The following is a 72,089-nucleotide window of genomic DNA, read 5'->3' as shown; positions in this document are numbered from 1 at the left end:
AATTCTCAATATTAACTTCAAGAGATTTAATAGTCGGTTAACTTTATTGGTAAAATGATAGTAATTCGTTGTGACTTTTCTATTCCACAAAGGATAAAACAATTGTTGTGAAATATTTTTTGTTTATAGTATAAAACAATTATTATTGCAATAAATATTTTCTACTTCATCAAACTCAAGCCAAGGAAAAAATGAATGAAATAATCAAAGGTTATCCTTTTCCTGACCAAATTCAAATTTAGATAAATTAAATATTTAATAGAAAACCAAAAAGAAAAAAATAACACACCATCAAAAATAATTTTGTAAACAATTATCCAAAATAGTAAATATAAAATAAATAGAACTACAATTTAGTGAAATACACAATATAACAAAATACATAATATAACACAAATATGTAATTTAACAAAAATATAAAGGTTTACCTAACAAAAATATTTTTCAAAAACACACACAATGGATTAGTTCAAGCATCCGATGAACCGCCATAAGCCTCAGTAACAGCAGGTGAAAACAAATGTTCTCCTATTTAAACAGTGGAAGCCGTGGCAACTTCAGGACAAAAGTTTATGTTAATTTAAGAGACACTGCGAGTTGTTTACTTCTACTAAACCGGCACACATTCTATTTTCAGAAAGTAAATGTCCAATATTGACATCGTACTTATACAAAATAAATACCATTAAAAAAACAATTTTATCAAAACAGATCTTAGCTAAGTCAGATGCAGCTCCGTTTCAATAAACAAAAGGAAAAGACGACATATGGCTAAACCATTTGATTCAAAATTTTGCCAACCAAATAGTTTGGTTTGGTTTGGTTTTAAACCAAATCGAACTGAAAATGAAATATTTTTCAATTAGATTAATTATACTAATAATATTAAGATTTAATATATTTAACTATTTAACCTAAACAACTATATATAATTTATACATTTTAATTCTAAATGAATAGAATAAAAACAACTAAAAATAATAAAAAGTATGAATCTCAAACATTAATATTAGAACTGAATAATTATTTATGATGTTGGATTACGTCTTCTACATTTTTATTGTGATGTTTGGTTTTATGTATAAATGTAAAGAAAATAACGATTTAATGTAAAATGATGATTTGTTTGTGTTGTATACATATATTTTGTAATTTAACTTAAAGAAAACTAAAAAATCAAACAAACTGATAAACATAAATAAACCAAATTAAACTGAACCGAACACAAACCAAACTGCAATAAAACCAAACCGAACATAAACCTAATCAAACTAATATAGATTAACTTTGGTTAATTTTTTCTTAGACTTAAATAAACCAAACCGAACCAAACCCAAACCGAATTCATAATTAAACCGAAATGTCCATCCTAATAACGTTCTTTTTATATGGAAATACATAACAGTTATAAAAAACCCTTAAATAAATTTCTGTGCAAAAGTAAAATAAAAATATTATTATTAGTACCTATTCTTCTCTAAGCAAGGACCAAGATTCATGCTAGGGTGATTGGTCTATGGTGATGGTTTAGTAAAAATGATTACATAACCTAACGAATTATCTATGGAGTTAAGTAAACATTACTACAAGTTAACCCCGTTATTCATAGACTCGATAATTGAATTATATATTAATCATACGAATTATGATTTCATCCCTTATAAAAACCATAAAACTTACACCAAAACAATCTAAATATAAAAAAACAAAAGAAAACAAAAATATCCTAAAAAAACACAGACACTATAATGTAATTCTCTACTACTTTCTTGTACAACACACATACGATTATAATTTATAAAACATAAGTCGGCACATGTAGAGCATATCCCGTGCGTAGCGCGGACCCACCCTAGTATATTATATTCTCTAGTTTCACAACAATTTGAATTTTTTTGGATCAGACTAATTTATTATGTGTTAGGTTCTTTTTTTGGATCAAATATGCGTTAGGTTCTTTAGGGGAAAGTCAAACGTATTTATGTTTATATCATTGTAAATTTGCAATACAAACATATTTTTGGCTATGACAATTCATCATCTACTACTGTGAAACTGTCATAATTTCACCGTCTTAGCCTTCTTCCCCATCATCTTCCCCAGATGCAACCGCTGCTCCTCCTATGCCGGAGATTGCCCTGAAAAAATATTAGCCTATGGACTTCTAGTTTAAATACAAACACCTACGGCCACGATCATCAAATGGATCAAACTATCGACTAATAATCAAAAATTTTCTTAAGATATTGTTGTACCCACCCCCCTCACCAACTGTCGGATACACTCCGGAGGGGGGAATAGAAGAGAGTCATCCCAGCGGAGATAGAAGCCAAATTAAGCGATTTCAACGGAGGCAGCATGGAGATTCGACATGTCCGAGAATGAAAAAGGGTTGTTCGGAGATATAGGAATGACCATAACAGTTGTGGTGGCCGCTTAAGAATTTCTAGATGAAATTTAAGGGCATTGAGCAAAGAAAGGCGTCACTAACATGGCTATCAGAGCAAAGAGTGACGATGATTGTGGGTTTGACAGTAGACGAAGTGTTGAATCTCGCATTCCGTACGTGGCCTCAAAAGACCGAGGATTAAGAATTAGAAAAGAGGTGGGGGTGATGAAAAGCAGCAAAGGAAGACATTGCTATTTATAGGATTAGATTTGAGTAAAATTGGGGAAGAGAGAGTAGAATTGAATGAAACATAGTGGAAGGTATGTTTTAAGTGGCGTTAATGGTAATCATAATTACGTCGGTTGAATTTTGATCTCAAATGTTACAGCGTATTTCTGGAGGCGGTGGAATTCAGGTTGGAGTTAGCAGCGGACTGTGCAAGGTCAATAAAGGCGGGTAGGAGAAAGAAACATGTTAGTCCAAGCAGCAAATGTGGGTTTTAAAACGAAAGGCCCAATAAGATTAAATGAGACACAGAACTTTGATTCCTAGATAGGTGTCGCATTCTCCTTTCTCTAACTGATGACGTGGCGCTTTAAGAAGAGAATAAAGTTCTTCTTTATAGTATAAGATTGTTGAGACGCATATTAGTAATTGTTTCACACTGAGAAAATCTAAACCACAATTTGATGTGCAGTAGAAGTGTGCAGCTTTAACATTCATGCATTCATAAATTAATAATTAAAAGACAAAATAAACATTAATTAAGGAGTTCTAATATCTATTCCCTCGAGGATTCCGCCGAAAATGACATATTTTCTTGTAGTAACGGTCGTATTAGTATCCAAGTTATTAAGAGCAAAACTAATCTCCATACCAAAATTTCCACATCCGACCACAAGAAAATTTTGACCTTTAAAGTAACATCAAGACTTGTACTAACTCAAATGCACAATCTCACCGGAGAAAGTATGAACCCACATCACCGCTGGAATATACTTTTCTCCGTTCTCCTCAGTCGCAACCACCACAACTACGACCAGTACAACCTCCGGAGTTTTTGGTACTTGTTGGAGTTTCTGGTGGTTACAACTGAAAAGAAAAGAGATTGGTATCTTCTAGACTTGATACTTTCACCGGTGAAAATGTGCATTCGATTCGGTAAGTCTGTACGTGACTTTAAAGGTAAAATTGTTCTTGTAGTTGAAGGTGGAAATTCTAAAATTAATTAATATATTTAAATATATAAATCTGATTCGGATATATTTGGATGCCCAAAATATTTCAGTTCAGATCGGGTTCAGTTTCGGTTCTCTATATACCAAAATTTGAACCCGTTTGGATATTTAACCAGTTTTGAATCGGGTTCGTTACTACTTTTCAGATCGGATTTGGTTCGGTTCTTCGGGTTCAGTTTTTTTATCCAGCCCTACTTGGAGGGATCTCCATACATAAATAAAATAACATTTCCTCACCATCAAAATCACCAATCCGTCAACAATAGTCATCGGAAAATACTTAAGAAATGACATCCCCAAGTATACTTCATCTTTGGCCAATACATGCACTTGTACAAATTTGGAGAATGGATTGAATAAAACGACATATGGTAACGAAAAAATTAAGAATATTAAAAATTTAATGGTTAAGGATTTATTAAAAAAATTGAGAAATAATAATTTGTTTTCTTTGTTAAAGTTGAAGAAACCAAAGACATTGATAAGACTCTTTTTGTACTAAGCTAGCTGAACCACAATTTAACATGTAATAGAAGTATGCAGTTTTTACGTTCATGCATTCATAAGTTAATAATTAAAAGACAAAGCAACATTAATTAAGTTATTTAAGGAGTTCTAATATCTATTTCCTCGAGAATTCTGTCAAAAACACATCTCTTCTTGTAGTAACAGCCGTTTTAGCATCCACGTTATTAAGAGCAAAACTAATCTATATACTAAAATTTTCTTCTCCGACCACAAGAACATTTTTACCTTTAAAGTTACATCCAGACCTGTACTGACTTGAATATACAATCTCACCAGTAAAATCATCAAGCATTTTCACCGCCAGAAAATACCCTTCTCCGTTCTCTCCAGTCGGAACTACCACAAACTCCAACCAGTACAACCTCCGAGTTTGTGGTACTGGTTGGAGTTTCTGGTGGTTGTAATGGAAGAGAAGACATATATGTATCTTCTGGCGATCAAAGGGTTTGATACTTTCACCGGTGAAATTGTGAATTCGAGTCAGTATGGTTTGGACGTGACTTTAAAGGTAAAATTTTCTTTTGGTCGGCGGTGGAAATTCTGGTTTGGGGAATTGCTTTTTAGATTTATATATGATAATGCTAATCACTATGATCTTTGGCTAGCTTAGTACAATATGAGTTTTATCAATGTCTTTGGTTTCTTCAACTTTAACAAAGAAAACAAATCTTTTATTTCTCATTTTTTTAATAAATGCTTAATCAATAAATTTTTTAATATTCTTATTTTTTTCGTAACCATTTGTTGTTTTCCATTCTCTAAATTTCTACATGTGCATGTATTGGCCAAAGAAGAAGTATACTTTGGGATGCCATTGCTTAAGTATTTTCCGGTGACTATGGTTACACATTAGTGACAGTGCTGGCTACGGTAAGGTTATTTATCTCCAGAGATCCTTCCAAGTATGGATTCTTCTGACCAAACCAAGGTCCTTTTGCCACCGAACTCTTAAATAGAAAAACTCCAGCCATCGATGTCGAAACTGTCCATAAGATTGCCAAAAGGCAAGATTCAGGTACCTTCCATAGTCCATCAAATTTTATATTCATCTTTATTAATTGATTACTTATAATTTGATTAATTATGAAATATATAATGTTATTATCAGTAAAATACTTAAATTATATATATGAAAATGGAATATAAATATATAATAAGTGAAAAGAAGAAAAAATATTTCAAAAAGGAAAATTGAAAAGAATTAAAGGAAAATACATAAAATATAATGTACATTTTTCATATGGCATAATTCATTTCTGGAAATGGGAAAAATACTTTTGCATATCAATAAGAAAATATAATAAAACATTTATGTTGTGTATATTTTTATTTCTTCGTTTTCCATAGATCAAAGATTCACGAAAACTTGATTTTCTTTCTGAAAAGTATAAATACAACAATTTGAAAACAATCGAACATGATCATCCCCTATATATTATTTGAGAAACATTACAACTTCTTTTTGTAGCCACGTGTCATCGACCACTAGGATGATTCTTATAATCATTAGAGAAATATGTTGGTCCATCTAATTATATAATAAACTTTTTATTAAACTTACAATAAATTCATTATTAATGTATTTTATTATTTTCTTAAATAGAATTTACGGAATTGCCTAATGTGGCTAAAGTATATATGACAATTAATGATTTTGAATAATAAAGATTTGATAAAAATTATTGTATCTTCTATCATATTTGTTTAATATTAAACTATTAAATAAATTAAACAACCACAATAACCATATAATAAAAAAATTAGATTTTTCTGTATATGTTATATTTTGAATTTTTAAAAACGACTATAAATTACTAAAACTGTTAAAAGTCTCACATTCAAATGATTACAAAATTATATAATTAAAAAGTATAATTTAATTAATTATTAAGATTAATATATATATATATATATATATCGTTTTAAATTAAACTATAAACCATATAAAATACATAAATCTTATAGTTTCAAAATTTATTTTGAACAATTTTTTGGTAAAAGTTTTGAACGAACATTGACAACTTATTTTTTAAAAAATTAAAAAAAATTAAAACTATTAATCCCACAATGAAAATTTTGTTATCAGTAATTTAATTTTTTTTCTATAAAAAATACAAATGATCAAAAAAAACTATATGAGTAGAAATCATCATTTAATAGACATTAATATTAAAAATATACTAAAATGTACTATGTATGTTAGTATCATTTAAATTTAATTACATATTTTATCAAATATTAAAAATATATATTTTTAGATTAATAAAATTGATTTATATGTTCGCACCAATTTAATTATATATTTAATAGTTGCTGACTTTTAATACATTAAATAATTTTTATATATAATGTTTATTCCGCGCAAAGCGCGAATCTTAATCTATTTAACTATTGTTGGACTATTAGGTAAAGCCACCATCTATGACTTTTGGACTTTTACGACATAACAAAAATCCATAGGCTGTTTAAATAATTGTTGGAACAACTGAAAACATTAACAAAAAGAATACTAAATTAGTTACCAGTTTTATAAGGTAGACAAAAGAAGAAAATTATGTCGAATTGATGGTTTGCTCTTGCAGGTTTTTGAAGAAACTTGAGCGATTAAAAAAGTTGAACGAATAGTTAGGGTTTTAACAGAAAAAATAGACAATCTAATTGAGCTGTAGAGGATAGTTTTTTTTTCTTTGGGCTAAATGTAAATTTTAATAGGTGCACAATATATTTTAATGAATGCACATTTAAAATTCTTTTACAATTACATTAATTTAACAAAAAATTATTGGCGTCTGTGCACCCTTTCTACTAAGTGGCTTCATACCACAATTAGTAGTCATGGAAATATGCTCAACCAATGGTCTTCCAAGAACAGTAAGAGCAACTGGAGTCAAATACATAAGCTTGATGGACTTATCTTCTACTCTATTGCATTATTAAGGACTACTAAACGCATCGTCCGCCATTGTCATACGTCACTAATATCGTTCAAGGGAGGGCGCCTTTGTTTAGGTTGCTCACGGTGCCGGGCTCCCGACCTCGACCACTCCGGTTGCTTTGGTCCGTGCTCGTTTTTGTTGCTTACCTGGTTTCTAGTCCGTGCTCCTGTTGGGGGTTAATCTTTTGTCGCATTAGGTTTTAATTTTTAATGTTTAGTTTAAATTTCGTAATTTACTACTAGTTTTCTTTATAATTTCTGTCACAAACTTGAAAATTGGTATAATATTTAACGTTTTACCAAAAACAATGTAGCAACACACAAATAAAATCGCCAAAACGATTGAATTTATATATAGATTACATATAAAGTACAATATTATCAAATTGATGTTACGATATTGTTGGAGTGCGGTCTAATCGCACATCCTAGTTCAAACATGTTACGAAAACGACAACGGTGGAACATATAAATCATTTAAAAGACAAAGGAAAAAAAGTATCGCAAGATGTGAAGACCAACGAACGAAAGCTTGCCTGTTGACACAACAAAAATCAACCCATATATTATTCTTAAAACAATTCTAAATTATTTTTATACAAGATACATTCTTCTATTCTTCTATTCTTCTATTCATATAGATGGTCGATATCACGTTCACGGCTAATAAGAAATACACGTGGTAAGTCAATATTGGTTCAGCTTCGGCATAAAACTCTCAAGGTACAACGTGAGAAGCTCTAAGAAAACGTGAGAGCCACACAACTAGTATATTATCAAACAACACAAAACACACACGAACACAAATTAAGACAGAGACAATGATTGTTCAGACAAATGTGTACCTACATGATTCTGTTCATTCCTCTCTCTCACCAGGGACACAAACTCTCTCTCTCCAATATATATACCAACTCGCATCACACAATTCTGAACAAAGAACATTTCTTGGGAACTTAAAACTAACATTGATAGAGAAATGAGTAAGTTTGGTGGGTCTTTGTTGGGTGTAAGCCTATTACTGACCGTTCTTCTAGCGGCAGCCACCACCGCCGCAGAGTACTACAATTACGGAAGTGCCCTTGACAAGACCTTCTTGTTCTTTGAGGCTCAACGATCAGGGAAGTTGCCTGCTACTCTACGCGTCAAATGGCGTGGCCATTCTGGTCTCAAGGATGGTCTTGCTCAAGGCGTAAGTCCCATATAACATACTCACATTGCTTACATATAATTAATGTTCTTGGATTTATACATGTTTATTTAAAACAAACCAGTAAAAAAATAGTTTATCTAATGATACTGAGGTTGGTGTATATATGAATGAACAGGTGAGCTTGGAAGGAGGATATTATGATGCAGGAGACCATGTGAAATTTGGTTTACCAATGGCTTTCTCAGTGACAATGCTATCGTGGGCTGCGGTTGATAACCGGAAAGAGCTATCCGGTCTGAACCAGATGCAACAGACATTGTGGTCAATCCGATGGGTTACTGATTACTTCATCAAAGCTCATCCTCAGCCTAATGTTCTATGGGGTCAAGTTGGAGATGGACAATCAGACCATTACTGTTGGCAACGTGCTGAAGACATGACAACTTCCAGAACAGCTTATAAGCTTGACCAGTACCATCCTGGCTCAGACTTAGCTGGTGAAACCGCTGCTGCTTTTGCCGCTCCTTCTTTGGCTTTCAAGCCTTATAACTCCTCTTACTCTACTATCCTCTTAAGCCATGCCAAAGAGGTTTGTTTTTCTTCCTCTCGGTTTGGTTTGGTTTATTTTGGTTTGGTTATTTCCTTCCTCCGTTTTTCTCATTTGAAATGTCAATGGTTTTAGGCAGTTGTTTGGTTATGTTTATTTTGGTATCACAAATTTTGAGCTTTGGTCAAAGTTCCGGTTCGGTTTTTGATTAGAAATCCGGTTTAACTTACTTTGTCCACACACTATGAACCGGTCGGTTTAACTTACTTTGTCCACACACTATGAACCGGTCGGTTAAGATTCTGAACATTTGGATCTTTGTTGTTGTGTGTTTTCAGCTCTTCTCATTTGCTGACAAATACAGAGGATTATACACTGATTCAATCCCAAATGCAAAAGCTTTCTACATGTCATCTGGTTACTCGGTGTAACACCTTTGATCTAATCTCTCAACATTTTTCCTTCTCTGAATTCTCTGATAACAGTCTATATTGTGTAAATGTTTTGAAGGATGAGCTTCTTTGGGCTGTAGCTTGGCTACACCGTGCCACCGGGGACCAGTACTACTTAAAATACACTATAGACAATGCCGGTTACATGGGTGGAACTGGCTGGGGGATGAAAGAGTTCTCTTGGGATAACAAATACGCTGGTGTTCAAGTCCTTCTCTCCAAGGTAAACCAAAACTGGTTTCTTCAAAAATATTCTTTTGCCAGTTTCAAGAATGCTAATCATGATTTTTGTTTGATTTCTGTATGTGTGCATAGGTCTTGTTAGAAGGTAAAGGCGGTCCGTATACTTCAACATTGAAGCAGTATCAGATGAAGGCTGATTACTTCGCTTGTGCTTGTCTCAAGAAAAATGGTGGCTACAACATTCAAACAACTCCTGGTGGCTACAACATTCGAACAACTCCTGGTATGTAAACTAGTACAGCTTTAAGTCATAAACAAATCTAATGGCTAGTAAAATCTGCTGAGTTCTTTAATGGTGACATTACAGGTGGTTTGATGTATGTTAGAGAGTGGAACAATCTGCAATATTCATCTGCGGCTGCGTTTCTTCTTGCGGTTTATTCTGACCATCTCTCTGCAGCAAACGCTAAACTCAACTGTCCTGATGGTTCGGTTCAACCTCAAGCACTTCTAGACTTTGCTAGATCTCAGGTAAAACCAAATCTTTCAAGAACCAAAACATTTTTCTTGATTTTAGTGCAGTAACCCAGTTTTTAACCACTTGCAGGCTGATTACATTCTTGGAAAGAACCGTCAAGGAATGAGTTACTTAGTTGGATATGGACCAAAATATCCAATCCGAGTTCACCATAGAGGCGCTTCGGTCCCGTCAATCTTTGTTCAACGTTCTTCTGTGAGCTGTGTACAAGGATTTGATTCTTGGTATAGAAGGTCTCAAGCTGATCCTAATGTTATCTATGGTGCTCTTGTTGGTGGACCAGACCAGAATGATAACTATTCCGATGACCGGACAAACTACGAGCAATCAGAACCAACTCTCTCAGGAACAGCCCCACTCGTTGGTCTATTTGCTAAACTCTCTGTAGGGTCTTACGGAGGAGGATATTCCAAACCTTACCAAACAACAAAACAACAAGGTTAATTTCATTTTTACTGCTATGCACGTCTTGTCTTTTCAAGCAGTGTCTGATTCTTATTTTTCTGAAAAATCTCACAGCTACCTCTTACAAAGCAACACCAACAACATACACTCCAAAGCAATCAGGTGCACCAATCGAGTTTCTGCATTCAATAACTGCCAACTGGATGGCTGGGAACACGAGGTACTACAGACACAAAGTGATCATCAAGAACAGTTCTCAGAAACAGATATCGGATCTCAAGCTTAAGATTGAAGACCTCTCGGGACCAATATGGGGTCTAATCCCAACAGGGCAAAAGAATACCTACCAGCTTCCTCGGTGGCAAAAGATTTTGAGAGCCGAACAAACACATGATTTTGTCTATGTACAAGGTGGTCCTCAGGCTAAAGTATCAGTCTTAAGTTACTACTAACTTTATTAACATTCTGGGAAATGTAACTTTGCATCCTTTTGAGAGATGTTTATGTCTACTTATTAATCAAAATAACTTGTAGGATTAACGAAGGGAAAGACAATGATATAACAGCAAAAGTACTCAAGACTGAGCTTAATTTAACATTAACACCAAAAATTCAACGGTTCTGAGAAAAAGAAAAAAAAACAAAAACAAAAAAAAGACACTGAAGTATCATAAGTTAAGACTTAAAAAAAACATAAAGAGCATTCATTATCTTCTACAAGCTTTACAAGCTTTCTACTCGTCGCTGAAGACAGTCTTCTTAGCTGCCACAATAAACAAAGAATCAGTGAGAAGTTGGGTTCTTGAACAAAGATCAAATAAACAAATTCATGTTAAATACCTTGAGAAGTGAAACTAGGCCTTCCACGACCGTTGTCTCTTCCTCTGCCACGGAAATTATCTCTTCCTCTGCCACGACCACGGAAATTATCTCTTCCTCCGCTCCTTCCACCATTGAATCCACCACCACTATTGTTGTTCTCCTTCTGTCTAGGCTGATCAACGACGATATTCCATCCTCCCATGTCACTACCATTAAGTTCAAACGCCTTCTTTGTGCCTTCTTTGAATTCAACGTAAGCAATTCTGTTAAAAAATAAAAACAAAACAAAAAAAACTAGTTAGCATCATGAGAAAGTGGTAACAGTAAAGTGGAGTAATGTCACACACCCTCTCGAACCACCAGTTTCACGGTCAATGGGAACAGAGACCCTTGTGATCTCTCCACATGAAGCAAAGTGTTCCCTCAAGGCGCTCTTGATATCATTCGGAGGGAGAGAAGAGTCAAACCCCTTCACGAAAACCTCTTCGCCTCCACCACCACCGCTTCTGAAGTTATTACCAGTGCTGTAATAATTTGCCAAAAAGAGAATCCTATCAACACAAGAACATCAAAGTTCCAACAAAAGAAAACTGAAAAAATTAACTTACCCGCTCTGTGGAGTGTAAGCGGGTCTTTCACCCCTCTCTTGAGCAACATCAAGACGAAGTTCACGACCGAGCAGAGGTCTACCGTGAAACTCAAGTGCCTAAGTAACAAATGATTTAATCAGCAATCGACTTTGATGTTTCATCATAAGCAAAAAAAAACTACTACTATCACCTTCTGTGCTTCTCCAGCGCTTGCAAACTCAACATGGCCAAAGCCTCTGAAACGGCCATCATCCTTGTTCGTAGCAAATCTAACATCAACAACTTGGCCAGCTTCCTTGAAGAATTCCTCACTGTATACGAAAAATTAAGTTATGAAAAATGAAACTGCACAGAGAAAGAGATTTAGAGGACAGTGCTACTTACACATCGGATCTTTCAACTTGGAATGGGAGATTGGCAACAAAGAGTGTCTTTGTTCCTCCTGCAGCAGGAGTCGATGGTGTCTTTGGCTGAAACGAAAATTAAATTATAAGCATGAGATAGAAAGAGATTACAGCACCTACAATGTTAAGAGAAGGGATTATTCTTTACCTGATGCTTCTCAGCATCCACCATTTCTACGTCAGAGCTCTGTTTTCATTAAAGGGAGTCACTTTCCATAAGCCAACAGCAAGTAAAAGACATAAACAACCAAATAATAGGCAGGAAGCATTGCTCGAACCTTCTTCTTAGGGGTTTCTTTCTCATCCTCACTCTCAGACTCCTCAGAGCCAGAGTCATCGCTACTGCTATCCTTCTCAGCCGTCTTGGTACCTTCTTTAGCCTTTGGTGCAGTCTTTTCATCTTCACTTTCCTGCAAATCAACCAATCAAACACGTGGTCAATGAATCAATTCTGTCATTAAACGCTGGTTAATGATCTCGTTAAAGAAGAGAAACCAACCTCATCAGAATCTTCCTCAGACGAATCTGAACTGCTTGAAGCAGCTTTGGTAGCAACAGGCGCTGCCTTCTTAGCAAGAGGTTTCACCTTCTCATCCTCGGATTCATCTTCTGAATCCTCCTCAGAGGATGAAGAATCCTTCGCAGCTGGCTTAGCTGCTGCAGCAGGTTTCTTGGTAGCAGCAACTTCTTCCTGAGAGAAAAGGTAACAACAGTCTAATGTGTTAGCGAAAAAAGCAGGCTAAACTTGTATAGTAACCAGAAACTAACCTCATCTGAAGATTCCTCCTCAGAAGATGATTCATCCTTTGCCTTCTTTGCAACAATTCCGTTGGTAGAAGCAACAGCCTTCTTTTGTGCGGGTTCCTTCAGAAACAGAATTAAAGGTTTTAGCAACATGCTTCACATGATAAATTAACAACAAAGTGATAAACAGCTCTTACATCATCTGAAGAAGAGTCGTCAGCGTCATCATCACTGCTTGAAGCAGCCTCCACGGGAGCCTTCTTGGCAGGAACTTTCTTAGCCTAACACAATTTAATCATGGCAAACAAGAACAGGGTCCTTCAAAAGAATCTCATATACAAAACAAAGCTTAAAGTAAACATAATTTAAGTTTTCAAACAATTGAATCAACCATGTGACTATTAAGACATTATACCTTGTCCTCTTCCTCAGAATCAGAGGAATCAGACTCATCAGAGCTCTCCACCTTCTTGGGCACCTTCTTCTCAGCTTTTTCCTTTTGAACAGCAGCTACCAAGTCTTTCTTCTGCTTCTTAAGGTTCACTTTGGTTTCCAAATCATCCTCAGGCTCTCTCTTACCTGAATAATAACAACAAACAAAGTTACAAACCCTTCAGAATTAAACGATTACATCAACAAAAGGGTTCAACAATAAAGATTAAGCCATCAATATAATTCAAACAGAACACAAAAGCAAGCGTTAGAAATATTACATTACAAAACAATTGAACAGGATATCAAATAAGGCTATGGGTAAATTGAAGTAAAGAACTTTATCCATATAGAACCATAAAGTTGTTACCTTTCTTCAAAGGTTTTGTGGCCTTAATGGCAGCAGGGGCTGCTTCAACCTGTAAATCACGTAACACAAACAAAGTTTCATTAAAATTTCGAGACAGAGTACAAAGAAAGAACAAAGTAGAAAACCCAGGAGGAGAAGAAGATTACTTTGGTGGCGGACTTTTTACCCATGGCGAATTTGAGAACTGCTAGGTTTAAAGCAGAGAGAGGGCAAATAAGCTGCGTAAGATATTTTTCGGTTTAGGGTTTTAGGAGTTTGTATTTATAATCGTTTTGATTTTGGTTTGGGGATATAGTTGTCTTTTTCGTTTTCACATCTAACGGCTATCTCCTTGCGCGTGTTATTTGATCTGTGCCGTCCATGTGGCAGAAGTCTGATTATGGAAACAGATTTTACTTGATATATGTGGCAGAAGTCTGATTATGGAAACAGATTTTACTTGATATATGTGGCAGCTGTACAGCTGTCAAATGGTCCGTCCATAGTCTAAATGGACATGACCAGTTTGGACCATTTCAATTTTGGACACTAATGGATGGTTCATATTTGACAATAGTCTAAACAAATGTCCAAGATCAGTAAAGACCATGTCCATTTATGCCCATGGACACCTAATAAAATTTATAATTATTTTTTAATTATTAGTTTAGATCTTATTTCTAAAATTTTGAAATTATGTTTACTTTCCAAAATTATAAAAGTATTTTTTTTCTTGTCAAAACTGTAAAACTATGTTTTCTTTTCAAAGCCGAGAAATTGCGTTTTCTCGCCAAAACCGAGAAATTGTGTTTTCTCGCCAAAACCGAGAAATTGTGTTTTCCCGCCAAAATCGAGAAATTTCGTTTTCCCGCTAAAACCGATAAATGGCGTTTTCCCGCCAAAACCGAAAAATTGCGTTTTCCCGCCAAAACCGAGAAATTGCATTTTTCCGCCAAATTAATGAAATACATTTTTCCGTCAAAATTGTGAAATTATGTTTTCCGTCAAGATCGTAAATTTTTTATTTTAACGATAAACTATTGTTTTGGGTTAAATTGTAAAGTTATGTTTTCTTTTGTTAAACGCGTAAAAACATGTTTTAGGAAGTCCATAGACACCCATTGTCCATTTGGTCTTCGCCCAATTGGACCATGTACCAATTGGTCTTTTGTCCAGTTGGACCATTTATTAATGGGCACGTCCATAGTCCGCCCAAAATAAATTGGTCTGGGCTAGCTCATGGTCAGCCCGCCCAGTTGACACCTCTGGGCAGCGGCTAGATCAAAATGGGCTGAGTTTTATTAGGCTTGTAGTGGGCTGGGCTTTTGTTTCTTGCTCTGTCCTGCCTTGAAAAAATGTCATTTATATAAAACCTACTTCTTTGCCTTTTCTTTTTTACTTCCAGAAACATTTTAAGAAATCAACTAGATTTTAATCCGCTTTCAAAGTGCAGATTTGTTTTCCTCTTAAACTTTTTATTTAAAATTAGAAAATAATTGTGAAATGTAATATTTTTATTTTATTTTGGATGTGCCTCAACAGTGAAATTCTGAATGTGCTTCCATCACTACAAGAAAACACATGCTTAACGACGAAAATTAACGAGGAAAAACAATCCTCGTAAATTTGCGTCGAGTTTACGACGAATTTACGTGAAAAACTAAAGTCATCGTTATTTCCTCGTAACGTAACGACAAAACTGTTTCGTCGTAAAGTGGATGTAACTTTACGAGTATTTTACGAGGAAAAACTATTTCCTCGTAAATACGACGTAAACTTTGCGTGGTATTTACGAGGGAATAGTTTACGTGTATTTAGCGAGGAAATTTTTGAATCCACCAACTTTATAGGTGTTACACGTTTTTTTTGCCCACCTAATTAATTTTCGTCGTAAATTCATAGCAAAATTACAACTACCAGATTCGAATTTTCCTATAAATATGGATGTTTAAACATCATTTTAAACACACCAACAACAAAAAACGTGAAAGAAAAAAAAATGGCTGGCTCCGGGAATATTTACGAGTTGCGGAAGTGGATGTATATGCATAGAGATGCTAACGGGAGAGTGACGAAAGAATACCTTGCGGGTCTGGAGACATTTATGCATCAAGCAGATTCAACACCGCTCGCCCAAGAAAGTGGTAAGATGTTCTGTCCTTGTCGGAAATGCAACAATTCGAAACTGGCAAACCGTGAAAATGTTTGGAAGCATTTAATAAATAGAGGTTTCACGGCAAATTACTATATCTGGTTTCAACATGGAGAAGGTTTTAATTATGATCAGAATGAAGCTAGTAGTAGTAATAGCAATTTTCAGGAAAAAGAACCGGTTGATCATCATTTGCATAATGAACATAGTTACCAGCAAGAGGAGATGGTAGATTATGATAGGGTTCATGATATGGTAGCTGATGCATTCGTAGCTCATGATGGAGATGAAGAACCTAATATAGATGCAAAAAAGTTTTACGAAATGTTAAACGCGGCGAATCAACCACTTTACAGTGGTTGTAGAGAAGGTCTCTCTAAATTGTCGTTAGCTGCTAGAATGATGAATATTAAAACTGATCACAATCTACCTGAAAGTTGCATGAACGAATGGGCGGACTTGTTTAAAGAGTATTTGCCGGAAGACAATGTGTCTGCTGATTCTTATTATGAGATTCAGAAACTGGTTTATAGTCTTGGGTTGCCTTCTGAGATGATAGATGTTTGCATCGACAACTGCATGATCTATTGGGGAGATGATGAGAAGCTAGAAGAATGTCGATTCTGCAAGAAGCCACGATTCAAGCCGCAAGGACGGGGACGTAATAGGGTACCATACCAAAGGATGTGGTACCTACCAATTACAGACAGATTGAAAAGATTGTATCAATCAGAGCAGACTGCTGGAAAGATGAGATGGCATGCCGAGCATACTCAGACGGATGGTGAGATGACTCATCCATCAGATGCAAGAGCCTGGAAACATTTCAACAAAGTACATCCAGATTTCGCTAGCAATATCCGGAATGTGTATCTCGGATTATGCACAGATGGATTTAGTCCGTTCGGAATGTCAGGGAGACAATATTCATTGTGGCCAGTCTTTCTTACTCCATACAACCTGCCACCGGAGATGTGCATGCAACGGGAGTTACTATTCTTGACCATATTAATACCTGGTCCGAACCATCCAAAAAGGTCCCTGGATGTTTTCCTACAACCACTGATAAAAGAGTTGAAGGATTTGTGGTCAACAGGGGTGAGGACGTATGACTGTTCAACGAAGACGAATTTTACGATGCGAGCGATGCTTTTGTGGACCATAAGTGATTTCCCTGCCTATGGGATGTTGTCTGGATGGACTACACATGGGAGATTAGCTTGTCCATATTGTAATGGAACGACAGATGCGTTTCAACTGAAGAATGGTAGGAAGACAAGTTGGTTTGATTGTCACCGTCGATTTCTTCCCATTGGCCATCCTTACCGAAGAAACAAGAATTTGTTTAGGCACAAAAGGGTTGTGAGAGACACTCCTCCTCCATATCTAACTGGAGAACAAATTGAAGCGCAAATCGACTACTACGGAGCTAACGAAACAGTTCGTTGGGGTGGTAATTGGCATGTCCCTCGTAATATGCCAGATTCTTACGGTGTTCATCACAACTGGCACAAGAAGAGTATATTTTGGGAGTTGCCATATTGGAAGGATCTTCTTCTGCGCCACAACCTCGATGTGATGCATATAGAGAAGAATTTCTTTGAGAACATCATGAATACAATATTGAATGTCCCAGGGAAGACAAAAGACAACATAAAATCGAGGTTGGACTTGCCGGATATTTGCTCAAGAAGCGAGTTACATATTAAAAGCAATGGACAAGTTCCCGTTCCGATATTCAGATTATCTTCAGAAAAAAAGTCGGTGTTGTTCAACTGGGTGGCATCAGAAGTGAAGTTCCCCGATGGGTATGTTTCGAATCTCTCTAGATGTGTTGAAAAGGGTCAAAAGTTCTCCGGGATGAAGAGTCATGATTGTCATGTATTTATGCAACGACTACTGCCCTTTGCATTTGCGGAGCTACTTCCAACAAACGTACATGAAGCACTTGCAGGTACGTAGTGTATTATATCACAATAATTTACAAAATAATATATGACTAACAATGTGTTTAATTTTTTTTTGAATATAAAAGGCATTGGAGCATTTTTCAGGGATCTGAGCACACGCACTCTTAAAGAAGAAGTTGTGGAACAGCTTCAGGAGAACATTCCCATCTTATTGTGCAACTTGGAGAAGATATTTCCTCCCGGATTTTTTGACGTCATGGAGCATCTAGCTGTCCACCTCCCATATGAGGCATTGCTTCGTGGACCTGTACATTACGGATGGATGTATCAGTATGAGCGAGCCATGAAATATTTGAAGGGAAAAGCAAAGAACCTCGCCAAAGTTGAAGGTTCTATAATTGCTGGAAGTTTGACGGAAGAAGTTTCTCACTTCACATCGTACTACTTTGCGTCAAAAGTACGTACACGGAGAAGAGCTCCAAGAAGATATGATGATGGTGGTGTTGCGCCAACATATGCAGTTGCTGGTGTTCCAGACATCTTTAGCCAGATTGGGCGACTCGGTGGGAAGTGTAAAGAGGTTTGGTGGTCGAGTGAAGAAGACGCTCATAGTGCACACACCTATATTCTACTCAATTGCGAAGATCCATTGATGCGTTATTTTGAAAGGTAACATATATTGACACTTCGAAACACATATAAGTATAATTAATTGTATAATTGCGAGAGATTCATTCCTATAAAATGTGATTTTACAGCCTATTTGTTTCTCAAGTCGAAGAAACATTTCCTGGTATATCCACAAGTGACGTAGACAAAAGGAAAGATCAACACTTCATTAAGTGGTTGCGGAATCAGGTACTAACTAAAACTTTTTTTTCATACATTATCTGTATTTCATTAACATTCTCTTTATTTTTGCAGGTTGATTATGACGACGACGATGCAGATTATCCTAAGTGGTTACACGAAGTAATTCAATCTCCACTTGTAAAGGTCACCACATCACAGATGTATTTCACACGAGGCTATACTTTTCATACATATGACTATGGTAGACAGCGGGCGACCAGTAACTATGGAATATGTGTGAAAGGGGAAACAGATTTCTACGGGATCTTGACGGAGATTATTGAAGTCGAATTTCCAGGGATACTGAAGCTGAAATGCGTCCTCTTCAAATGTGAATGGTTCGACCCCGTCGTCAACAGAGGTGTTCGGTCTAACAAATTCGGTGTAGTTGATGTCAACGGTGGACGAAGGTACAACAAATTCGAGCCTTTCATCTTAGCTTCACAAGCAGACCAAGTTAGCTTCCTTCCATACCCTCGGATGAGAGATTCAGGTATAAATTGGTTAGCAGTGATCAAAGTTACACCTCGAGGACGAATCATCAGTGGAGAAGAACCACCATTGCAAGAAGAACAGATAAATGAAGTCGAGGAACCTGAACAAGAAATTGATGACATCCTTCTCATTGATCCGCATAATCACGAGTACGAAGATCTTACCGATGATGCCACAGACGAAGCTGTTGAAGACGAGTTTAATGAAAATGATGATGTTTCTAGTGATGACGAGAATGTCGATGTATCCGATTGATGTATTTGTTTTATGAATAAGATGAGGGAGTTTGTTTTATGAATAAGATAATGTGGGGTTTGTTTTATGAATAAGGTAATGCTGGGAGTTTGTTTTATGAATAAGCAAATGTGGGATATTGTGGTTTGGAATGGAAATAAAGATGGAGTTTGGAATATATGAAGTAGAAAATAAGGAATATGGGGTTTCGGGTTTTTGGTTTCGGGTTTTGGGTTTTGGGTTTCGGGTTTGGGCTTTCGGGTTTCGGGGTTTGGGGTTCTAGGGATATATGAAGTAGAAAATTAAAGATGGGGGTTTGGAATATATGAAGTAGAAAATTAAAGATGGGGGTTTGGGTTTCGGGTTTCGGGTTTGGGGTTTCGGGTTTGGGGTTTCGGGTTTCGGGTTTGGGGTTTCGGGTTTAGGGTATGGGGTTTGGGGGTTGGGGTTTCGGGTTTCGGGTTTCGGGTTTCTGATTCTAGGGATTTAAACATAACACTCGTTAATTCCACGTAAGCACAAATCGTCGTAAAGTCCACGCAGGATGAAATCGTCGTAAAGTCCACGCAGGATGAAATCGTCGTAAAGTCCACGTAGGATGAAATCGTCGTAAAGTCCACGCAGGATGAAATCGTCGTAAAGTCCACGTAAGACAACGAGGAAATAACGACGAAACCTAAAATTAAATATGGGGTTTGGAATATATGAAGTAGAAAATTAAAGATGGGGGTTTGGAATATATGAAGTAGAAAATAAGGAATATGGGGTTTGGGGTTTGGGGTTTCGGGTTTCAGGTTTCGGGTTTGGGGTTTGGGGTTTCGGGTTTCAGGTTTCGGGTTTGGGGTTCTAGGGATATATGAAGTAGAAAATTAAAGATGGGGGTTTGGAATATATGAAGTAGAAAATTAAAGATGGGGGTTTGGGTTTCGGGTTTCGGGTTTGGGGTTTCGGGTTTGGGGTTTCGGGTTCCGGGTTTGGGGTTTCGGGTTTCGGGTTTCGGGGTTGGGGTTTCGGGTTTGGGGTTTCGAGTTTCGGGTTTCGGGTTTGGGGTTTCGGGTTTTGGGTTTCGGGTTTCGGGGTTGGGGTTTCGGGTTTCGGGTTTGGGGTTTCGGGTTTCGGGATTGGGGTTTGGAATATATGAAGTAGAAAATTAAAGATGGGGGTTTGGAATATATGAAGTAGAAAATAAGGAATATGGGGTTTGGGGTTTCAGGTTTCGGGTTTCGGGTTTGGGGTTTGGGGTTTCGGGTTTGGGGTTTGGAATATATGAAGTAGAAAATTAAAGATGGGGGTTTGGAATATATGAAGTAGAAAATAAGGAATATGGGGTTTGGGGTTTCGGGTTTGGGGTTTCGGGTTTCGGGTTTGGGGTTTCGGGTTTGGGGTTTCGGGTTTGGGGTTTCGGGTTTCGGGTTTCGGGGTTGGGGTTTCGGGTTTCGGGTTTGGGGTTTCGGGTTTAGGGTATGGGGTTTGGGGGTTGGGGTTTCGGGTTTCGGGTTTCTGATTCTAGGGATTTAAACATAACACTCGTTAATTCCACGTAAGCACAAATCGTCGTAAAGTCCACGCAGGATGAAATCGTCGTAAAGTCCACGTAGGATGAAAACCTCGTAAAGTCCACGCAGGATGAAATCGTCGTAAAGTTCACGCAGGATGAAATCGTCGTAAAGTCCACGTAGCATAAAATCGTCGTAAAGTCCACGTAAGACAACGAGGAAATAACGACGAAACCTAAAATTAAATATGGGGTTTGGAATATATGAAGTAGAAAATTAAAGATGGGGGTTTGGAATATATGAAGTAGAAAATAAGGAATATGGGGTTTGGGGTTTCGGGTTTCGGGTTTCAGGTTTCGGGTTTGGGGTTTCGGGTTTCAGGTTTCGGGTTTGGGGTTCTAGGGATATATGAAGTAGAAAATTAAAGATGGGGGTTTGGAATATATGAAGTAGAAAATTAAAGATGGGGATTTGGGTTTCGGGTTTCGGGTTTGGGGTTTCGGGTTTGGGGTTTCGGGTTCCGGGTTTGGGGTTTCGGGTTTCGGGGTTGGGGTTTCGGGTTTCGGGTTTCGAGTTTCGGGTTTCGGGTTTGGGGTTTCGGGTTTTGGGTTTCGGGTTTCGGGGTTGGGGTTTCGGGTTTCGGGTTTGGGGTTTCGGGTTTCGGGTTTGGAATATATGAAGTAGAAAATTAAAGATGGGGGTTTGGAATATATGAAGTAGAAAATAAGGAATATGGGGTTTGGGGTTTCGGGTTTGGGGTTTCGGGTTTCGGGTTTGGGGTTTCGGGTTTGGGGTTTCGGGTTTCGGGGTTGGGGTTTCGGGTTTCGGGTTTGGGGTTTGGGGTTTCGGGTTTCGGGTTTGGGGTTTGGGGTTTGGGGTTTGGGGTTTCGGGTTTCGGGTTTCGGGTTTGGGGTTCTAGGGATTTAAACATAACCCTCGTTAATTCCACGTAGGATGAAATCGTCGTAAAGACCACGTAAAAAGATTTAAACATAAATCACGTTAATTCCACGTAAGCAAAATCGTCGTAAAGTACACGTAAAGAAAAACACGGGCCTTTGTGATTCCTCGCCATTTCCTCGTAAACAAAAACACGGGCCTTTGTAACTGCTCGCTATTTCGTCGTAAATTTACGACGAATTTGCGACGATATGTAATCTTATATATACACCCGACCGCTCACTCTTTCTTTCCTCTCTACTTCCTCTCTACTTCCTCTCCATTTCGTAGCAATGGTAAGCCTCTCTGATTCCTCTCTAATTTGGTTAGTTTAGGATATATTAGGTGGTTAGTATAGGGAATTTAGATAGGTTTGCGGATTTTATGTTATTTAGTGTTGATTAGGTGGATAATGTTGGAAAATATATTGTTGATGTTAATTTTAAAAATTTCATTTTTTTTTCCAGGTTCGAAAAGGAAGACTTACTGCCCATTACAGAGAGATCTTCGGTGAGCCGGGTAGTCGTTTAGACCCGGCCTCTTCTTCCGCTCCCAGTTCTTCGGGCCAGGAGACTGTCCCCGAGACTCAGTACACTCAGAGAGTCTCTGGGTCTACTTCTTCTAGTGCACCATCGGCTCCTCATGTGCCTCCTCCGATGCCTCCTCCTGTGCCTCCTCCGATGGCACCTCCGATGGTCGCTGATATTCATCCTGATCTGATGGTGCCTCCGAGTGCTCCTTACTCGCAGTACACGGTAGAGGACATTCTCAGTCTGCCAGGCAGAGAAGGTTTACCAGTCATCGACCCAGACCGACCGGACGGAACGTTGTGGTATGTTGCATTAATTTTTTTAATTCGTTTAAATATCTTTTATAACATTAAAAAATAATTTATATTTTAAATTTGTATTTTCCAGGTGGGGGGTTGACGGATGTCTTGCATCGGACGTAACCGACACGATCAAGGGTTACTTCTCCATGGCACATCCAAACTGGAGTAAGACGCCTCACTACGTCAGAAAGACGTGGTTCAAAATTTACGCTGTAAGTTTCTATTAATTAATTATATATTTTTTAATTTTTTCATGATTTATATATATACTTTCTAAAAAACTAATTGTTAATTTATTTTTTCCAACAGCAAAAATATAATTGGGCTTTGGGGATCACTGAGAGGGTGAGGAAGAAGTTTAACGCGAAAGCGAAAGTTCGCTTGTTGGACACGGTCTCCAACTGGAAGGGTGACTGGATCGTGAAGGGGTATGAGCGTGGCAAACCCGCTGAGCTCACCACGGACGTGTGGGATGGCCTCATCCGTTATTGGCGCCTTCCTGATTCGATTAGAATCGCCCAGGCTTGCTCTAACTCCCGTAACACGGTCGATGAGCACGGGAACGGGCCGATGCTTCACACTACGGGCCAAAAACCCCACGCCGGTGTCCGTTTGGAAATGGTAATTAAATATTTTATTAAATAATTTTTTTAATAATTATATTAATTTATTCTAACTTTCTTAACTGTTTTTTAGGCCAAAGAGACGGGACATCTCCCGTCTCTTATGGAACTTTACGAGAGGACCCACAAGAACAAGGCGGGCGTATTTGTAGATGGCAAGTCCGAGCAAATCTACAACGACGTAGTTGCTCGGGTTGAAGACCGCCAGACTCAGCTGACCCAGCAGTCTACCGACGGATTACCCGTCACCTTATCCACACTTGAAGTGGATAAGATTTACGAGGAGGTAAATTTTCAAAAAAATTAATTTTTAATTATTCATTTAATTTAACTTTAAATATTTACTTACAATATTTATTTTTTTGTTTTTAAGGTTGTCCCTAAAAAAAAGGGACGGACATTGGGTATTGGTTCCGTCAACGATGTTCCGAGAGCGACATCGTCTTATGGTCAGCGACGGGATGATGAAGTCACGGAGCTGCGTAGAGAGTCCGCTCAGCTGCGTAACGAGTTGACCGCGACAAAATCTCGTATGGGTGGAGTCGAGGGCTTCTTAGACGTTATTGCGGCCACAAATCCGGAATGGGAGTCCATGTTGAGGAACATGCGACAACAACATCCCATTCATGGCGAGTCATCCGGCGACGTACATAACGAGGCGGATGTTACGAGGAGGAGTGATGAATTCTACCGGGCGATGAACGACCCTTAGTTTTTTTTTTGTTGTTGTATTATATAAATTCAAAACTTATTTATTTATAAAATATTTTCATATGAATTTATTTTTATTTTGAATTTTAATTTATTATTAAATTAAATAATTTTAATTATTTTTTTATTATATTTTAAAATTCTGTAAAATAATAAAAACGAAGTAAATTCGTAGCTAATGTACGACCTCTTTACGTGGAAATCTTACGAGGAAATGACGAGAAACAGTTTACGAGTATTTTACGAGGAAGTATTTACGAGGAAATAACGAGGAAATGTTTACGACCATTTTACGAGGAAATCATTTCGTGGTTGTTACGTGTATTTTGCGAGGAAAATCTTTCAAGGTATTTACGTGTAGATTACGAGGAACTGTTTTCGAGTTATTTACGAGGAATTGTAGCGACGTCCTTACGAGGAATTGTAGCGACGTCTTTACGACGAATCGTTCTACTTCGTCTTTACGACGAAATATATTCCTCGCTAAGTTACGACGAATTAGCGAGGGGAATATGTGTTACGACGGACGTGTAACGAGCAAACGCGTTTCTTCGCTAATTCGTCGTAAAGCCTCTTTTACGATGAAATAACGAGGAAAACCGCCCTCGTTAAGATTATGTTTTCTTGTAGTGCATGCTCTAACAGAGGCGTTCTTTACTTTTCATGTAAAACTTCTTGCACGAGGCATGTATTTTGTATCCCTTATACATATATAAAACATTGAAAAAGCACCGTTAGAGAAAAAACCTAATAATTATGGAATAGAGTAAACACTAAAAAACACAATACGTATACTTATAAACTCAAATTCGCATCTGATAACACGATTTCAAAGGGGTCTTTGTTCATTGAGTTGTACTACTCTCAAGTGTGCAACACTTTCACGTGAACTTTCTAACCACCATTGAAGGGTTTCACATCTTTCAGAGAGGTGATTTGCATTATTGCAGATATTTTAGTTTTTTTTCGATTTTGTAGCTTTGAATAGATGTGAGAAAACTTAGGCACGTTATGGGTGTATATATAGGTTTAAGTTACTCGATGGTTGATAATCGTCTAACCTAAACATTTTTGTAATATTCGATTTATGTTAAGGAAATCCCTGGAGAAATGATAAAGTACAAAATATTTAAAGATATATAGTTAGCGACATTTTACATATTTTTTTTTAATATCCACGATTTTAGAGAAATATAATCTATCTTATTATATAAAGTTTGGTTCTTCAAAATTGCTAATTAACATGATTGTGACACATGCCAATTATATATATTAAGATTGTGACATGTGTTAATCTATCTCATAATTAAAAATATAAGTACTAAGATATTAAAAACGAATTTTATTAAAAAATAATTAAATATTATTTAATAGTAATTTTTCTTTTTAATATCCTAATAAAAAGATAATTGCCAAGTATTATTTGATAATAATTTTCCTTCTAATATTGTGACATGTGTTTAAATATATAATTATTAAAATATATATAATAAGATAATAAAAATGAATTATGAAAAAAACTACCTTTAGAAATTATTTAATAGTAAAAAAAATTTAAAAAATATTTAGTAGTAATGTTTTTAGAAATTTTCCTTTTTCAAAATCCTAAAAAATATATTTGAAAACATTTATTTAATATAATTTTCCTTTTCTAAAATTTTAATGAAAATATAATTATAAAATATTATATTGAGCTTGGTTCTTCAAAATATCTAATTAACATGTTGTGACACATGTCAGTTATATATTTAAAAATGTGATATGTGTTAAACTATCTCATAATCAAAAATATATATACTAAAATAATAAAAATAATTTTTCTTACAAATTAATTATAAATATTATTTAATAGTATTATTATTATTATTTATTATAATGTTTTTTTAAATACACTAAAGATAGAGAATTATAAAAAATAAATATTAACTTTTAATAAGTAGTTTAAAAAAAAAACAAATTGTAAAATCATACAAGTACAATAAATTATTTAATAAAAAGCATGAACAAAAAATAACTTTTAAATAAATAATATTACTTTTTTTAAAGCCTAATTAAAAGAAAATTATAAAAGTACTTTTCTTATAAGTAACTACAAATATTTCACATATATATTTAGGTTTAAGTTTCCACATATTATTTCTACATATTCCACATATTTACATGAAAAGTATTACCTGATTATTTTCTTTTAATTTGTTGATAAAACTCAACTTTTTATTATCATTATTATATCTTATGATGCTAACATAATTTTTAATTTTGATGTTGTTGTCGTACATGAGTATGTGTGAATATGATGAAAATGTGTTTGTATGTATAAGACAAAATATAAATGATAAACAATATTTTTTCTGTTAAAAATAAAATAGTTGTATAAAATCTAAACAAAAAAACTAATTATAAAATAATTAATTTCCATTTTAAAATTCTAAATAAAATAAAAATGTAAAAATAAACTTATTTTTCTTATAATTAACTAACTTTACTTTTTAATGATTTTGTGTTAAAAAAATATAAACCAAAATTAACTTCAAATATTTCACATGATATGATTGTGACTGTATCAATTAAAAAAATTAGATTGTGAATGTTTCAATAAAAACTCGCATTATGTGAAAATAACTTCTTATTTTCCTAAAATCATAAATAAAAGAGATTTCTAAAAAAAAACATTTCTTTCCTAATCTTAACCAATTAAGATTTTTTTTTTATTTTTTAAAATAAATCATGACCAGAAAGAATTGTAAAATTGTATTTAATAGTAATTTGTACATTAAAAAATTAAAGATAAACATAATAGTAAAAATTATTTAATTAGCAAGAAAATTTATAAAAATATAAGTGATATTGAAAAAAAAACGAATTTTGAAAATGGCAACATTTAAAAATAGTTAATATTAACTGGAAATAATTATTTGATAGAAATTTTATATTACTAAATCCTAGACAAAATATAATTGTAAAATATTATGTAATATTAATTTATTTTTCTAAAATCCTAAAAAACTGTAAAAGAATATTTGATAGTTGTTTTCCTTTTGTAAAAAAATTCCTAAACAAAAGAAATTTCTATCATTATCTTAAGTCCTAACCAAAAGAGAATTGTAAAAATTTATTTGATATATTTTTAAGAGAGTATTTGGATATGAACATGATCCTAAAAATTATTTAATTAAAAAAAGAAGTGTAAATTTAGTATTGATACGAATTGTAAAAATAGTAATTTTAAATTTTTTTATTAATAACTAAAAATAATTATTTGATAGCAAATTATTTTTTTCTGAAATTCTACAGAGAAGATAATTGTAATAGGTTATATGACAGTAATTTTTCTTTTCCAAAATCTTTAAAAAAATTGTAAAAGAGTATTTAATTTTTTTTAATTGTAAATAAAAAGGAGATTTATAAAATATAGTTTTTTTCCTTTTAAAAAAATCCTAAAAAAATAAAAATTTAAAGACTTATTTAATAAAACATTAAATTAATACATAAGAACATGTATAATGCTGTCATTGACTCGATTGGTGTATTTGATTTTCATTTCCTTTGACTTTTCATTCAATTTCTTAATTCGGGTTGTGTTCAGTTTAAACGTTTAGGTATAGTATTTTCTCTAATTCTAAGTACAAAGTTTATAACAATTCATCTATGCACCATGATTATAAAAAATACAAATATTAACTTAAACTTATGTGCAAAAATGAGTTTTAATTATTAAATAAATCTCAAACATCATATGTAAAAAAACAATCATAAAACTATAATAAAATGATTTATTATTTTATGGTTTTTATTAAACTAAAATATCAAACAAAACCCGCTGCAACGCAATGGACTCATATCTTGTATATATATAAAAGATTGTTTCATCTCTCTTGGGCGCGCCACGTCAACATCCACGTCAGAAAGTCGAAGGCTCTGGACGTGACACATGTCAAGGTAATTGAAACTCACCGTATCACTTAACATGTTGCGTGATGGGCTTTTATCGTAACGGGCCTGTACAAAAATTAAATCGAACCCAAATTTGATATGGAATTTGCAATCGCCATGAAAACGTCTGGAGCCCTAACTTCTTCTTTGTTCTATCTTGCCGATAAAATAATATTCAAACGTAACAGAGTGAATCTGAATCGAATTGTCGTCTCAACGGACTCATTAACAATTGTTCTCAACACCTGACACGATCTATCTTTAAATGCATCCTCCTTTTACTTCCTTTCTCAAAAATTTTGACTTTAAAAAGGTAAGTCCCATCCCTGAATTTCATCAGTTCTCTCCTCTCGGACTTCAGTCATAATATTTCCAGAAATCCAACGTTAAACTCTGATCAAACTTTTAGTTTATGGGAGATGATTTCGATTTCGATTTTGTTTGTGGAAGTTTAACTTTGTTCATGTATTGATTATCAATTTTTTTAAATCAAAAACTTTTTTTTATGGGGGATGATTTAGATTTAGATTTTATTGGTTGATTTTGTTTCAATTTTTTCTTTTATCAATTTTGCAGGTTCGACAGATCTATGTTTTATAAAGTATAGATAATTAGTTTATACCATAACTCTTGCTATATTTTATATTTTAAAAAATAGGGACGACATCTAGCTTCACATATACCTTGCATTGTTGCACATCAGTAGTAATTATATGATTCGAGCTTTATGTGGGCAAACATTAAGATATTAACATATACAATACAAACCACTATTTTACATATCTCGACTGGATCAAACATGGTTTATCATTTTGATGAACGACATATATATTGTTCATCGTAAAAATCATAACAAAACCAACACAATGCTTCCTACATTTTTTTCACAATCATTAATACTTGATAGTTGCCAAGATAGATTTGATGTCTTCAGCAACTGACATAGCATCTTGGGCGGCTCCGGCTATCCCCTTCCTAGAAAATCCAGCACATTAATGATTTCTCTCTCGTTTCCAATGTTCCGTCATTGGGGTTTTATGAGAAGGCATCATCTTTCATCACATATTCATAGTTATGTGTTATCATTTCACAACACACATGACCATTATAATACATAAGACCAGTTTTATTTTGTTTTGAGTAGAGGGTGTTTAGGAGTACCTTTAACCAGTTGCAGAGAGAGCTTTTGTAACCAATCGCAAACACAATCGCATCGAAATCTTGTTTCAGTCCATTTTCAAACGTTAAGGTCTTGCCTTGGATGCTTTTAATGACACCATTAATAACCTAATAGTGCAATAATAGTTAGTGCTCATGTTTGATTGTTTTCACTTTATTGTTTTAGACTATTAGTACTTTCCAAAAAGAAAATCAAGTTTTCGTGAAGCTTTGATCCATGAAAAACTAAGAAATAAAAATATACACAAAATAAATATTTTATTATACTTTTTTATTGATATGCAAAAGTATTTTTCCCATTTCCAGAAATGAATTATGCCATATGAAAAATGTACATTATATTTTTTCTTCCTTTCACTTATTATATATTTGTACTTCCTTTTCATTTGTATAATTTAAATATTTTGCTGATAATATTTATCATTATATATTTCATAAGAAATCAAATTATAAGCAATCAAATTAATAAAGATGAATATGAAATTTGATGGACAATGAAAGGTAACTGAATCTTGCCTTGACGAATCTTTTGGACAGTTCCGACATAGATGGTTGGAGTTTTTCCATTAAATAGTTTGGTGGGAAAGGACCTTGTTTTGGTCGGACGAGTCCATACTTGGAGGGATATCTGGAGATAAATAACCTTGCTGTAGCCAGCACTAGGCATGTCCAATATGGTAAAACCGAACCATACCAAACCGAACCAAATCGAAATAGACAATATGGTATGGTTTTGGTATATACCATATAAACCGAATGGATATGATTTTATAAAAACCGTAGGATTTGGATATGGTTTGGTATATAACCGATTAAACCGAATAAACCGAACAAAACCGATCGAAAGTAAAAACATGTAAATATGTACATATTTTATAACGTCACATGAAAAATATATTTGTTATATAAGTTATTCTTTTTTTAATAATTATTACCATATTTTTATAGTAATAAAGAATCATAATTTGAAAAACAATTAAAATATAATTAAATAACAATTCATCGTAACTGAAGCTTTTTATTTTCTTAGTCTTCTTCTTTTAATCATTTTATTTTCTTTTAGCATTGATTAAATTGAAGTGAAGGTTATAAATTTGATGGATAATAACTAGAAAAAAATCTTCACAATTTTTTTCTTATTTATAAACGAACAGAGTTTCACTCGACGAAACATGACTTTGATGAACACTGAATATGGAAGAGTGGAAACATTTTCTTTTATACTTCTCTTCTCTTTTGTTTTTTATTTTTATTTTCAAAATTTCGAGCTTTGATTTTAATTCTAGATTTGATTATTTCATTTGAAGGTATAAGCGTTTTTATTTTTTTGTTCTTTTATTTGAAAATATAATATATTTTAATAAATGACTGCGATGACAATATGACTCTAAAATTTATATAATATGATCTCAAACTAAATAATTATGTTTTGGTATAAAACCGAATAAACCGAAACCGGCGGTATATAAACCGAACCAAACCGAAGTAAATATGGATTTAGAATGATAGTTATATTTTACTAACCGAGATACCGAAAAACCAAAAAAAACCGAACCGAAACTGAACCGATTTTCGGATTGAACACCCCTAGCCAGCACCGTCACTAATGTGTCAACCATTGTCACAGGAAAATACTTAAGCAATGACATCCCCAAGTACACCTTTCGTTGGCCAATACATGAACCTGTAAAAATTTAAAGAATGAACTGAATAAAACAACATATGGTAATGAAACAAATTTAATAATATTAAAAAAATTTATTGGGTAAAAAAATTGAGAAATAAAAGATTTATTTTCTTTGTTAAAGTTGAAGAAACCAAAGACATTCATAAAACTCATATTGTTCTCTAGAAAAAAATCATAGTGATTAACACTATCATATATAAATCTAAAAAGCTAATCTCCAAACGAGAATTTTCACCTCCGACCACGAGAACATTTTTACCTTTAAAGTGACATCCAGAATGTACTGACCCGAATGCAAAATCTCAATGGTGAAAGTATCAAGCCCTTTCACCTCCATAAGATACTGATCTATATTCTCTTCGGTTGCAACAAACTCCAGAGGTTGTACTGGTTGGAGTTTGTGGTGGTCGCAACTGGAGAGAACGGAGAAGGTTATCAAGCGCTTCCACCACTGGTGAGACTGTAAATTCGAGTTAGTACGAATATGGACGTGACTTTAAAGGTAAAAATGTTCTTGTGGTCGGAGGTGAGAATTATATGTAGACTTGTAACACCCCGATCCGGCCGACTAGGCCACGGTCGAAGCCTTACGTCGTTCGGTCCACTTCTTGGCTGAACCTCTTAATTATAATATCGCCTAAAGGCGAGGGCTAACTTAGACCTTAGCTAAAGACTTTCTTAGTACTTTATAGCCTAGATCCTTTCAACAGATACGCAGTGGATTATTCTCTAATTAACCATTGGTCTAAAACCAATCTAACACTTGTCTGGTCGAATCACCTTAGCCTTGGTCAGTTTACACAACTACCGATTAGCTTAAAGGTCAATCCTAAACCCAAACCAAGTCATACGATTCTGAGGTTCCATTCCCCTAAACCATTCTATCTAGATCTATGCAGGTATTGCAAGATCTTACCTTTGCCACATCTACGGAGCTCATTAGCTCATCGGTCCTCCATTGACTCGAATTGCTCTTGTTTGATAGCTGGACCACGATCACTCAATGATCTTACTTAAGGTCCTTGTCTTGATTCCTGAATCAAACAGCTCCCCTAGGTACTTAGTCATTCAACCAACCATCCCCACAGACATAAGTAACCTTTGAGAAGTCTTTGAAAGGATAAGGATATACATTTGGCCTTTCATGGCTCATACACAATCCGAAATCCTTTTGCCTTATAGGCAATAGTACAAAGTCCATCTTCTGGACTAATAAAGCTCATTAGATCCTACGTCAATCAACCAACCATCCTCACATGACTTGGAACTGATGAGTCATCATCTGGCCTGACCGGCCTTGGGACTTAACCCAGACAACAAATATGATTTGTTCATACCAACTGATGCATTCATTAATCAGATTAGTTCCGACACCTTGAACCATCATCCAGAGGTCAGGTCGTCCATACTCAACCATGATCAGATCTTACATGGCTTTCCTTGAACAATCACACCTAAGCTCAATACTTATGGTCTACGACACATAGTACTAGCCATACACTTCGTCATGACTCTTAGACAATCTCGAAGTTATCAACACCAAGGTTGATATCTAGAAGCATCACATCACTACTCTTACTCCAACAACGTGTCTATCCATACTAGTGCTCGGCCATCGAACCATCGTCATGAAACATGATCCGACCACTAGACTTGATAAGCCGTCGTCTACTTAGCAGGTATTGACATAACCGGCCTTCCATTGCCATCATGTGGGTCTACGCCCTACATAAGGCATATGGCGCCTATCCTACTCACCAACCCGAAGTTGATTCTAAGATATCCTACTTAGCTTTTGCGGCTAGAAACATCCAACCATAGCCGGATCGTCCATAATCCCGTCTAACCATCTGGTTAAGATCTAGGTGCGATCGGCCAGTTATAAGTCCGGCCCAAAAGCTCACGGACCTTCTTACCTGATCAGACCCAAAGCCTGGATCCATACCACCGAGTAAGGCCCAAGCCCAAACCGGATTGCCTTGCAACCGATCCGACCTTGCGACACAAAACTTCGGTTAAACGAATTGTCCGTCTGTTCGACTATGCAGCCGCAGACTGTCCACTTGGTTCGGCCTAAGCCTTGAACCACTGTTACCGTTTGGAACTCACATCTTTTGGGAACTAGTACCCTTTGGACACACGTGCCTCTTGGAAACTCATGACCCTTGGCAACTCGTACCCATTCAGATGTTCCAACCGATCGACCTAACCGTCCGTATGGACTGTCTGGTCCGTGCGTGTGTCCGGCCTATGGCCAAAGGACCACGCCTTAACCTACACAAGACATGAACCATTGTGACTATTCAGGAAAGGGTTGCAACCGTTCAGAACAGAACAGAACCGCCCCTATCCAATCGGATCACCTGAGGCCGGTTTAGACCATGCGCGCGCCTAACTCATCGGTTATGGACTGCGACCGCATTACTCAACCAGAACCACGGTTATAACAAATCCCAACATATCAACAAGGCCACGCCAATGTACAGGAGGAGTAGAAGAAGAAATAGATGAAAAGAATAAGAAGAATAGGACATAATCCAAACGCCCATGGCTAGACCGGTTCGGACTGTCCGATTGTCTTAGCCGATGAGTCGGTGGTTATCCCACTGACCCTATCTGACTGAACCACGGGGTTGGAGTCCTTCTCCAGACCTTTCTCTATGCCTTGGGTATCCGTAACCACACGGCCTCCTCTCTCCTAAACCGTTCTCCTTTCCGGAGATACTAAACCACCACAACCGAGCCTTTTCCGGCCGATCTCTCTCTCTCTCTCTTTCTATTTGGCCTTAGCCTTTTGTTTCTCACGAAACTGATTGTCTAGAATGGACAGAGAGGGCCTATATTTATAGAGAATTGGCGGCCAGGACTTGACACACGAACAGGTACAACTTGCTAGGCGAATGGGCATGACTTGACCGAAAGGTTGCAACCTTGGCCACTTGCACCCCAGCGCCCATAACTGCCCTTTCTTGGGTCGGTCCTGAGCCCAAAGAGATTCCCAGGCCTTCTGGACATAGCCCACAGAATTTCCCAAAGACCCATCAGTCCCTAGCCCACATGGCCGGCCAACCAGCAAACAACCGGCCCGGACTCGGTCCAACTGCTCGAGACCCGAACACTCTGTCGAGCTGAGTTGAGATGGCTCTCAGCTGACCCAGCTGAGTGAGCTAGTAGTCCAGCTGTTTGATCTGACTTAACTTGGAACGAGCTAGGCTGAGCTTGACCGAGCTACGTCTAGCTGATCGAGCTTCCCGTAAGCATCGCCCAGCTTCCGTACAGCTTATCCTAGCTGACTTCTTTCTCTTATAAGGTTAGTCTCAGCATCCTGACGTCCTTAACCTTCTATCTTTGCCATGGGACACTTGTCTTAAGGTCCTAAGACCGGCTAGTACGTTTCCTCGATCTATGGCCGTCCCAATGATCCTATTCGGGATCGGGGATGCGACAAGACTAGCTTTGTATTTAATATCTTGGATGCTAATACGACCGTTACTACAAGAAAACATGCATTTGCTGACGGAATTCCTGAGGGAATATGATGTGCCGCAGTCCACGGATCATTACATGGAACCAGCTCAGCATGGAGTTCAGGACGTTCTGAACATTTCAACCGAGGTTCATGTTTTTCACCGTACCAGACTTGACTTGGATCATGCCAGACTTGAGAAAGATCCTGCCAGACTTGAGAAAGATCATGCCAGACTTGAGAAAGATCATGCCAGACTTGACTTGGATCATGAGGTTTCACAAAATGATCGAGACTTCTCTCTTTTGGCTCGATTGCCTCATACTGCACGTACCGGCGACCGTACTGATGGACTGATTGACCCTTTTGATCAGTTCATGCACTTTGATCAGCCAAATCTCCCTAAGGCAAGGATCCTTCACCTATCTGAAGACATAGGACACACTTGGTCCAGTATGGTTCATGATCTGGACATGGTGGTTCATACGGACAGTCCCACATCCGTCGTTCGCCTTACCGCGATTCATGCTTCAGGATACAACGAATCTGGATAGAAGCCGAACAGTCACCTTGTCTAGTCTTATCTCTTTATTTTCGTATTAAAGACTAGATCTAAATCTAGATCTACTTTTTCATTTAATTCCTAGATCTACAAAACACTATAAATATGTAGTTCATTTCATCAATAAAACCAGTTCAGTTTTGGTTATTTATTTTGTTTCTTCTCTGAGTGAGAGAGAGAGTTCTTTAGCTAGTTCATTGGTGTGAACCGGCTTGTTGATTTGGTGGTCAGCCAATTCATCTTTGTGTGTTGTTTGGTGGTTAGCCAACACATTCATTCTTTCTTTGGTGGTTAGCCTTAGATCGTGGGTATATGAAGAGTCATTCCGCATCTCTTGACGATCCTTTCAATCCATCTCAGTTCCAGAAGTGCCGTTTGCCTTCTCGGATCATATCCAACACCCAGCTAAAGTGATCCTCCCTATCTTAGGGTTCTTCAGTTGGTATCAGAGCCACTTTGGCTGGTTTGTTTTCAATTCATCTTTTCATCTTCTCATCTCTCCACGATTTTATTTTCTTATTTCTTGTTGGATCAGGGTTGTTCCTTTACTCCCTTGTGATCGCCAGTTATTATAAAAAAAAAAAAAAAATCTATCAAAAAAAAAAAGAGTAAATGTTTTGGCTTGAATCACTTCTGAAGAGAAACCCTGCTGGCTGAAGAGAAACCCTGCTGGCTGAAGAGAAACCCAGCCTTAGGACAGTTAAGGCGGATCCATATCAAAATTCTCTTCATCTTTCTTTCTCTTTTCTTTTTTCCCACAAAAGTTTGTTTTGGGTTTTGATTGCTGAATTTTGATTGCCTATCATCCTTTGAACCAGTGGAAAGAACTCTGAGTGATCACCTAAAAATCATGAGCTAAACACTTTGAGAGTGTGAGGATTTTTATTTGCTAACTCTTTTGTTAAGTGTTTTCAGGATGTTTGGACTTCTCAAGAAATCAAAACTACAACAAGACGTTTACTTTCCTTTTAAAACCGTGTTAAAAAAAGAGTAAATGATTTTTGGAAATAAGAAACAGTTTGCTTCTAATGGGTTTGATTTTGTGCATAAACAAAGAAACCAAAGGAAGAGACAAAACAAGTTCGATGATGATGAGAAGTGGATCAGGAGTGGTGATTGTCCCTTCACCAAAGCCAAGAGAAGCAACCGTGATGTGTCTGATCAGAACGAGCTTCAGACTTATGTCAGCTTGGAAAAGATGTTGCATAAGGCGATTCATGTTGTCCGACAACTCAAAAAGAAGGGAAACACCAACACTTCTTCTGCACCAAAACAACAAAGTAATTCTTCTTCTCCTTCAAATTCTGATTTGAAAACTAATGTGTTGTCTTCTGATAAAAGCAAGGCTGTGAAAACCACAAGCAAGGCTCTTTCTACCAGGTGCTTCAAATACCATAGGGTCGGTCATTTTGCCAACAAGTGCAAAAAACATAAATCGTTGGTGACTTTGGAGAAAATTGAAACCGAGCCAGAAAATAAAGACCCTTTACCAGTTTTCGATGACTATGCACATGAACCGAAGGAAGGGTCAGGTGGAGAGCAAAACTGTGGTCGTAAAGAAGGATCTTCTTCCATTCACAAACCGGACCGAACTCAAGGTGAGCAACGTTCTGATTATGGTTCTTTTGCTTATAATCCGTTTCCTTTTAATGTTTCAGATTTGAGGACAAATCTTTTTGAAGAGGAAGGGAATGATGTACCGCAGTCCACGGATCATTACATGGAACCAGCTCAGCATGGAATTCAGGACGTCCTGAACATTTTAACCGAGGTTCATGTTTTTCACTGTACCAGACTTGACTTGGATCATGCCAGACTTGAGAAAGATCATGCCAGACTTGAGAAAGATCATGCCAGACTTGAGAAAGATCATGTCAGACTTGACTTGGATCATGAGGTTTCACAAAATAATCGAGACTTCTCTCTTTTGGCTCGATTGCCTCATACTACACGTACCGGCGACCGTACTGATGGACTGATCGACCCTTTTCATCAGTTCATGCACTTTGATCAGCCAAATCTCACTAAGACAAGGATCCTTCTCCTATCTGAAGACATATGACACACTTGATCCAGTATGGTTCATGATCTGGACATGATGGTTCATACGGACAGTCCCACATCCGTCGTTCTCCTTACCGCGGTTCATGTTTCAGGATACAACGAATCTGGACAGAAGCCGAACAGTCACCTTGTCTAGTCTTATCTCTTTATTTTCGTATTAAAGACTAGATCTAGATCTACTTTTTCATTTAATTCCTAGATCTACAAAACACTATAAATATGTAGTTCATTTCATCAATAAAATCAGTTCAGTTTTGGTTATTTATTTTGTTTCTTCTCTGAGTGAGAGAGAGAGTTCTTTAGCTAGTTCATTGGTGTGAACCGGCTTGTTGATTTGGTGGTCAGCCAATTCATTTTTGTGTGTTGTTTGGTGGTTAGCCAACACATTCATTCTTTCTTTGGTGGTTAGCCTTAGATCGTGGGTATATCAAGAGTCATTCCGCATCTCTTGACGATCCTTTCAATCCATCTCAGTTCCAGAAGTGCCGCTTGCTTTCTCGGATCATATCCAACACTCAGCTAAAGTGATCTTCCCTATCTTAGGGTTCTTCAGAATATATAGTAGAACTCTTTAAATAACTTAATTAATGTCGTTTTTACCTTTTAATTATTAATTTATGAATGCATGAACGTTAAATTGTGGTTTAGATTTTTTTCTCTCCGTGTGAAACTATTACTAATATGCCGCTCAACAATAATTGAAATTTTATCAATTCATGGTTAAAAACTCGTTTGAATTATTGTGTGTTTGAGCACTATAGGCCATAGTATCATATGATAATGCTAATCACTATGAACTTTGGCTAGCTTATTTAAATATGAGTTTTATCAATGTCTTTGGTTTCTTCAACTTTAGCAAAGAAAATGGAATAATAGAATAACCGTTTGTTGAAAAAAAAAACAAAGAAAAAAATGATTTATGTATCAATTTTTTTAACAAATGCTTAACCAATACACTTTTTAATATTCTAAATTTTTTCATTACCATATGTCGTTTTATTCAATCCATTCTCTAAATTTGTACAGGTGCATGTAGCTAGTTGTCCAAAAAGAAAAGTACATGTGCATGTATTGGCCAAAGAAGAGGTATACATGGGGATGTTATTGCTTAAGTATTTTCCGGTGACTGTGGTTGACACAAAAACGGTTTTTCGCCACCTAATTCTTTACCGGGAGAAACTCCAGTCATCAGTGAGGGATCTGTCCGAAAGATTCGCGGCAAAAGATTCAAGTATCTTCTATTGTCCAAAAAAAATCTTGCCATCGCAAATCTTTTGGAAAGTTCCCTCACTGATGACTGGAGTTCTCCCGGTAAAGAATTTGGTGGTGAAAGGACCTTGTTTTGGTCGGATGAGCCAATACTTGGATGGATCTACGTACATAAATAACCCTGCCTTAGCCATCAACATCACCAATATGTCAACCATAGTCACTTGAAATATTTCAGCAATGACATCTCCTAGTATCCTCTTCTTTGGTCAATACATTCCTCTGCAATACATGCCTCTGCAATACATACATCTGCACAAATTCAGAGAATGAAATAAATATATTGACATAGGGTAACAAAAAAAATGAGAATATTAAAAAATTAGATGTTGAGCGTTTATTATTTTTTTTTGAAATAAAAGATTTATTTTCTTTGCTAAAGTTGAAAAACTGAAGACACTGATAAGACTCATACTGTACTAAACTATCAAAAGATCATAGTGATTAGCATTATCATATGATACTATGGTCTATGAGCTCAAAACTCAATAATTCAAACGAGATTTTAATGAATATATAAAACATCAATTATTGTTGAGAGGCATATTAGTAATTATTTCACACCAAAAAACAAAATCGTAAAAAAAAATTGACATGCAAGAGAAGTGTGCAGCTTTAACGTTCATTCATTCAGAAATCAATAATTAAAGACAAAGCTACATTAATTAATTTACTTACCGAACTTATTTGCATCCAATTTGTTTAGATCAAAACTCATCTCCAAACCTGAATTTTTACCTTCGACCACAAGAAAAACAATTTTACCTTTAAAGTCACGTCCAAAGTGTACCGACTCGAATATACAATATCACTGGTGAAAGTATCAAGCCTTTCACCTCCAGAAGATACTGATCTCTCTTTTTTTCAGTTGCAACCGACAGAAACTCCAACCAGCCCCACAAACTCTGGAGGTTGTACTGGTCGTATTTTGTGGTGGTTGCGACTGGAGTGAACGGAGAATGTTACATTCCGGCGGTGAAAGGGCTCGATACTTTCAATGGTGAAATTGTGCATTCGAGTAAGTACAAATCTGGACATGCCTTAAGAGGTAAAACTGTTCTTGTGGCCAGAGGTGGAAATTCTAGTATGGAGATGAGCTTTGCTCTTAATAACTTGGATGCTCGTATGGCCGTTTCAACAAGAAAATATGGCATTATCTGACGGAATTCCCGAGGGAATAGATATTATAACTCCTTAAGTCACTTAATTAATATCGCTTTTGTCTTCTAATTATTAATTTATGTATGCATGAACGTTAAAACTGCATACTTCTATTGTATGTCAAATTGTGGTTTAGATTTTTTTTTTCTCTCAATGTGAAATAATTACTAATATGCCTATCAACAATATTTATCTATTTGTGGTTAAAGCTCGTTTGGATTATTGAGTTTTGAGCTTTATAGACCTAAGTATCATATGAATTTAATGCTAATCACTATGATATTTGGCTAGCTTAGTACAATATGATTTTTATCAATGTCTTTGGTTTCTTCAACTTTGGCCAAGAAACAAATATTTTATTTCTCAAACGTTTTTAAATAAATGCTTAACCAATAAACCATCAAATATTCTTAATTTTTTTTGTTACCAAGAAGAGGTATACTTAGGGATGTCCTTGCTAAAGTATTTTCCGGTGACTATGATTGACGCAATGGTGATGTTGATGGCTAAAGCAATGTTATTTATGTATGGAGATCCCTTCAAATATGGAGCTGCCGACCAAAACAAGGCCTTTTTGCCACCAAATTCTTTACCGGATAAGTAACCGATGTGGAAACTGTCCAAAGGGTTCGAGACTGCAAGATTCAGGTACCTTCTATTGTCAATTTATTTTTTTTAACACATTATCCACCAAATTTCATATTCATATTTATTAATGTGATTGCTATGTAATGGGTAGTGTTAAATATATTCCGTAAAAAATTAATTTATATATATGAGATATGTTATATGTATTAGGTTTAGCGAAGAAACAAAACTATTATAGTAAAAAATTTATTATAAAATTAAATTATATGGGTTATTGGTAACAACTTCATCATTTATATATGTTAACTGAATGTAAATTTATAAGTTAAACTAATTTGGTTTTACTTTACTCAAATAGTTACAAAGTATAGTTTTAACCTCTATGTTTACAGTAATCGACTAACTATAATTATTATCGATATTTATTTGGTTTAATCTATTTTTCATCATACTTGTTTCATGATATTTTACATTTTAAATTCATTTATCAATTTAATTTCATTGATTTTTTTTACGTTTCACTAATATTTTGTTTTTTTGTCTATATTTTATTAAATATTTTCTTGTTTAATATTGTATTTTTTACATTTTTATATTAGTTTATTGCATATAATTTTACATCTACTTTGTATATATTTCGATTACATATATAAATGATGAAGATTTTCACAATAACCAATAAAATTTTATGATAATGTTTTACTATTATAATTTTGTCTCTTCGCTAAAACTAATGTATATAAAAAAATTTATATATTTTTGTTGGTATATTAATTTTATTTTCATAAATATTTTATAGTAATATATTAATATGTTTGCCTTGAGCCTTTAAAATCCTAGACACGTCACTTCGTAGTTGTTAAGGTAGTCGATCAAAAGATCTTTGGCATGGATATACACATTATTGGGACTGTACATCAAGCTCGCAAAAGTTTTTAGCTAAGTGAAGTTTGAGACGATCGTAAGCTCGTTTCTTCCAAAGTGATGCATAGATGTCTTATTTATCGAGGATCACGTTTGGGGTTGAGTGTTAGTTTGGACAATCCGATGTTGCTACCGTCTGGCCCAGCTCCCACAATCGCCACTATAGTCTCCATATCTAGCTCGTTTTTTAGGTATGATAGGTTTTCTCTTTTGTGTTACTTGGAGATATTCATTAATTATGTTGTTATATAGAGTACTAGTGGGTTTCCCGGGCTACGCCCGGGTTTCTTATATAAATTTTAGTTTAATTTAATCTATTATATTACTATTGGAATATATATAATGCATATCTATCAATTTTCACAAAATATGAATTATAAAATGAATTTAAAATTATTAGAGTGGAAATGCTAATAATTTTGAAAATAAATATTATATGACTTAATAACTATATGTTGTTGATTTACTTTTCTTATAAGTTTTATTAATGCTTTAGACGTACTTTTCAATTAATTTTATTTCCCATATTTTTATTATTTAGAACTACTTGTTTGAATAAAATTAAATATTTTTATTGATTCGAGAAAGTAAAATTTGGGTTTTGTTAGTTTACGGCGTTTCATTCTTTTCGACGGTAAGAATACAGACCTCTCACCTAAATGAAATAAGATTTAAATTTATAGATTGTATTTTTACTTGTCGTCATTATTTTGTTTTGAAGATAAAACAGTAATTTAATAGATACTAAAACTAAATGCTTGAAATTAATGTATGATGTTTCAATTTTTAATTTTCAGTAAAAGAATAATTATTTATTTGAAAAAATATATATTTTTTAAAAAAGTGTATTTCAAAATTTAATCCTTCAATTATATATAATTTCTAATTATATTCTCACTATTTCATAGAAAAATCGTATTCATGAAACAACTGAAGGTGATGATTTGGTTAAAAAGTTTGAAAAGTTGGTAGAAGGTGAAACAAAATTAATTATTGTTTTCGGTTTAATATTTAAGGGATGAAGCTGAGTTTATAAAATTTTATTAATGCTGTATAAATTATATTTAGATTTTTATAAATGATTTAAGAGTCTTAACTAAGAGTTTTTAATCAGAAAATTAATATGTAAATTGTTATCTTTTAAGAATAAATTTGAAACTGGTATCAAATTTGTGGTAAATTTGAAATTCCCCTATTTTAGAAAATACTATGGCCAAGTTGAAAATATTGCAAGGGAAATTAAATAACTCAAATAAAACTAAAACGAAAACTAGCAAAATACTACCCAATTTTTTTTATATTTTATTTTCTTAAGAATATTCATGGCTAGTAACTTTTTATTTGTGGTGAACATAAACTCCGCTAGCATGTTTATTGGATAATATATAAAAGTCTTGTGTTTTGAAGTATTATCTTAAGATATAAAAATGATTGACTGTGTGCGTATCAAATGAAATAGACGAACTTAATATTTGTTAGTATAGCATTGATGTTTGTTTTGGACATTTACACCGTATATGTAAGTTGCAGTTGTGTGCTTTTTTAACATTGTGTCAAGAATGTTAGTCTATGTACTTTTTGATGTCATTTATGGGGTTTCACATATTTTTCCATCGTCTAAAGATACATAACTTTTTTTGGGTTTGTTTTGGTTGAATCTGGTTGCCTAATTGTTAAACAATAGAAGTTGGATTTGTTTTATTTAATATGGTAATAGATATGGTGGACAAATATTCGTCAAATGATGAAAATAATTTTGGTAGCTTGTAATAGTAACATGTGCCGGACCGGTCAACTATATTGTAGCGGTGACATGTAATAGTTGCTCTTATACCTCTGTAATTTATCAAGTAATATTCAAGTCTAGTGACTTTTATCTAATATTAGAAACATGTTTATTACTTGTAGAACTCGACAATGACTTTAGTTGCGGAGGAGTTGATCAAGTGAGATAAACCAAACATTTATCTATCGAACCGTTAAAGTGTAAGCTGGAAAAAGATAAGCACCAGAACAAAATAATCAACTGAAGATGTAGACGTAATATTACATGTGTGTAATATGTATATTGTAGTTGTTGCAGAAGTTAAGCTCAGTTTGTTATTTCCATTTGGTTGTCTTTAGATAAGATTCAGAAGAAAAAATCCTTAGTTAAATCAACATAAGTAGTTATTTCATCAAATACCGAACCTTTCCAAGAAATAGGCACGAGAAGCCACAATGAAATAATAAATAGCTCTCTAGTCATTGCAGAAGTTGCAGGTGAACAATGAAAAACCACGCTGAAGCTTCTTGGAATATTTGGAGCAGGAAATATAGCACCACCCATTGGTTGTTTCAATGGCCTCTACTTTGCTGGTGAAGAGAAACTCAGTAGTCTGTAGTGCATTGAGGCTACAAACGTTAATAATATAATACTTGTGATAACATTTAGCAGAATGGACCAGGAACAGAATGCACATGCGGGGAACAATGGAGGACATAAGCGTTTAGCTCAGAGACCGTCATAGTTTAAATTTTCTGAACACCCCCATACTTTGTCGAACTTGTGAGCAGTTCATGTCAGGGTCACCCAAACTGCTGTGTGAATATACCTTTAGTTGCAAGTTTAAAGTACATCACATTTGAGCAACTTACCAATCTAACCTGAGCTTAAACATAATGACCTTCTAAGTTCCCGGCTGATTAACATAGTATCATGAGAAAATTTCTTTAGCTAGATCAGCACACAGACGTGCTGTTATTCTAGCAGCAGGTGCTGAATACTTATTAGTATGTGTCGGCAGTGAAGTAGCTGGCAAACAATAGGAAAATTATGAGCAGTGAAAGACAAAATAACACAAACAAATCATGTTTTGCATGCTGAACCCTGAAACATTACAGGTAAATTCAAACCTATAGAGAAGCTGGCTTGTGATATTAACATGCTCTGAAGCGTAGACCTTAAAATTGAAAGAAAAAAATACGTTAATGACTTGTTTGTAAAAGTAAGGAAATAAACAAACTACTCGCAGGTAGATATGTCTCTAAGACAATTAAGTAGCAGCTCACCATCTGGGGCTCTTGCGAAATAATTGCACGAAGAAAAGCATTGGAGATAAATAAATTGTATTGACGTGAACAGATATCTCACGAAACTATAACAGTAAAAAAATCATACTTCTGAGTGCAACAACATTATCTCCTCGAAACCAACAGCTGTCGAGCTAGTTGCAGATGAATTTCCTAAGATCAAGATAAAAGAGACGTGAGCACACTTAGTGTTACTTGAAGTTAGGTAATGTGGAACGAAATAGCAATATATCTTAACGACATGTTCGAAACGAAGCAAAATCTTACCTCCACATTTCTCTTCGACTTCTGTGAGAGACGAGTGTCTTTTAAATAACAGAGATGCAAAATATCCATGCCTCAGAAAAATAATTGCAGATACTGGTAATGATAAGATTAGAAACAAAAGTATTCAAACATGAAAAAGTAAGCAAAATATACATAACAATGAACCATATCACCAGGATTTGCCATAGTGCAACTGAAGCAACACCATTTCACAAACTCAACTGGCATCTTCTGCTGCACAGGTTCCCAATCACAACTATAGCCGTCCTCATCTTCTTCATTCAGCAATGCCTCTGCACCGTGAATATCTTGAAACGTCAACTCTCCTCTTGAAACCATAGCTGTTTTCTGCATAAGACATTAACAGATACATGAATCCAACAAATTTGTGGCAGAAATAGTTAAACGTACAGAGGAAAATCAATGGTTTAAAGTTACGGATGATGATACCCCGTGTCTCCATTGCTAAGCTCATCGAGATGTGTTTCACCACCATTGCCATGTTTTCTTTTTGAACCCACAAAAGAACTCTCGAGATTTCCACACCATTGTTACCTCACCTGTGACCGGAACTACTAACCAGTAATCTTCTCTGGGACAAAGTAGAAAAATGGTAGCTTCCAAAAATTAATGTGGAGAGACAAATCAAAACCGAAACTTGTCTTATTAACCTGCATTGCCTCCAATTGTTTTAAATGTGGTGGCTCTATATTTCTCCTGTAACCATGGATTTTCCTCCAAACCTTTTCTAAAAGCATAAGATTGTTAAGCCATATATATGATAGAAAAAAAAGAAATCGAAGAGAAGCCGGTTCTCTGAGTCAGGCATCAGTTTCAGTTTCACTTTCACGCTTCACACCTTGCGAGCTTCCCGCCTCACACCAAGTATGAGTTTGCAGAGTTAATGCAGCCTACAAAAGAGAAATCTAAAAGATAGAGATTGCCACCAGAAGGTGTGTATTAATCACGTGATTTACTGTCCGTGTAGGCAAGGCATATAAACAGCACGAAACATTACTAAATCGATGCACTTTCACAATTTCTCCCATAACTGGAACTGTTTATAATTACAATCACCAAACTCAAAATTATAGGAAGTGCGTCCAAGAAATGAATCTCGCCAAGCTCAAGATCTAACCTAGGTTTTAACGCCGTAGTGTTCGTTCAGAGGGGTTGCAGAGATAAGACCAATTGTGACTTTCTTCCCCGTAATCTTGGAATTTCGACGGCACTGCACACCCAGTCAATGTTGATTTTAAATAGTACATACTCTTGCGAAAATATTAAAGTAACTACATAAAGATTTTCAAGATTCGCTACCTTCTCATTGAGGAAGATGAAATCCACACTCATAAGCTCCCCAGATTTCTTAACGTTCCTAGCCTCTCAAAAACGAAGGAGACTTGTGACAACTCTGTCCTCGAGACGACCAGCCTTCAAATCAAGTGGAGCTGAGTAATCACCATTCTAAGAACTTCTACTTGTAGGGTTGTAGCAAGAATATGATTCGTAAGACGTTTGAGATTTCTCCTGAGACCCTAGAGATTATATATATGTATCCAATTCGATTGATGAGAGGAGAAAAACCTGTATTGATGAGGAGAAAGTGGGAGAATTAATTGAATGCCATCAACGCTGAGTCACTCCGTAGAAGGAACTCATGGAAGACAATATGACTGGAGTTACGGCTTGCGACTACAACGAAGAAACCCAACAAAAAAAAATGTTGATTTTAAATTCAATAAGCCCAAGATATTTAATCATTTACGGAAGAAAGAGACAATGCAAGAGGAAAGCTGACGTGTCGCAAAACTTCCCTATGTGAATGATGACGTGAACGTCTGAGAGGGCAGAAAAGCCAGCTTTATTATTACAGATATACGAGGAAATGGTGACACGTATGAGCAGAACCAATGAATACAGAATCTTAATATATTTTGACAATTGTAAGTCAATGCAAAGTGGTTGTTATTAGTGCAATGGGACCAGGGGCGGATGTAGGCTTTGCGGTACGGGGGCACGTGCCCCCTACTGTTTTCTTATTTTTCTTATGTAGTTTAATACAATTTGATTAAATGTTCTTAGATTTAGTGAATGGAAAAAAATGTGTCTCCGGTTCAGCATGGTTTTTGTCATTTTTTCATATTGTGCCCCAAATAAAACATGTTTCTGGATCCGCCCCTGAATGGGACTCAGTGTTGGTTTAAGACAATCACCACTACAGTCTCGTTGATCAAAAAAAAAACGTTTGATAGATTTTCTCTTGCGTGTTATTGGGAGTTGTTCATTGTATATTATTATATAATAGAGTAATTGGTGATATGTAAGAGTGAAAACGATGAAATATGGAATCTTTATATATTTTGCCATTTGTAGGCCAATGCAAAATGGTATTTGTGAATGCGGACTGAAGTGGTGTATCTAGGCGTTTTAGGGACTCATGGAAAACATATTAAAAATTACTATAAAATACTTATGAAAATGTAATGAATATACCAAAAAAACATATCCGGAGTGGTATAATAATAAAAATTATATATATTAGGTTTAGCAAAGAAACAAAACTATTATAGTAAAAAAGAAAAATATATATATATATATATAAATTATATGGGTTATTGGGAACAACTTCATCATTTATATATGTTAACTGAAATATATACATTGTATATGTAAAGTTATAAGTTAAACTAATTTATTTTTTACTTTACTCACATAGTTAACCAGGAATACTTTACCTCTATATTTTCAATAAGCGACTAAGACAAACCTATGGTTCTACCGTCTGGCCCAGCTCCCACAATCCCCACTACAGTACATATCTATCTCGTGTTTTAGGTATGATAGGTTCTTTCTTTTGTGTTACTGGAAGATGTTCATTAATTTTGTTTTTATATAGAATATATATGTGAACATGGTGATGAAGATGTTCGCAATCACCTATATAATTTTATGATAATTGTTTACTCTTATAATTTTGTCTCTTCGCTAAAACTAATGTTTATAAAATGGTTTTATATATTTTTGTTGGTATATTAATTATATTTTTATAATAAGTTATATTAAAATATTAATATGTTTGTCGAGCCCTTAAAATGGTAGACACGTCACTTCGTAGGTGTTAAGATAGTCGATGAAAAGATCTTTGGGCATGAAAATTGGAAGATTAGGACCGTGCATCATGAAAGGAAGCTCGCAAATATTTTTAGCTAAGCGAACTTTTAGACAATTATAAGTTCGTTTCTTTCAAAGTGATGCATAATTGTCTTCTTTCTTAAGGATCACGTTTGGGATTGAGAGTTGGTTTGGACAAACTAACTTTGCTACCGTCTGGCCCATCTCCTACGATCACCACTACAGTTTCCATATCTTGATTTAGGTATGATAGGTTTTCTCTTTTGTGTTACCGGGAGATGTTCGTTAATTGTGTTGTTATATAGAGTATATATAAGGACATAGTGATATGTACGAGGAAAAAGCGAAGAATAGGAAATCTTAATATATTTTGACACTTGTTAGACAATGCAAAATGGTTTTTATTAGTTTTATTGGATTGAGTGTAGGTTTAGACAATCACCACAAATGTCTCCATGTATATATTAATTGATTTAAATTTGATAGATTTTCTCTTGTGTGTTAGTGGGAGTTGTACATTATGTTATTATTTATATTATGAGGAATTGGTGATATGCATGAGTGAAAACTATGAAATATGGAATCTCTATATATTTTGCCACTTGTAGGCCAATGCAAAACTGGATTTGTCAATGCGGACTGCAGTGGTGTATTTAGCACTTCAGGGAATCAATGAAAATATATTAAAATTTTACTATAAAATATTTATGAAAATATAATTAATATACCAATAAAAATATATCAAAACAGCTATATTAGTAAAAACTATATATATTAAGTTTTGAAAAGAGAAAAAAACTATAATAGTAAAAACTTTATTATAATATTATATAGGTGATTGTACACTTAACATCTTATCATTTATATATGTTAACTGAAATAAAACAATGTAGATGTATAGTTATAAGTTAAACAAATTTATTTATTACTTTACTCAAATACTTAACCAAGTATATTTTACTTTTATATTTGTAGTAGTCAACTAATTAATAATTATTATATATATATATTTGGTTTAATCTATTTAAAATCATACTTGTTTCATGATATTTTATATTTGAAATTAATTTATCATTGTATTTCCATTGAATTTTGATGACTTTTTACTAATATTTTCTTTTGTTTTGTCCATATTTTAGAAAATATTTTATTGGTTAATATTTTCGTTTTACATTTTTATGTTAGTTTATCACTTATATTTTGACATGTAAACTGTATATATTTCAGTTAACATATATAAATGATGAAGATGTTCACAATCACCTATATAATTTAATGATAATTTTCTTACTAATATAATTTTATATCTTCGCTAAAACTAGTGCATATAAAATGGTTTTATATATTTTTATTGGTATATTAATTAGATTTTCATAAAAAGTTTGTAGTAAGATATTAATATGTTTATCTTGAGCCCGTAAAATGCTAGACACGTACGTCACTTTGTAGGTGTAAAGCTAGTTGATGAAAAGTTCTTTGGGCATGAAGATTGGAACATTGGGACCGTGCATCATGAAAGGAAGCTCGCAATTTTTTTAGCTAAGTGAAGTTTGAGATGACCATAAGCTCATTTCTTCCCAAGTGATGCATAGATGTCTTCTTTCTCGAGGATCACGTTTGGGATTGAGTGTTGGTTTAGACAAACAGATGTTGTTACCATCTGGCCAAGCTCCCACAATCACCACTACAGTCTCCATATCTATATATCTCGTGTGTTTAGGTATGATAGATTTTCTCTTTGGGTTGTTCGGAGATGTTCATTAAATGCCGTTATATATAGATATGAGAACTTGGTGATATGTGTGAGCCAAAACGAGGAAATACGGAATCTTAAAATTTTTCGTAAGAAAATGCAAAGTAGTTTTTATTAGTGCTGACTGTTTTGGAACTATGTACCTAATTTCTGTAAATAAATGACAGTTCAGTTGGAAAACAGCCTAGCATAAACGTTACGAATTTAAGAGCATAAAGTAACAAATATAACCATATGTTCTTTAATCTGCATGGCTTACAACTTAAATGGTGAGTTGGCAGAGAAGATGTATGATAATATATTTCTGTTTTGACTATGCTATTTTATTTTAACAGTTTTGACTATGATATTAACTACTATACTTGCTTAGATATTAATACTCGTTTCGTATATTTGTATTTGATAAGACTAGCCAATACAAAATCTTAAAACATTTATTATTTTGAGATTCTTTATTTAATTTTGAAATACAAATCAAGTATGTAAGTGGATGACTACTAAAGTTCTAAAAAATAATTTTTTTAATAAAATTGACCAAATTTTCTTAAAATTTTACTGACAGCCATTATTATATATTTATAGTGAACTACTTAAAAATAAAGGCATATGTTTAAAATAGTTAGAAATTAACTTGACTATCTAAATCGCCGAAAAAGACAATATTATGTCATATATACTGTAAAACTACTACATTCATCTTTAAAATGCGATTACATACAGGGTTTTTACCTTGTGGCATTTTTAAATTTTCAATAGAAATAGACTGATATTCTTTGTATTTGGGCATTTTCCAAAATTATATTTTAAATTCTATAAGATTAGTTCTTCTATCTATATAAGTTATATTAAAAACAAGAACCATTATGAGTTTCAAAAAAAAGAGTATACGTTAAATTGAAATGATCAGTCATAGAGTGATACGTGTTATTTAGTCTTATCGCTGTTCTTTTAATATTTTGGGAAAGTTATAAAATATATATTCAAAATGAACTGAATCATTTATGAAGTCATTACGCATATTGTTTAACCAAGAAATGACACATATTGATTTACTATAAACGTTAGATGAACGTGTCCATGCACTACTAGAATCTATTTACTTTGCATGTATCCAAAAATGGGTTTTTCGTATGCCCACGCAAGTTCAGATTGGTAGTGTTGAAAAACGTTTCCTAATGTTCGGATATACGAAAGTCGAAACAGATTCTTGTTCTACAACTTATCCGTTTGAAAATTGAAACCATCAAAAAGTTTAGTTAGTTTTTTATGTTAAATAAAAGAAATAAACAAGTGTGAGAGTTAGGTCGCACGAGAAGAGAAATGAAAATGGATGTATGGCTAGACATTTGATGAATTTTTACTAATATTTTCTTTTCTTTTCTTTTGTCCATATTTTAGCAAATATTTTATTGTTTAATATTTCTTTTTTACATTTTTATATTAGTTTATAACTTATAACTTGACATGTAAACTGTATATATTTCAGTTAACATATATAAATGATGAAGATGTTCGCACTCACCTATATAATTTTATGATAATTTTCTTACTAATATAATTTTATCTCTTCGCTAAAACTAGTGCATATAAAATGGTTTTATGTATTTTTATTGGTATATTAATTAGATTTTCATAAAAATTTTATAGTAAAATATTAATATGTTTATCTTGAGCCCGTAAAATGCTAGACACGTACGTCACTTTGTAGGTGTAAAGCTAGTTGATGAAAATTTCTTTGGGCATGAAGATTGGAACATTGGGACCTTGCATCATGAAAGGAAGCTCGCAAATGTTATTAGCTAAGTGAATTTTAAGATGATCATAAGCTCATTTCTTCCCAAGTGATGCATATATGTCTTCTTTCTCGAGGATCACGTTTGGGATTGAGTGTTGGTTTAGACACAGATGTTGCTAAACCAGCTCCCACAATCACCAGTACAGTCTCCATATTTATATATCTCGTGTGTTTAGGTATGATAGATTTTCTAATTGGGTTGTTCGGAGATGCTCATTAATTCTGTTCTTATATAGAGATATGAGGACATGGTGATATGTGTGAGCAAAAACGAGGAAGACAGCCTAGAATAAACGTTACGAATTTAAGAGCATAAGGTAACAAATATAACCATATGTTACTTAATATGCGTGCCTTACAACCTAAATGGTGAGTTGGAAAAGAGGACGTATGATAATATATTTTTGTTTTGACTATGTTAATTTATTTTAACATTTTTGACTATGATATTAACTACTATACTTGCTTAGATATTAATACTTGTTTTGTATATATTTGATAAGACTAGCCAATACAGAATATGAAAACATTTATTATTTTGAGATTCTTTATTTAATTTTGAAATACAAATCAAGTATGTAAGTGGATGACTTCTAAAGTTCTAAAAAATAATTTTTTAAACAAAATTGACCAAATTTTCCTAAAATTTTACTGACACCCATTATTTTATATTTACAGTGAACTACTTAAAAACAAAGGCATATGTTTAAAACAGTTACAAATTAACTTGACTATCTAAATTCGCAATAAAAGACAATATTATTGTCATATTTATTGTAAAACTACTACATCCATCTTGTAAATGCAAGGTTTTTACCTGGTGATATTTTTCAATTTTCAATATAAATAGACTGATATTCTTTGTATTTGGTCATTTTCCAAAATTATATTTAATATTCTTTAAGATTATTTCTTCTCTATATATAAGTTATCTTAAAAACAAGAACCATTATAAGTTTCAAAAAAAAAAAGAGTAGACGCTATATTGAAATGAACACTCATAGAGTGATACGCGTTATTTAGTCTTATCGCTGTTCTGTTAATATTTTGGGAAAGTAATAAAATATATATTCAAAATGAACTGAATCATTTATGAAGTCATTACACATATTTTTTAACAAAGAAATGACACATATTGATTTACTATAAACGTTAGATGAACGTGTCCATGCACTACTGGAATCTATTTACTTTGCATGTATCCAAAAAAAAAAAAATTCGTATGCCCACGAAGTTCAGATTGGTAGTGATGAAAAACGTTTCCTAATGTTCGGATATACGAAAGTCGAAACAGATTCTTCTTCTACAACTTATCCGTTTGAAAATTGAAACCATCAAAAATTTTAGTTGCTTTAATGTTAAATAAAAGAAACAAACAAGTGTCAGAGTTAGGTTGCATGAGAAGAGAAATGAAAATGGATGTATGGCTAGACATTTGATGAATTTTTACTAATATTTTCTTTTCTTTTGTCCATATTTTAGCAAATATTTTATTGGTTAATATTTTCCTTTTACATTTTTATATTAGTTTATCACTTATAAATTGACATGTAAACTGTATATATTTCAGTTAACATATATAAATGATGAAGATGTTCGCAATCACCTATATAACTGTATGATAATTTTCTTACTAATATAATTTTATCTCTTCGCTAAAACTAGTGCATATAAAATGGTTTCATGTATTTTTATTGGTATATTAATTAGATTTTCATAAAAAATTTGTAGTAAAATATTAATATGTTTATCTTGAGACCGTAAAATGCTAGACATGTATGTCACTTTGTAGGTGTAAAGCTAGTTGATGAAAAGTTCTTTGGGCATGAAGATTGGAACATTGGGACCTTGCATCATGAAACTAAGCTCACAAATGTTTTAAGCTAAGTGAAGTTTAAGATGATCATAAGCACATTTCTTCCCAAGTGATGCATATATGTCTTCTTTCTCCAGGATCACGTTTGGGATTAAGTGTTGGTTTAGACAAATTGATGTTGCTAAACAAGCTAATCCAGCTCCCACAATCACCAGTACAGTCTCCATATCTATATATCTCGTGTGTTTAGGTATGATAGATTTTCTCTTTGGGTTGTTCGGAGATGTTCATTGATTCTGTTGTTATATAGAGATATGAGGACATGGTGATATGTGTGAGCAAAAACGAGGAAATACAGAATCTTAAAAATTTTGACACTTGTAAGAAAATGCAAAATGGTTTTCATTAGTGCTGACTGTTTTGGAACTATGTACCTAATTTCTGTAAATAAAAGAGAGTTCAGTTGGAAAACAGCCTAGAATAAACGTTACGAATTTAAGAGCATAAGGTAACAAATATAACCATATGTTCTTTAATCTGCGTGCCTTACAATTTAAATGGTGAGTTGGCAGAGAGGATGTATGATAATATTTTGTTTTGACTATGTTAATTTATTTTAACATTTTTGACTATGATATTAACTACTATACTTGCTTAGATATTAATACTTGTTCTGTATATATTTGATAAGACTAGCCAATACAGAATATGAAAACATTTATTATTTTGAGATTCTTTATTTAATTTTGAAATACAAATCAAGTATGTAAGTGGATGACTACTAAAGTTCTAAAACATAACTTTTTAAACAAAATTGACCAAATTTTCTTAAAATTTTACAGACACCCATTATTTTATATTTACAGTGAACGACTTAAAAACAAAAGCATATGTTTAAAATAGTTACAAATTAACTTGACTATCTAAATTCGCAATAAAAAACAATATTATTGTCATATTTATTGTAAAACTACTACATCCTTCTTTTAAATGCAAGGTTTTTACCTTGTGACATTTTTCAATTTCAATAGAAATAGACTGATATTCTTTGTATTTGGTCATTTTCCAAAATTATATTTAATATTCTTTAAGATTATTTCTTCTCTCTGTATAAGTTATCTTAAAAACAAGAACCATTATAAGTTTCAAAAAAAAAAGAGTAGACGCTATAATGAAATGAACACTCATACAGTGATACGCTTTATTTAGTCTTAACGCTGTTCTGTTAATATTTTGGGAAAGTAATAAAATATATATTCAAAATGAACTGAATCATTTATGAAGTCATTACACATATTTTTTAACAAAGAAATGACACATATTGATTTACTATAAACGTTAGATGAACGTGTCCATGCACTACTGGAATCTATTTACTTTGCATGTATCGAAATTTTTTTTTTTTCGTATGCCCACGAAGTTCAGATTGGTAGTGATGAAAAACGTTTCCTAATGTTCGGATATACGAAAGTCGAAACAGATTCTTCTTCTACAACTTATCCGTTTGAAAATTGAAACCATCAAAAATTTTAGTTGCTTTAATGTTAAATAAAAGAAACAAACAAGTGTGAGAGTTAGGTTGCACGAGAAGAAAAATGAAAATGGATGTATGGCTAGACATTTGATGAATTTTTATTAATATTTTCTTTTCTTTTGTCCATATTTTAGCAAATATTTTATTGGTTAATATTTTTTTTTTACATTTTTATATTAGTTTATCACTTATAAATTGATATGTAAACTGTATATATTTCAGTTAACATATATAAATGATGAAGATGTTCGCAATCACCTATATAACTTTATGATAATTTTCTTACTAATATAATTTTATCTCTTCGCTAAAACTAGTGCATATAAAATGATTTCGTGTATTTTTATTGGTATATTAATTAGATTTTCATAAAAAGTTTGTAGTAAAATATTAATATGTTTATCTTGAGCCCGTAAAATGCTAGACACGTATATCACTTTGTAGGTGTAAAGCTAGTTGATGAAAAGTTCTTTGGGCATGAAGATTGGAGCATTGGGACCTTGCATCATGAAAGGAAGCTCACAAATGTTTTAAGCTAAGTGAAGTTTAAGATGATCATAAGCTCATTTCTTCCCAAGTGATGCATATATGTCTTCTTTCTCGAGGATCACGTTTGAGATTAAGTGTTGGTTTAGACAAACAGATGTTGCTAAACCAGCTGGTCCAGCTCCCACAATCACCAGTACAGTCTCCATATCTATATATCTCGTGTGTTTAGGTATGATAGATTTTCTCTTTGGGTTGTTCGGAGATGTTCATTGATTCTGTTGTTATATAGAGATATGAGGACATGGTGATATGTGTGCAAAAACGAGGATATACAGAATCTTAAAATTTTTGACACTTGTAAGAAAATGCAAAATGGTTTTCATTAGTGCTGACTGTTTTGGAACTATGTACCTAATTTCTGTAAATAAAAGAGAGTTCAGTTGGAAAACAGCCTAGAATAAACGTTACGAATTTAAGAGCATAAGGTAACAAATATAACCATATGTTCCTTAATCTGCGTGTCTTACAACTTAAATGGTGAGTTGGCAGTGAGTATGTATGATAATATATTTTTGTTTTGACTATGTTAATTTATTTTAACATTTTTGACTATGATATTAACTACTATACTTGCTTAGATATTAATACTTGTTTTGTATATATTTGATAAGACTAGCCAATATAGAATATGAAAAATTTTATTATTTTAAGATTCTTTATTTAATTTTAAAATACAAATCAAGTATGTAAGTGGATGACTACTAAAGTTCTAAAACATAACTTTTTTAAAAAAATTGACAAAATTTTCTTAAAATTTTACTAACAACCATTATTTTATATTTATAGTGAACTACTTAAAAACAAAGGCATATGTTTAAAATAGTAACAAATTAACTTGACTATCTAAATTCGAAATAAAAGACAATATAATTGTCATATTTATTGTAAAACTACTACATCCTTCTTTTAAATGCAAGGTTTTTACCTTGTGACATTTTTCAATTTTCAATAGAAATATACTGATATTCTTTGTATTTGGTCATTTTCCAAAATTATATTTAATATTCTTTAAGATTATTTCTTCTATCTATATAAGTTATCTTAAAAACAAGAACCATTATAAGTTTCAAAAAAAAAAGAGTAGACGCTATAATGAAATGAACACTCATAGAGTGATACGCGTTGTTTAGTCTTAACGCTGTTCTGTTAATATTTTGGGAAAGTAATAAAATATATATTCAAAATGAACTGAATCATTTATGAAGTCATTACACATATTTTTTAACAAAGAAATGACACATATTGATTTACTATAAACGTAAGATGAACGTGTCCATGCACTACTGGAATCTATTTACTTTGCATGTATCGAAATTTTTTTTTTTCGTATGCCCACGAAGTTCAGATTGGTAGTGATGAAAAACGTTTCCTAATGTTCGGATATACGAAAGTCGAAACAGATTCTTCTTCTACAACTTATCCGTTTGAAAATTGAAACCATCAAAAATTGTAGTTGCTTTAATGTTAAATAAAAGAAACAAACAAGTGTGAGAGTTAGGTTGCACGAGAAGAGAAATGAAAATGGATGTATGGCTAGACATTTGATGAATTTTTACTAATATTTTCTTTTCTTTTGTCCATATTTTAGCAAATATTTTATTGGTTAATATTTTCTTTTTACATTTATATTAGTTTATCACTTATAACTTGACATGTAAACTGTATATATTTCGGTTAACATATATAAAATGATGAAGATGTTCGCAATCACCTATATAACTTTATGATAATTTTCTTACTAATATAATTTTATCTCTTCGCTAAAACTAGTGCATATAAAATGGTTTCATGTATTTTTATTGGTATATTAATTAGATTTTCATAAAAAAGTTTGTAGTAAAATATTAATATGTTTATCTTGAGCCCGTAAAATGCTAGACACGTATGTCACTTTGTAGGTGTAAAGCTAGTTGATGAAAAGTTCTTTGGGCATGAAGATTGGAGCATTGGGACCTTGCATCATGAAAGGAAGCTCACAAATGTTTTAAGCTAAGTGAAGTTCAAGATGATCATAAGCTCATTTCTTCCCAAGTGATGCATATATGTCTTCTTTCTCGAGGATCACGTTTGGGATTAAGTGTTGGTTTAGACAAACAGATGTTGCTAAACCAGCTGGTCCAGCTCCCACAATCACCAGTACAGTCTCCATAGCTATATATCTCGTGTGTTTAGGTATGATAGATTTTCTCTTTGGGTTGTTCGGAGATGTTCATTGATTCTGTTGTTATATAGAGATATGAGGACATGGTGATATGTGTGAGCAAAAACGAGGAAATACAGAATCTTAAAATTTTTGACACTTGTAAGAAAATGCAAAATGGTTTTCATTAGTGCTGACTGTTTTGGAACTATGTACCTAATTTCTGTAAATAAAAGAGAGTTCAGTTGGAAAACAGCCTAGAATAAACATTACGAATTTAAGAGCAGAAGGTAACAAATATAACCATATGTTCCTTAATCTGCGTGCCTTACAATTTAAATGGTGAGTTGGCAGAGAGGATGTATGATAATATTTTGTTTTAACTATTTTAATTTATTTTAACATTTTTGACTATGATATTAACTACTATACTTGCTTAGATATTAATACTTGTTTTGTATATATTTGATAAGACTAGCCAATACAGAATATGAAAACATTTATTATTTTGAGATTCTTTATTTAATTTTGAAATACAAATCAAGTATGTAAGTGGATGACTAGTAAAGTTCTAAAACATAACTTTTTAAACAAAATTGACCAAATTTTCTTAAAATTTTACTGACACCCATTATTTTATATTTACAATGAACTACTTAAAAACAAAGGCATATGTTTAAAATAGTTACAAATTAACTTGACTATCTAAATTCGCAATAAAAGACAATATTATTGTCATATTTATTGTAAAACTACTACATCCATCTTGTAAATGCAAGGTTTTTACCTTGTGACATTTTTTAATTTTCAATAGAAATAGACTGATATTCTTTGTATTTGGTCATTTTCCAAAATTATATTTAATATTCTTTAAGATTATTTCTTCTATCTATATAAGTTATCTTAAAAACAAGAACCATTATAAGTTTCAAAAAAAAAAAGAGTAGACGCTATATTGAAATGAACACTCATAGAGTGATACGCGTTATTTAGTCTTAACGCTGTTCTGTTAATATTTTGGGAAAGTAATAAAATATATATTCAAAATGAACTGAATCATTTATAAAGTCATTACACATATTTTTTAACAAAGAAATGACACATATTGATTTACTATAAACGTAAGATGAACGTGTCCATGCACTACTGGAATCTATTTACTTTGCATGTATCGAATTTTTTTTTTTCGTATGCCCACGAAGTTCAGATTGGTAGTGATGAAAAATGTTTCCTAATGTTCGGATATACGAAAGTCGAAACAGATTCTTCTTCTACAACTTATCCGTTTGAAAATTGAAACCATCAAAAATTTTAGTTGCTTTAATGTTAAATAAAAGAAACAAACAAGTGTGAGAGTTAGGTTGCACGAGAAGAGAAATGAAAATGGGTGTATGGCTAGACATTTGATGAATTTTTACTAATATTTTCTTTTCTTTTGTCCATATTTTAGCAAATATTTTATTGGTTAATATTTTCTTTTTACATTTTTATATTAGTTTATCACTTATAACTTGACATGTAAACTGTATATATTTCAGTTAACATATATAAATGATGAAGATGTTCGCAATCACCTATATAACTTTATGATAATTTTCTTACGAATATAATTTTATCTCTTCGCTAAAACTAGTGCATATAAAATGGTTTCATGTTTTTTTATTGGTATATTAATTAGATTTTCATAAACAAGTTTGTAGTAAAATATTAATATGTTTATCTTGAGCCCGTAAAATGCTAGACACGTATGTCACTTTGTAGGTGTAAAGCTAGTTGATGAAAAGTTCTTTGGGCATGAAGATTGGAGCATTGGGACCTTGCATCATGAAAGGAAGCTCACAAATGTTTTAAGCTAAGTGAAGTTTAAGATGATCATAAGCTCATTTCTTCCCAAGTGATGCATATATGTCTTCTTTCTCGAGGATCACGTTTGGGATTAAATATTGGTTTAGACAAACAGATGTTGCTAAACCAGCTGGTCCAGCTCCCACAATCACCAGTACAGTCTCCATATCTATATATCTCGTGTGTTTAGGTATGATAGATTTTCTCTTTGGGTTGTTCGGAGATGTTCATTGATTCTGTTGTTATATAGAGATATGAGGACATGGTGATATGTGTGAGCAAAAACGAGGAAATACAGAATCTTAAAAATTTTGACACTTGTAAGAAAATGCAAAATGGTTTTCATTAGTGCTGACTGTTTTGGAACTATGTACCTAATTTCTGTAAATAAAAGAGAGTTCAGTTGGAAAACAGCCTAGAATAAACGTTACGAATTTAAGAGCATAAGGTAACAAATATAACCATATGTTCTTTAATCTGCGTGCCTTACAATTTAAATGGTGAGTTGGCAGAGAGGATGTATGATAATATTTTGTTTTGACTATGTTAATTTATTTTAACATTTTTGACTATGATATTAACTACTATACTTGCTTAGATATTAATACTTGTTTTGTATATATTTGATAAGACTAGCCAATACAGAATATGAAAACATTTATTATTTTGAGATTCTTTATTTAATTTTGAAATACAAATCAAGTATGTAAGTGGATGACTACTAAAGTTCTAAAACATAACTTTTTAAACAAAATTGACCAAATTTTCTTAAAATTTTACTGACACCCATTATTTTATATTTACAGTGAACGACTTAAAAACAAAAGCATATGTTTAAAATAGTTACAAATTAACTTGACTATCTAAATTCGCAATAAAAAACAATATTATTGTCATATTTATTGTAAAACTACTACATCCTTCTTTTAAATGCAAGGTTTTTACCTTGTGACATTTTTCAATTTCAATAGAAATAGACTGATATTCTTTGTATTTGGTCATTTTCCAAAATTATATTTAATACTCTTTAAGATTATTTCTTCTATCTGTATAAGTTATCTTAAAAACAAGAACCATTATAAGTTTCAAAAAAAAAAGAGTAGACGCTATAATGAAATGAACACTCATACAGTGATACGCTTTATTTAGTCTTAACGCTGTTCTGTTAATATTTTGGGAAAGTAATAAAATATATATTCAAAATGAACTGAATCATTTATGAAGTCATTACACATATTTTTTAACAAAGAAATGACACATATTGATTTACTATAAACGTTAGATGAACGTGTCCATGCACTACTGGAATCTATTTACTTTGCATGTATCGAATTTTTTTTTTTTCGTATGCCCACGAAGTTCAGATTGGTAGTGATGAAAAACGTTTCCTAATGTTCGGATATACGAAAGTCGAAACAGATTCTTCTTCTACAACTTATCCGTTTGAAAATTGAAACCATCAAAAATTTTAGTTGCTTTAATGTTAAATAAAAGAAACAAACAAGTGTGAGAGTTAGGTTGCACGAGAAGAAAAATGAAAATGGATGTATGGCTAGACATTTGATGAATTTTTACTAATATTTTCTTTTCTTTTGTCCATATTTTAGCAAATATTTTATTGGTTAATATTTTTTTTTTACATTTTTATATTAGTTTATCACTTATAAATTGACATGTAAACTGTATATATTTCAGTTAACATATATAAATGATGAAGATGTTCGCAATCACCTATATAACTTTATGATAATTTTCTTACTAATATAATTTTATCTCTTCGCTAAAACTAGTGCATATAAAATGATTTCGTGTATTTTTATTGGTATATTAATTAGATTTTCATAAAAAGTTTGTAGTAAAATATTAATATGTTTATCTTGAGCCCGTAAAATGCTAGACACGTATATCACTTTGTAGGTGTAAAGCTAGTTGATGAAAAGTTCTTTGGGCATGAAGATTGGAGCATTGGGACCTTGCATCATGAAAGGAAGCTCACAAATGTTTTAAGCTAAGTGAAGTTTAAGATGATCATAAGCTCATTTCTTCCCAAGTGATGCATATATGTCTTCTTTCTCGAGGATCACGTTTGGGATTAAGTGTTGGTTTAGACAAACAGATGTTGCTAAACCAGCTGGTCCAGCTCCCACAATCACCAGTACAGTCTCCATATCTATATATCTCGTGTGTTTAGGTATGATAGATTTTCTCTTTGGGTTGTTCGGAGATGTTCATTGATTCTGTTGTTATATAGAGATATGAGGACATGGTGATATGTGTGCAAAAACGAGGATATACAGAATCTTAAAATTTTTGACACTTGTAAGAAAATGCAAAATGGTTTTCATTAGTGCTGACTGTTTTGGAACTATGTACCTAATTTCTGTAAATAAAAGAGAGTTCAGTTGGAAAACAGCCTAGAATAAACGTTACGAATTTAAGAACATAAGGTAACACATATAACCATATGTTCCTTAATCTGCGTGTCTTACAACTTAAATGGTGAGTTGGCAGTGAGTACGTATGATAATATATTTTTGTTTTGACTATGTTAATTTATTTTAACATTTTTGACTATGATATTATCTACTATACTTGCTTAGATATTAATACTTGTTTTGTATATATTTGATAAGACTAGCCAATATAGAATATGAAAACTTTTATTATTTTAAGATTCTTTATTTAATTTTAAAATACAAATCAAGTATGTAAGTGGATGACTACTAAAGTTCTAAAACATAACTTTTTAAACAAAATTGACAAAATTTTCTTAAAATTTTACTGACACCCATTATTTTATATTTATAGTGAACTACTTAAAAACAAAGGCATATGTTTAAAATAGTAACAAATTAACTTGACTATCTAAATTCGAAATAAAAGACAATATAATTGTCATATTTATTGTAAAACTACTACATCCTTCTTTTAAATGCAAGGTTTTTACCTTGTGACATTTTTCAATTTTCAATAGAAATATACTGATATTCTTTGTATTTGGTCATTTTCCAAAATTATATTTAATATTCTTTAAGATTATTTCTTCTATCTATATAAGTTATCTTAAAAACAAGAACCATTATAAGTTTCAAAAAAAAAAGAGTAGACGCTATAATGAAATGAACACTCATAGAGTGATACGCGTTATTTAGTCTTAACGCTGTTCTGTTAATATTTTGGGAAAGTAATAAAATATATATTCAAAATGAACTGAATCATTTATGAAGTCATTACACATATTTTTTAACAAAGAAATGACACATATTGATTTACTATAAACGTAAGATGAACGTGTCCATGCAATACTGGAATCTATTTACTTTGCATGTATCGAAATTTTTTTTTTTCGTATGCCCACGAAGTTCAGATTGGTAGTGATGAAAAACGTTTCCTAATGTTCGGATATACGAAAGTCGAAACAGATTCTTCTTCTACAACTTATCCGTTTGAAAATTGAAACCATCAAAAATTGTAGTTGCTTTAATGTTAAATAAAAGAAACAAACAAGTGTGAGAGTTAGGTTGCACGAGAAGATAAATGAAAATGGATGTATGGCTAGACATTTGATGAATTTTTACTAATATTTTCTTTTCTTTTGTCCATATTTTAGCAAATATTTTATTGGTTAATATTTTCTTTTTACATTTTTATATTAGTTTATCACTTATAACTTGACATGTAAACTGTATATATTTCAGTTAACATATATAAAATGATGAAGATGTTCGCAATCACCTATATAACTTTATGATAATTTTCTTACTAATATAATTTTATCTCTTCGCTAAAACTAGTGCATATAAAATGGTTTCATGTATTTTTATTGGTATATTAATTAGATTTTCATAAAAAGTTTGTAGTAAAATATTAATATGTTTATCTTGAGCCCGTAAAATGCTAGACACGTATGTCACTTTGTAGGTGTAAAGCTAGTTGATGAAAAGTTCTTTGGGCATGAAGATTGGAGCATTGGGACCTTGCATCATGAAAGGAAGCTCACAAATGTTTTAAGCTAAGTGAAGTTTAAGATGATCATAAGCTCATTTCTTCCCAAGTGATGCATATATGTCTTCTTTCTCGAGGATCACGTTTGGGATTAAATATTGGTTTAGACAAACAGATGTTGCTAAACCAGCTGGTCCAGCTCCCACAATCACCAGTACAGTCTCCATATCTATATATCTCGTGTGTTTAGGTATGATAGATTTTCTCTTTGGGTTGTTCGGAGATGTTCATTGATTCTGTTGTTATATAGAGATATGAGGACATGGTGATATGTGTGAGCAAAAACGAGGAAATACAGAATCTTAAAATTTTTGACACTTGTAAGAAAATGCAAAATGGTTTTCATTAGTGCTGACTGTTTTGGAACTATGTACCTAATTTCTGTAAATAAAAGAGAGTTCAGTTGGAAAACAGCCTAGAATAAACATTACGAATTTAAGAGCAGAAGGTAACAAATATAACCATATGTTCCTTAATCTGCGTGCCTTATAATTTAAATGGTGAGTTGGCAGAGAGGAAGTATGATAATATTTTGTTTTAACTATTTAATTTATTTTAACATTTTTGACTATGATATTAACTACTATACTTGCTTAGATATTAATACTTGTTTTGTATATATTTGATAAGACTAGCCAATACAGAATATGAAAACATTTATTATTTTGAGATTCTTTATTTAATTTTGAAATACAAATCAAGTATGTAAGTGGATGACTAGTAAAGTTCTAAAACATAACTTTTTAAACAAAATTGACCAAATTTTCTTAAAATTTTACTGACACCCATTATTTTATATTTACAGTGAACTACTTAAAAACAAAGGCATATGTTTAAAATAGTTACAAATTAACTTGACTATCTAAATTCGCAATAAAAGACAATATTATTGTCATATTTATTGTAAAACTACTACATCCATCTTGTAAATGCAAGGTTTTTACCTTGTGACATTTTTTAATTTTCAATAGAAATAGACTGATATTCTTTGTATTTGGTCATTTTCCAAAATTATATTTAATATTCTTTAAGATTATTTCTTCTATCTATATAAGTTATCTTAAAAACAAGAACCATTATAAGTTTCAAAAAAAAAAGAGTAGACGCTATATTGAAATGAACACTCATAGAGTGATACGCGTTATTTAGTCTTAACGCTGTTCTGTTAATATTTTGGGAAAGTAATAAAATATATATTCAAAATGAACTGAATCATTTATAAAGTCATTACACATATTTTTTAACAAAGAAATGACACATATTGATTTACTATAAACGTAAGATGAACGTGTCCATGCACTACTGGAATCTATTTACTTTGCATGTATCGAAATTTTTTTTTTTCGTATGCCCACGAAGTTCAGATTGGTAGTGATGAAAAATGTTTCCTAATGTTCGGATATACGAAAGTCGAAACAGATTCTTCTTCTACAACTTATCCGTTTGAAAATTGAAACCATCAAAAATTTTAGTTGCTTTAATGTTAAATAAAAGAAACAAACAAGTGTGAGAGTTAGGTTGCACGAGAAGAGAAATGAAAATGGGTGTATGGCTAGACATTTGATGAATTTTTACTAATATTTTCTTTTCTTTTGTCCATATTTTAGCAAATATTTTATTGGTTAATATTTTCTTTTTACATTTTTATATTAGTTTATCACTTATAACTTGACATGTAAACTGTATATATTTCAGTTAACATATATAAATGATGAAGATGTTCGCAATCACCTATATAACTTTATGATAATTTTCTTACGAATATAATTTTATCTCTTCGCTAAAACTAGTGCATATAAAATGGTTTCATGTTTTTTTATTGGTATATTAATTAGATTTTCATAAACAAGTTTGTAGTAAAATATTAATATGTTTATCTTGAGCCCGTAAAATGCTAGACACGTATGTCACTTTGTAGGTGTAAAGCTAGTTGATGAAAAGTTCTTTGGGCATGAAGATTGGAGCATTGGGACCTTGCATCATGAAAGGAAGCTCACAAATGTTTTAAGCTAAGTGAAGTTTAAGATGATCATAAGCTCATTTCTTCCCAAGTGATGCATATATGTCTTCTTTCTCGAGGATCACGTTTGGGATTAAATATTGGTTTAGACAAACAGATGTTGCTAAACCAGCTGGTCCAGCTCCCACAATCACCAGTACAGTCTCCATATCTATATATCTCGTGTGTTTAGGTATGATAGATTTTCTCTTTGGGTTGTTCGGAGATGTTCATTGATTCTGTTGTTATATAGAGATATGAGGACATGGTGATATGTGTGAGCAAAAACGAGGAAATACAGAATCTTAAAAATTTTGACACTTGTAAGAAAATGCAAAATGGTTTTCATTAGTGCTGACTGTTTTGGAACTATGTACCTAATTTCTGTAAATAAAAGAGAGTTCAGTTGGAAAACAGCCTAGAATAAACGTTACGAATTTAAGAGCATAAGGTAACAAATATAACCATATGTTCTTTAATCTGCGTGCCTTACAATTTAAATGGTGAGTTGGCAGAGAGGATGTATGATAATATTTTGTTTTGACTATGTTAATTTATTTTAACATTTTTGACTATGATATTAACTACTATACTTGCTTAGATATTAATACTTGTTTTGTATATATTTGATAAGACTAGCCAATACAGAATATGAAAACATTTATTATTTTGAGATTCTTTATTTAATTTTGAAATACAAATCAAGTATGTAAGTGGATGACTACTAAAGTTCTAAAACATAACTTTTTAAACAAAATTGACCAAATTTTCTTAAAATTTTACTGACACCCATTATTTTATATTTACAGTGAACTACTTAAAAACAAAAGCATATGTTTAAAATAGTTACAAATTAACTTGACTATCTAAATTCGCAATAAAAAACAATATTATTGTCATATTTATTGTAAAACTACTACATCCTTCTTTTAAATGCAAGGTTTTTACCTTGTGACATTTTTCAATTTCAATAGAAATAGACTGATATTCTTTGTATTTGGTCATTTTCCAAAATTATATTTAATATTCTTTAAGATTATTTCTTCTATCTGTATAAGTTATCTTAAAAAAAAGAACCATTATAAGTTTCAAAAAAAAAAGAGTAGACGCTATAATGAAATGAACACTCATACAGTGATACGCTTTATTTAGTCTTAACGCTGTTCTGTTAATATTTTGGGAAAGTAATAAAATATAAATTCAAAATGAACTGAATCATTTATAAAGTCATTACACATATTTTTTAACAAAGAAATGACACATATTGATTTACTATAAACGTAAGATGAACGTGTCCATGCACTACTGGAATCTATTTACTTTGCATGTATCGAAATTTTTTTTTTCGTATGCCCACGAAGTTCAGATTGGTAGTGATGAAAAATGTTTCCTAATGTTCGGATATACGAAAGTCGAAACAGATTCTTCTTCTACAACTTATCCGTTTGAAAATTGAAACCATCAAAAATTTTAGTTGCTTTAATGTTAAATAAAAGAAACAAACAAGTGTGAGAGTTAGGTTGCACGAGAAGAGAAATGAAAATGGGTGTATGGCTAGACATTTGATGAATTTTTACTAATATTTTCTTTTCTTTTGTCCATATTTTAGCAAATATTTTATTGGTTAATATTTTCTTTTTACATTTTTATATTAGTTTATCACTTATAACTTGACATGTAAACTGTATATATTTCAGTTAACATATATAAATGATGAAGATGTTCGCAATCACCTATATAACTTTATGATAATTTTCTTACTAATATAATTTTATCTCTTCGCTAAAACTAGTGCATATAAAATGGTTTTATGTATTTTTATTGGTATATTAATTAGATTTTCATAAAAAGTTTGTAGTAAAATATTAATATATTTATCTTGAGCCCGTAAAATGCTAGACACGTATGTCACTTTGTAGGTGTAAAGCTAATTGATGAAAATTTCTTTGGCCATGAAGATTGGAACATTGGGACCTTTGATCATGAAAGGAAGCTCACAAATGTTTTTAGCTAAGTGAAGTTTAAGATGATCATAAGCTCATTTCTTCCCAAGTGATGCATATATGTCTTCTTTCTCGAGGATCATGTTTGGGATTAAGTGTTGGTTTAGACAAACAGATGTTGCTAAACCAGCTGGTCCAGCTCCCACAATCACCAGTACAGTCTCCATATCTATATATCTCGTGTGTTTAGGTATGATAGATTTTCTCTTTGGGTTGTTCGGAGATGTTCATTGATTCTGTTGTTATATAGAGATATGAGGACATGGTGATATGTGTGAGCAAAAACGAGGAAATACAGAATCTTAAAAATTTTGACACTTGTAAGAAAATGCAAAATGGTTTTTATTAGTGCTGACTGTTTTGGAACTATGTACCTAATTTCTGTAAATAAAAGAGAGTTCAGTTGGAAAACAGCCTAGAATAAACGTTACGAATTAAAGAGCATAAAGTAACAAATATAACCATATGTTCCTTAATTTGCGTGTCTTACAACTTAAATGGTGAGTTGGCAGTGAGGATATATGATAATATATTTTTGTTTTGACTATGTTAATTTATTTTAATATTTTTGACTATGATATTAACTACTATACTTGCTTAGATATTAATACTTGTTTTGTATATATTTGATAAGACTAGCCAATACAGAATATGAAAACATTTATTATTTTGAGATTCTTTATTTAATTTTGAAATACAAATCAAGTATGTAAGTGGATGACTACTAAAGTTCTAAAACATAACTTTTTAAACAAAATTGACCAAATTTTCTTAAAATTTTACTGACTCCCATTATTTTATATTTACAGTGAACTACTTAAAAACAAAGGCATATGTTTAAAATAAATACAAATTAACTTGACTATCTAAATTCGCAATAAAAGACAATATTATTGTCATATTTATTGTAAAACTACTACATCCATCTTGTAAATGCAAGGTTTTTACCTTGTGACATTTGTCAATTTTCAATAGAAATAGACTGATATTCTTTGTATTTGGTCATTTTCCAAAATTATATTTAATATTCTTTAAGATTATTTCTTCTATCTATATAAGTTATCTTAAAAACAAGAACCATTATAAGTTTAAAAAAAAAAAGAGTAGACGCTATATTGAAATGAACACTCATAGAGTGATACGCGTTATTTAGTCTTAACGCTGTTCTGTTAATATTTTGGGAAAGTAATAAAATATATATTCAAAATGAACTGAATCATTTATGAAGTCATTACACATATTTTTTAACAAAGAAATGACACATATTGATTTACTATAAACGTTAGATGAACGTGTCCATGCACTACTGGAATCTATTTACTTTGCATGTATCCAAAAAAAAAATATTTCGTATGCCCACGAAGTTCAGATTGGTAGTGATGAAAAACGTTTCCTAATGTTCGAATATACGAAAGTCGAAACAGATTCTTATTCTACAACTTATCCGTTTGAAAATTGAAACCATCAAAAATTTTAGTTGCTTTAATGTTAAATAAAAGAAACAAACAAGTGTGAGAGTTAGGTTGCACGAGAAGAGAAATGAAAATGGATGTATGGCTAGACATTTGATGAATTTTTACTAATATTTTCCTTTCTTTTGTCCATATTTTAGCAAATATTTTATTGGTTAATATTTTCTTTTTACATTTTTATATTAGTTTATCACTTATAACTTGACATGTAAACTGTATATATTTCAGTTAACATATATAAATGATGAAGATGTTCGCAATCACCTATATAACTTTATGATAATTTTCTTACTAATATAATTTTATCTCTTCGCTAAAACTAGTGCATATAAAATGGTTTTATGTATTTTTATTGGTATATTAATTAGATTTTCATAAAAAGTTTGTAGTAAAATATTAATATATTTATCTTGAGCCCGTAAAATGCTAGACACGTATGTCACTTTGTAGGTGTAAAGCTAATTGATGAAAAGTTCTTTGGCCATGAAGATTGGAACATTGGGACCTTTGATCATGAAAGGAAGCTCACAAATGTTTTTAGCTAAGTGAAGTTTAAGATGATCATAAGCTCATTTCTTCCCAAGTGATGCATATATGTCTTCTTTCTCGAGGATCATGTTTGGGATTAAGTGTTGGTTTAGACAAACAGATGTTGCTAAACAAGCTAATCCAGCTCCCACAATCACCAGTACAGTCTCCATATCTATATATCTCGCGTGTTTAGGTATGATAGATTTTCTCTTTGGGTTGTTCGGAGATGTTCATTGATTCTGTTATTATATAGAGATATGAGGACATGGTGATATGTGTGAGCAAAAACGAGGAAATACAGAATCTTAAAAATTTTGACACTTGTAAGAAAATGCAAAATGGTTTTCATTAGTGCTGACTGTTTTGGAACTATGTACCTAATTTCTGTAAATAAAGGAGAGTTCAGTTGGAAAACAGCCTAGAATAGACGTTACGAATTTAAGAGCATAAGGTAACAAATATAACCATACGTTCGTTAATCTGCGTGCCTTACAATTTAAATGGTGAGTTGGCAGAGAGATGTATGATAATATTTTGTTTTGACTATGTTAATTTTTTTTAACATTTTTGACTATGATATTAACTATTATACTTGCTTAGATATTAATACTTGTTTTGTATATATTTGATAAGACTAGCCAATACAGAATATGAAAACATTTATTATTTTGAGATTCTTTATTTAATTTTCAAAATACAAATCAAGTATGTAAGTGGATGACTACTGAAGTTCTAAAACATAACTTTTTAAACAAAATTGACCAAATTTTCTAAAAATTTTACCGAACAAAGCATATGTTTAAAATAGTTACAAATTAACTTGACTATCTAAATTCGCAATAAAAGACAATATTATTGTCATATTTATTGTAAAACTACTACATCCTTCTTTTAAATGCAAGGTTTTTACCTTGTGACATTTTTCAATTTTCAATAGAAATAGACTGATATTCTTTGTATTTGGTCATTTTCCAAAATTATATTTAATATTCTTTAAGATTACTTCTTCTATCTATATAAGTTATCTTAAAAACAAGAACCATTATGAGTTTCAAAAACAAAAGAGTAGACGCTATAATGAAATGAACACTCATAGAGTGATACGCGTTATTTAGTCTTAACGCTGTTCTGTTAATATTTTGGGAAAGTAATAAAATATATATTCAAAATGAACTGAATCATTTATGAAATATTTTTTAACAAAGAAATGACACATATTGATTTACTATAAACGTTAGATGAACGTGTCCATGCACTACTGGAATCTATTTACTTTGCACGTATCGAAATTTTTTTTTTCCGTATGCCCACGAAGTTCAGATTGGTAGTGATGAAAAACGTTTCCTAATGTTCGGATATACGAAAGTCGAAACAGATTCTTCTTCTACAACTTATCCGTTTGAAAATTGAAACCATCAAAAATTTTAGTTGCTTTAATGTTAAATAAAAGAAACAAACAAGTGTGAGAGTTAGGTTGCACGAGAAGAGAAATGAAAATGGATGTATGGCTAGACATTTGATGAATTTTTACTAATATTTTCTTTTCTTTTGTCCATATTTTAGCAAATATTTTATTGGTTAATATTTTCTTTTTACATTTTTTTATTAGTTTATCACTTATAACTAGACATGTAAACTGTATATATTTCAGTTAACATATATACATGATGAAGATGTTCGTAATCACCTATATAACTTTATGATAATTTTCTTACTAATATAATTTTATCTCTTCGCTAAAACTAGTGCATATAAAATGGTTTTATGTATTTTTATTGGTATATTAATTAGATTTTCATAAAAAGTTTGTAGTAAAATATTAATATGTTTATCTTGAGCCTGTAAAATGCTAGACACGTATGTCACTTTGTAGGTGTAAAGCTAGATGATGAAAAGTTCTTTGGGCATGAAGATTGGAACATTGGGACCTTGCATCATGAAAGGAAGCTCACAAATGTTTTTAGCTAAGTGAAGTTTAAGATGATCATAAGCTCATTTCTTCCCAAGTGATGCATATATGTCTTCTTTCTCGAGGATCACGTTTGGGATTAAGTGTTGGTTTAGACAAACAGATGTTGCTAAACCAGCTGGTCCAGCTCCCACAATCACCAGTACAGTCTACATATCTATATATCTCGTGTGTTTAGGTATGATAGATTTTCTCTTTGGGTTGTTCGGAGATGTTCATTGATTCTGTAGTTATATAGAGATATGAGGACATGGTGATATGTGTGAGCAAAAACGAGGAAATACAGAATCTTAAACTTTTTGACACTTGTAAGAAAATGCAAAATGGTTTTTATTAGTGCTGACTGTTTTGGAACTACGTACCTAATTTCTGTAAATAAAAGAGAGTTCAGTTGAAAAACAGCCTAGCATAAACGTTACGAATTTAAGAGCATAAGGTAACAAATATAACCATATGTTCCTTAATCTGCGTTGCTTACAACTTAAATGGTGAGTTGGCAGAGAGGATGTATGATAATATATTTCAATTTTGACAATGTTATTTTATTTTAACAGTTTTGACTATGATATTAACTACTATACGTGCTTAAATATTAATACTTGTTTCGTATATTTGTATTTGATAAGACTAGCAAATACAGAATCTGAAAATATTTATTATTTTGAGAATCTTTATTTAATTTTGAAATACAAATCAAGTATTTAGGTGGATGACTACTAAAGTTCTAAAAAATAATTTTTTTAACAAAATTGACCAAATTTTCTTAAAATTTTGCTGACACCCATTATTTTATATTTACAGTGAACTACTTAAAAATAAATGCATATGTTTAAAATAGTTACAAATTAACTTGACTATCTAAATTCGAAGTAAAAGACAATATTAGTGTCATATTTATGGTAAAACTACTACAGTCATATTTAAAATGAAATTACATAGATGCTTTTTGATTTGCGGCATTTTTCAATTTTCAATAGAAATAGACTGATATTCTTTGTATTTGGTCATTTTCCAAAATTATATTTAAAATTCTTTAAGATTATTTCTTCTATCTATATAAGTTATTTTAAAAACAAGACCCATTATAAGTTTCAAAAAAAAAGAGCAGACATTATATTGAAATGATCAGTCATAGAGTGATACGTGCTATTTAGTCTTATCGCTGTTCTGTTAATATTTTGGGAAAGTTATAAAATATATATTCAAAATGAACTGCATCATTTATGAAGTTATTACACATATTGTTTAAGAAAGAAATGACACATATTGATTTACTATATACGTTAGATGAACGTGTCCATGCACTAATGGAATCTATTTACTTTGCATGTATCCAAAAAATGGTTTTTTCGTATGCCCACGCAAGTTCAAATTGGTAGTGATGAAAAACGTTTCCTAATGTTCAGATATACGAAAGT

At 32.7% G+C, this 72,089-nt stretch overlaps 2 protein-coding genes and 2 long non-coding RNA genes across 5 annotated transcripts; 1 reads left to right on the top strand and 3 right to left on the bottom strand.

Annotated features, from left to right (window-relative positions):
- The first annotated feature begins 6,924 nt into the window (after positions 1-6,924).
- Positions 6,925-11,034, top strand: LOC106382077 (endoglucanase 5). The gene is made up of 8 exons (XM_013822037.3): positions 6,925-8,282; positions 8,419-8,832; positions 9,129-9,215; positions 9,301-9,465; positions 9,558-9,681; positions 9,793-9,956; positions 10,033-10,402; positions 10,483-11,034. Exons 1-8 carry the CDS (start codon positions 8,070-8,072, stop codon positions 10,818-10,820), a joined length of 1,875 nt encoding a protein of 624 aa, XP_013677491.2. The 5' UTR covers positions 6,925-8,069; the 3' UTR covers positions 10,821-11,034.
- Positions 10,929-14,003, bottom strand: LOC106382078 (nucleolin 1). The gene is made up of 14 exons (XM_013822038.3): positions 13,877-14,003; positions 13,731-13,779; positions 13,344-13,507; positions 13,126-13,209; positions 12,953-13,048; positions 12,684-12,875; positions 12,463-12,594; positions 12,333-12,371; positions 12,165-12,250; positions 11,971-12,091; positions 11,799-11,896; positions 11,538-11,714; positions 11,209-11,453; positions 10,929-11,131 (listed from the first exon to the last, which is right to left on the bottom strand). The coding sequence occupies exons 1-14, from the start codon at positions 13,898-13,900 to the stop codon at positions 11,103-11,105; spliced, it is 1,536 nt and encodes a 511-aa protein (XP_013677492.2). The 5' UTR covers positions 13,901-14,003; the 3' UTR covers positions 10,929-11,102.
- Positions 14,004-37,749: 23,746 nt separating this feature from the next.
- Positions 37,750-40,903, bottom strand: LOC125588690. Its single transcript, XR_007324841.1, has 2 exons — positions 38,792-40,903; positions 37,750-38,365 (listed from the first exon to the last, which is right to left on the bottom strand). It is a non-coding gene; the product is annotated as an uncharacterized LOC125588690 (long non-coding RNA).
- A 2,334-nt stretch (positions 40,904-43,237) lies between these two features.
- On the bottom strand, positions 43,238-49,179 carry LOC106382079. 2 transcript variants are annotated; one of them, XR_007324839.1, is made up of 9 exons: positions 48,698-49,179; positions 45,713-45,820; positions 45,446-45,602; positions 44,576-45,356; positions 44,126-44,473; positions 43,947-44,011; positions 43,682-43,728; positions 43,433-43,580; positions 43,238-43,363 (listed from the first exon to the last, which is right to left on the bottom strand). It is a non-coding gene; the product is annotated as an uncharacterized LOC106382079 (long non-coding RNA). The 2 variants fall into 2 exon arrangements; XR_007324840.1 differs by having other exon boundaries at positions 45,446-45,559; positions 48,698-49,178.
- Between the last annotated feature and the right edge of the window lie 22,910 nt (positions 49,180-72,089).

Source organism: Brassica napus, chromosome C6 (assembly GCF_020379485.1).
Source record: "Brassica napus cultivar Da-Ae chromosome C6, Da-Ae, whole genome shotgun sequence".
In the NCBI taxonomy this organism is placed as follows: Eukaryota; Viridiplantae; Streptophyta; class Magnoliopsida; order Brassicales; family Brassicaceae; genus Brassica; species Brassica napus.
Note: the sequence above shows the minus strand (reverse complement) of the source record. Positions and strands in the feature narration are given on the sequence as shown.

What these genes read in the sequence shown, in the direction of transcription:
- LOC106382077 (XM_013822037.3), top strand. Translation starts at nt 8,070, where the DNA reads ATGAGTAAGTTTGGTGGGTCTTTGTTGGGTGTAAGCCTATTACTGACC. An exon ending in TAGACTTTGCTAGATCTCAG is followed by an intron (nt 9,957 to 10,032) that starts GTAAAACCAAAT and finishes AACCACTTGCAG; the next exon opens with GCTGATTACATTCTTGGAAA. An exon ending in CCAAACAACAAAACAACAAG is followed by an intron (nt 10,403 to 10,482) that starts GTTAATTTCATT and finishes AAAATCTCACAG; the next exon opens with CTACCTCTTACAAAGCAACA.
- LOC106382078 (XM_013822038.3), bottom strand. Translation starts at nt 13,900, where the DNA reads ATGGGTAAAAAGTCCGCCACCAAA. An exon ending in CTGAGGAAGATTCTGATGAG is followed by an intron (nt 12,595 to 12,683) that starts GTTGGTTTCTCT and finishes GTTGATTTGCAG; the next exon opens with GAAAGTGAAGATGAAAAGAC. An exon ending in AAGAAACCCCTAAGAAGAAG is followed by an intron (nt 12,372 to 12,462) that starts GTTCGAGCAATG and finishes TAATGAAAACAG; the next exon opens with AGCTCTGACGTAGAAATGGT.